Here is a 63,040-nt window from a genome sequence, read left to right on the forward strand (position 1 = left end):
TTCATAAAGATTTCTGAAGTCTCTGAGATAGATCCTAAACAGAAACTGTCTACAAAACTAACATTGCAACATAGCAATTTTCCATCATTGATTGCGCACAAACTACACAGCCAAAATTTCTGAAACTTTGATAACAGCTAGGTTTCAACAATAGGTACAACTTTCTAATTGATGGTTCTGTAGAAAAAAATTTCTAAGGCCACAGAAATGATAGTCAAAGCAGCACTTCAGAAACAACAATTCAATTTCAGACAGCAGATTAAAATGGACGTACAGGACAAAGCGCCAAACTAAATTGGATGTTCTACCCCTCTATGGAAAGCTTAGACCATAATCTACCACTTCTTCCATACTGTGCAGGCCAAATTTGGGCTCAAAGTCCACGAAAAAGGGCTAGATCTAAACTGCGCTCCACTGAACTTACTGCTATGAAATCTCCTCGAGCAGATCGTAGCATGAGCTTGTGAGTTGCCTCCAGCCCCTACTCCCTCTCTTCTTTTGAGCTCAAAACTCCGTGATCTAAGATCCAAAACTGACAAGTGAGTAGTCAAACAGAAAGGTTTTGATGAGCGCAACGCATCTGCGGTCTCCGATCATCCATTCGAGCCACGGATTGAAAGTCAATTTTTTGTCCATCCTACTTTCCACTGTCAATATTTTATTTTTCATTAAATTACCTGCTCCAAATCTAAAACGGGATAGAAGAGACGACAGTCAAACCACAAATCTCAAAACGAGCTTGAGGTATTCCAAAAGCAACTATTACTTAGGGACTCAAGACACTTCTCGCTCAGACTAATTCATCCAAGGGTTCTGCACAACTTCAGGGCACTCTGCCACAAGACATGCTCTGTGGGGCTTAAGGTACGCACTAGGCGCACTCAACTATGCAATCTTGCTCTGCCACGATCGGCTCAAGCTTGAGTCCAAGCTATAGGTCCCGAAGATACTTTCTCGACAAAGAGACTTAAAAACCCTAAGTGCTCCACTCACAAACTCTGGTGACTCCAACTAGAAGATCAAACTGCAACTTAGGTGACAACCATGGAGAGGCAAACACATCTTGGCTATAGATTCCAGCGGTACCAACCCACACCAAGATTTTGGTCGACGATACCCTCACAAGCACAAGGTCGCCAACAAAAAACCTTAGATCCTAACACCAAACAAACAAGGCCCCAAAAGAGCCATCCAGAAAAACAAGGTGGCTACTAGGGCAAGCAAATTCTATCACAACAAGAACACAAACTTGGCATCTCTATCTGAAAAGGTCAACTTAGGCACACCGGCAGCCTCACCACTCCTCTAACGACCAAGGGGAACACAATCTATGATAAATTGGTTAGCTTCAACAGAAAGAAACACACAAACTTGGTAAGCTCGTGTATCACAACCAGCAGGCATTTCTCCCTCGAGGACAACGAGGCAACCAAACACTCAAACCAACATGATATGCTTACCACTCCACTCTAGACCTCTAACTGCCGCAACAGATCTACATGTCGCTTATGCTCAGCTTAAAGCTACTGACAAACACCTGCCTCCACTTTATCCTACATCACACAACTTACCACAATAGGAAGACTGACCTTATAAGAGCTTGCCCCATACCCTCAAAAGGGACATGGACTAAGGAATCCACAGGTCTCCATTGGTGCAACACCAACTAGACACAAGGCATTCACCTCATCACCCTTTTGCCTATGTACAACCGAGTCCAAAGGAACCACCAAACACCAAGACCGCGTGCGTGACTCAACAAAGACACACTTCACTACGATTTAAACCATATGTGAACAATGAGCATATATCAATTAAACAACAGCACTACATATTGAGGCATAAGAGTCACTTCCACTTCATTAAGTATTAATTGCAATAAGGACAACATCTGATATGCATATGGATGCAATGACATGCACTTCTATACCCTTACCCGACAATGTAAGAGTGTGTATCTGAAATGTACGATGATGCACCGGTACGGTCACAGCTATGTGCGGCGACTAAACTTCAAATGCAAATGTCATACTTATGATATACTTTACATGACAACGATAGATAAATCATTAACTGAATAATAGCCTTCTCCATTGTAGACCAAGGGGAGGGAGCAGCAGGGAGAGGTGCTGATTTGGTGGAGGGGCTTAGGGAAGGAGGGGGTGGGGTTTGGTTAGGATTCCCTCTTTTGTTTTCCTTTTCTAATTATCTGGTGCGTCCAAAATACATGAGTTCCAAACATTATGATCTAATATCCAAAACTGACAAGTGAGTAGTCAAACGGAAAGGTTTCGATGAACTTTAAGCATCCACGGTCTCTAATCGTCCATTCAAACCACGGATTAAAAAGTCAATTTTTGTCCATTCTACTCTCTGCGGTCAACGTTTTATTTTTATTTAAATAATCGGGTGTTATAATGGGTAATAAGATCATTTTCTAAGACAAATGCCAATTTGGTAATTGAAATTTGTAGCAGGATGTCATTTCGTGTCAACAACGTAGAAACTTTCATGTCACCATAATAACTTGCTCTGTTAAGTTGTACAGTGATATTCGCTGCAACTTTAACTGTTGTTCAGTTGTGCTGGAAGTATTCTCTACATATTATAAGGCCTATTTGATAGTTAGATTCTCCCAAATCAATGTCTTAGAAGTGATCATAAATTTTTGTTTAGCCTCAACATTAGAGAATAAGTTGTAGCATATGAACTCACACTACACACTACACACGTATACCCACACACATCTAGACCTATAACCTATACACACTTCTACTGAAAAGCGGACCATAATTTGGAGGATATCATCGCGTTCCCTTGTGATCCATAGAAGCTTGAGGATGACCGGAAGAAATCCAATAACTGGAGCTAAACCATCTAGTTCGCAAGTGACCATAATTTGGAGGACCGTAGCATCTAAATCCTCCTTCAAACTGGGCCATGCTTGATTTTTGTTTTCCAACTCAAGCCATCACTACTTTTGAGCGTTCTGAAGCAAATGGATTTGTGTCAAGTAATTCCTTTCGCATGTGAGGTTGTGTATGTTTCTTAAAGCCATACTTCACAGTTGCCCGCATACAGATATATGAATGATTCGCGAGTTATGGTCTAGCTCGTGAATTTGCTCATCCAGTTTTTCTTGGAGAGGATGAATTTCAAGGTTTCGCTTTGACGTATTAGCACACTGACCCCGGTTCATATTTTAACTTTTACCTTATACTGACTTGTTCTTCCACAAAGGGGAGAGGATAGTTAAATATTAATCTCACGACATATTTTCGCTACACAATGCAATGCAAACGGTGTGCAACACACATTGTTAGGTTTGCTCTTTCTCGGGATGTACAAAAGGACTTCCCATGCCGACACTTAGGATTGCAACTCCTGAATAGAAAATCTAGAAAGTGCATGTGCAACACCTTACATTGAAAAACTGGGCACCCAGCTTCCATCCTGGAAAGGTTGGTTTGGTTGCTCTCCTTTTAGGGCAGCTTTCCTTCGTGGCTCCTCCATCTCAACCTAGCATATGTCACTGTTGTCGCTTGCAGCATGGGCCATAAAAAAGAATGGCAACATCAGGCGCAACTTGCTGAAATAGAAAGAGGAGGGAAAATGAGGAGATGATTTGGCTCGTTAGTTGAGGGCCAAATTAAAGAAGCTGGCATCACTTACATTGATAATTAGGAAAGCGCTTTGACTCGATGGTTATGGTATGAATGGCATTACCCATCAAACTGTAGGTCAGCGGCGCAGATGTTCCTGCTTGTGATCCGACCTCAACGAAATGTTGGGAAAACATTGCACTCTGCAAGCCACTCGCTTCCAAGCTCGACAAGTTTTGTCTGTGCGTTGCACAAGGACAATTAGGATGACATTCATGGGTGCAGCTCAGACCATCTTTCCAATCTACAAGACGCCTATTCAGACATGGATCTGCGTCCGGCCCTGGAGTCTGATACCAGAGAAGAGTCTCGAAGTATGAACCAATTCACCTCGACTGACAGTCAGGGTACCCACTAGTAAAATTCTCCTAAATGTAATATTTATTTCATACAATGTGAACTTTTTCGATTGGATGAACTTTGCTCTTGTAATGCTAGCAGGATCCAATTGAGACAATATGATTCAAACCTTGTTCTCAATTTTTTCGTAGTTAAATATATTATATCATGTCATAATGCCCTACTCTATGACTTGAACAGGACCGGGTTCTGGTCCCAGGATGAAGAGGCAATGCATCAAGTTTTATGACTCAGACTAACCCAACACATTCAAACTTTGCAGTGCTCGAAGCTTAAAAGTGTAATGATCACAACTTTAGAGGGGGAAAAAGGCTTGAGTAAAAAGATCATGTAACTTCATGCATATACCAAACTTGAAAAGACAACCTTCAAATGTTCATAGTTGGAATCAAATTGGGTAAAGTTCATCACGTTCTGCATGACTACTATAAGAACGCTAGTCAATGCCTAGCAATCTGAATTTGGTCCGGAAAACAAATGTTCACAGCTACTTCCATAATATATAAGATAAGAGGCCCTCTGCTTCTTCAGTTGATCGGCGAGGTTGATGGAATCAGGTACCAGCCCCGGTCAGATGAACAACTTCAAGATATCGAAGATGGTTAAATCGTTATTCATCCAGACAAGCGAGTGGGCAAAAGGCCCACATGATTCTGGTGCATGAGCTTGTTTTATTCTGCTAGTCATCAAAAAGGGTAGTGACAAGTAGATCCTGTACAAAGGCTGATCTCACCGCAGCTCGCCTCCTCCTTCGCTCCCTCTCTTCATGATTAAGGTTGGAATCAGCAGCACTGAAAGAAGAAATTGCATTAACATTTCATCATGCCCTCAGAAGAGTCGATGCCATTTCATCATGCCCTCAGAAGACTCGATGCCAATGTGGAAATCAATGCAGTTCTCTCTACTGGAGTTTAAAATCCCATCATAATAATTGCATGTCCTCTATGTAGAAATAAGGGATGATCAACAGTGTACCTTGTTTAACATATATGCCTACATTCGATGCAGTGCGATAGTCTACTCAACCCAAAGTAGGTGGTTGCAAAGGTTGCCACTTTTATTTGAATTCAAGTACCACACAGGTGGTCCACTTTCATGCTGTGCACATGCTGGGGCGGGCCCAAATAGGGGCATGGGTATACAGATGTACATCCAAATTTTTCAAAGATGTTATTGCCACCTTCAATTCTTCAAAGATGTTAGTGCTAATTTGTTGTGCATAGTGCTTTAATCATAATTTCCAAATAAAAGACAAATTGTATTCCTTGTACTTAGACCTGGCAACAAGCCAGGGCAGGTCGGGTGCAAAATTTACCCCGTGGGAGTCACGGGTCAGGGGCAGGGGTAGTTATTCACCCGCGGGCGTCCACAGGGACCCAAAAAGGGGTGTTCAACCGACGGTCTAGCCCAGCCCACCTAACCCTAACCCTAGCCTCAGCGTCGTGGCACCGCCCGCACTCGCCGCCACTCCCGCCTCGGCTCCGCACCGCTGCCCGCGTTGGCTCCCAGCTCCCACCCATGGGGTCCCCGTTGAGTTTCGGGTCCACGCTGGGTTCAAGGCCAAGGGTGATTTTTCACTCGTTAGGTGTTTCGGGCTCAGGTCGGTTTTTTTATTCGGGTTCCAGATCGGGTACATTGTTGCTGCACCCGGCCTCAACCCACCCCGTTGCCAGGCCTACTTGTACTTAATTTATGTGATCATGTGGCATGTTGTCCTACTGATGCGTGAATTGAAAAACCAGTGTGAACAGAAATACAAAATTTACTTGAATGATATCTTATCTATTTTATAGTATGCGCTTTCCTACTGATAAATGGTGCAACCTATAGAGAGAAAGGGCTGCACAAGCACAGCCATGGTGAGCATCACAAACACTCTGACTGCAAATTTGCTCAGTATCTTGAATGCTTGTAAGCTTGAATTTGCTTAGTATTTTGAATGCTTGCATATTTTGCTCACATCTAATTCACCATCAATACGGGCTCACATCTTGTCATTGTGAAATCTTTATGGTTATTGAACAACTTTTTTAGCGATGTAGACCCATTGATGAAATGCTGCGTCCGCCACTGTGCATGTGCATTAATTCAATTTCTCAACATCCGCTAAAGTTTAGCAAGCTTAACTTCAGGGCTCGATGAGAGCCCACGTGTTGGTGGATCTAGTATGAGACTTATAGCCCTGTTTGTTTTCAACATTGGACATGTATATCTGTTATAACAGTGTATTATTCAAAAATCAAACTTAAATTTACGCTCCAGGCATGTTTGGTCAAACTTAAGCTTATATGTAAAAGAGGGGTTTAAGCTTATCATGGAAGCTCATAAGCAAGGTGCAACAAGAAGTGCTTTCGGTTCTTAATGGTGCCCCAATGCCACAGGGTTGGAATGAGACAACAATAGTGCTAATTCCGAAAAAATTAGACTCAGCAAACTAATAGTAGTAAAAGAGACATGAAAACACATTGATCATACCTCGTCTTCCAAGTCTTTGAAGGTAGTGCTCTTTTAAACCAATTATTTTCCACCACAGCAGGAGCAGAAGATTTTGATGTGTCTTCTGCTTCTGATGAAGATAAATTTAAAACTAGGGAAGATAGCAGTGAATCAGTGACTGAACTTGATGTATTGGTACTGCTGCTTCGAGCACTATTTCCGAGAAGCAACTTTAAGTAGGTCTCTTGAAGATCTCTCCCTCCATAGGAGAGAATTTGGTTACCAGTACCAGCAACTCTACTAAATCGGTGATGTCTCTGCAAGTGCACATCATTAAGGAAACATATGACAGTTACAGCAACAAAAACACTTATTCAAAAACTGTGTAAATTGCCTATAAAGAATTAATCATCTAAAAAGGATATTTTAAACAGATAGCCATGCTGAAGGGTTATATGATCCAACAAGTCCTTCGAAATCCTAGCCGAGCAAATTGGGCAAGCCTGTGAGAGTATAATGTGAGGTTAGAAACTGTAGAATAATATTATATAATGGATGTAATGCACTGAACTGCTCGTAATGCCAATAGCTGGCTTCTGGGGCTTATGGTGTATAAGCCCCCCCAAAAGATCTGATTTTCAGCATAAGCCCAAAAACCTTGTGGGAATGTCTTGCTTATATGCATGGTGGTGTTTGAAGTGGGGAAGGAGCTACGTGTGAAGGCTACACCTTATTCCCCTTACATAAGCCGAAGCCATCCTTTTATGTCCCTCAGTTTGGACACAACTTCAGCTTAAGCTTAGGATAAGCCACGTATGAGATTTGCTTAGGTACGTTCATATTTTTTTATGGCTTAGGTTTGTTCAATTTGACAAGGCAATGGGATAAATGAAGAATACAACAATAAAACAAAACCTTTTAGTGCCAAGCAAGTGGGGTAGGCTAGAGATGACACCTAATAAGAGCCACCAACAATGAGGATATAAAAGTAAAAAAAAGTTAATAATAGTAAAAGAAGATGGATAGCCTAGGTCATGGTTCGGGCACATGGATTGCTGATTTCCACATGCTCCTATCCAAGGATAATTCTCTGGGCATATGATTAATGTCCAAACAGTCCCTTCCCCTAAAAAAAATCCTAACAGTCTAAGACACTACTGTAGGAATACCAGACCAAACAGATAAGCAATTGTACCTTGGGAGTGTGCTATCCACGTCCATTACTTAGACAAACTGTGAGCATGATAACTGTTATGTATGACAAACTTTTACTAAATTTAGTTTTAGTACATTGAATGAATATTTGCATCGTGCAACTAATTACTGTATATGTTCATGTGCAGATAGGCAGTTTTAGCTCCACAAGTTCAGAAGACCTCAATTGTCACTTAGACTAAGCATCTTCCATTGTTTCTTTCAATATTTCAGTACTACAGAGAAGAAAAGAAAACTTGCCTGACACACCCCATCTCCTTGTCGTGACTTTAGTGCCTGACTGCTTATGTACTCTCAGTACCCAATTCTCAGATATTTAATTGGCCAGTTGCAATAATTAAAGCCATTTCTTCGAATGAAACAAATGTGGGAACTGTAGTAACTTGTAACTTAAAAAAAAACTCGATCAACCTAAGAGAAACTAGGTGGTATTATATTAAGAAGAAATAGGCACCCAAATTCAAGTTGAAGAGAACTCGAACCTGGGTGGTGGGGGTGGGGGTGGGGGTGTACACCCACACCTCCCACCATCCTATAACTTATAACTTAAGAAGTTTCACTGAAAAACAGGCTGGGTTACAGTAGCTTTCCGGTTCTGTACTGTAAGAAAAACGTAATAATAGTAAAAAAGAAACAAAGTTACTCTGAGTTTGATTTTCCCAGTTTCTATCTCATTTTGAACAAACAGACCTTAAAACTGTATGAATTGTTGAAACTCCTCATACTGTGCGATATTGTACAGTGTTGCCGCCAATTAAGCAGAGATGTGGAGAAAGATGTATTAAGTGCAACATGGGAGCTTCAATTAGCCAAATAAGCAAAAAATGAGTTACGCAACATCTTCCAACTATTCAAATGGGAATGTGACAATTGGGTCCATTTTGACCGAGTAAAGGGGTATCCTGGCTAACAGGCTCCGAGGGGACCTAACAACTAGAGCAGCATACTCCCTGAGGTCTGATCAATCGTGCGACCACAGCGACCAGTCTAACACCCGCACGACCAGTCTCCCTATACCATCGCTTGTACCCGCGATCAGCCCCACTAGTCGCAGGGCCAGATTTGACGTAACCTGTCTAGAGTGCAGTTGCTAATATCCACTCAAGTGTTTTCTTTCACAAGGTGCCAGCACTAGAGGACGAAGTCATAGACGACGCAGTTGAGCATTGTCTTATCTCGTAACATTAAATGCAGCGGGTAGAACTTTGCAGGCCGGCACGGCGGCGCATGGCGGATGGGACGTTGTCAGCAGCCCGACTAGGCAAGTGGACGGGGTCGGCGTAGAAGGGCATTGTCTCGTCCTGTAGCATTAAATGTTACAGGGTAGAACTTTGCAGGCCGGTACGACAGTGAATGGCGGATGGGACACCATCAGCAGCCCGACCAGGCAAGTGGTTGGAGTCGGCACAAAAGGACCTTGTCCCGTCCCGTAGCATTAAATGTCGCGGGATGAAACTTTGCAGGCCAGCACGATAGCGCATGGCAACAAGACGTATGGTGCCCTCAGAGCAAATGGGCACGCCTGGTCCTCCGTAATGATGGTTTGGATTAGAAATTAGGATGAGCAGATGCCTTCTATTTGGACTCACATGTAAGTTCTCCTCCTCCCTACTATATAAAAGGATGAGGATCTCGTTCCTAAGGGGAGGGGCGGGGGAACTAAAAAAATATTATCTGTAATCAACTGAGATCCTTCATAACACACACAGGACGTAGGGCTATTATCCTCCGGGAGACCCGAACCTATATAACTCCTTGTGTCTCCTAGTTCACCGAACACACACCTGTTTCCTGAAACACCGTCTACGCGTCCACTGTCCAGCATACCCCAGAATCACTGTCAGGAATTTACCCTCGACAATATTGATGTGGATCAGTGTGCATGGGCCTGTGTGGATGGGTGGGGGTTATGCTCAAAAAATAGATGTCAAGGGGGAAATTTAACTCAGGGTACACAAACTACATAAGCTTGTGGCCAAATATCATACCCGGTTTTAACAGATAAAACCAAATGCGATTTATGTGTGCTCAGAATGTTCAACACACGTAAAGACGTCACAGGTGAAGTAACAAAAGCAATATTTTTATTAATTAAACGTTAACTCTTATATCAATTGACATATATCTACAGCGGAACATAGTCACTGGCATCCAACAACACCGCAAGCAACCGACCGGGAGACACGCGCCTAAAACGTCACAATCTCGTCTTGTTAATCTTCAACATCTTCACTCACTGAGCAGCACCACACATGTCGCGTGGCATAGGAAAAATAGCAAGTGTGAGCACATGACGCGCTCAGTAAGTGTGGGAAAGATAATGATATGCAGGCTTTTAACAAGTATAGACTAACACATGATATATTTGCGTAAATACGAGTAATAAAAAGATATTTGAATTCAAAAAGCATTAAACAATTATTAAGTGAATGTAACCCATACAGTGCAACACCTAGCATACAAGACTCGCCACCTTGCATACCATAATCATCTAGTACTCCTTATACTATAACCAAAACCACAACCAAACCCATAACCACAACCCACTAATCATGTAGAGATTCAAGTCTCTCATAACCGGAGCACAACTGTTATAACAGTTTTTACACTCTGCAGAGGTTGTCCAGCTTTCCCCACGAGTCAGTGAATTCCATGTTGCCGTGTTTGCAAGACACTTAACATACGCTAGTGGTGTGCCGCCAAGAAATCACTTAATGACATTTTCCACTAACCAGAGCTTAATCCAGTATGCATCTAGCCACTAGGTTTCACCGCCAAGGTTTACACGAGTCTAACTCGTACCCAGAAGCCCCCTTTTGTGCTGACACAACACACACTGGATAGACTCTAACTAGTATGTCACGACTTACCCATATCAACCTCATAATTGGTACATTACTTCTTGGGTTGTCGTTCCATAATCCGGTTCTTATATGTGACACTTGGGCAAAAACTATCCAACAGGAAAATAACCAACAAAATCTAACACATTTTCTTGGAACGTATCCACAAACTCACTACATGAACCACTATTATCAAACCAACTCCTTGCCCTAAGTCCTAGGGTTCCATTTACTAGATCAAGTTCAACATCACCATTGCATATGTCCACTAAACATGTATCACTTCTCAACATCCAAAAGCATAACTAAGCAATTCTACTCAAGAGACTCATATCAACTACCACTTAAGCTTCAAGAAATGTAAAAAAAGAACTAGGTAAACCCTAACATAGGTGACTACCTATCAAATTGAAAGACATTGCATGCAATTTTGTAAAACAAAATATTTAAAACATAGGTTCAAGATGATCAAGGACACTTGTCTTTTACCCAATATTGCTCAGTGTTGACGAAACTTTGGTCTTGAAGTCCCTTGAACTGCTCCAAAACGTTATCGACTAATCGCGAGAACTACCGACAAACAACATAAAGGAAAACACTAAGAACAACATATCAAACATCATTAAAACAGTTTAAAAACCCTATGGTTGGATAGGTATGATTTTAGAAACATTTAGACGCAAGAATCGTCTAAATCGGAGTTAAGATGAAAAGAGAACAGGCTTTCGGAAGATGGATTAAACTGAAAAGGAAAGACTAGTTTACTGAAATTATCTTCCTATGAAAAAGAGTTTATTGCACAATTACTGTGTCAGACTTAACAACATCATTGCGCAAGATTGGCTATAAAATTTAAGAAACCGTATGAACAGAGACGTTCATATTTCCTGGGAACACAATGCTACAGCATGGGTTTTGATAGATCATCCACTTAGAGAAAGAACGATCAGCAGAGATGAGATGGGTGATGGATGTGACATGCTGTGGTTGGCAATCGTGTTCCAGTCGTGTTGCTGCACAAACGAGGATGGGCTCCTAGGGTCATGTAGAAGACTCGATGGGACACGCCGTGACGTGGTTGGTGCATCCATACGGCTTTCGGATTGACGGGGAACGCGAATGCAAATCCGATGCGCGCGCAAAGCGCGTCTAGAAACCTAACAGCGACCATGTCGACCTTGACTCCGGTGGTTTGGCTGCTCTACTGGCCGACCTAGTTGGTGAGGGCGTGGGGAACATTATGGGTCATGCATTGGTGAAAGAGCTTGGTGATTTGACTTCTAGTCGGCCGAGAACATCGATGCCAATCGGTGATGACGCAGCTGTCCGCGACGGCGACGACCGTGGCGGCGTAGATCGGGTTTTAGCCAGGACTAGGGCTTGGCTAAGGACTTAGTATGATGGTAAAACAGTATTAAGGGAGGAGGGGAAGGAGTCTTCACCTTGCTTCGATGGTCAAGAAAGGAGGATTCGCGGAGAAGACGACGCAGCGCAACTTTTATTTATAGGGCTAGCGGCGGCTGGCTGAGGTGGAGTTCAATCCGAACACGAATCGAGTTCGAGTTCGAGAAGTCGGTTAGGATTTCCTTTTCCGCAACTCTATTCCGAGGATGATATCACCACCGTCCGGACTCCAAATTGAACGTTTCTGGACTCTAAATTGTAGTACTCGAAAAGATCTATAACTTTGGTATTCATTGGAACTTCTGAAAACGTCATCTTGATTTTCAAAAATGCACCACAAGATAAATTGTTTGAACTCAGACTTATCTGCGCAACACTGATTTCGGGGGGCCATAACTCCTAGCTCCATTATCCAAAAGGGGACTTCCATATGTTCAAGTCAAAGCTCTCGACGAGACCTACAGCTTTTGTATTGTCAAGATTTACATTTAAGGCCGTTTTGAACTCCGAAACTTCATGGGAAGATAAGGCTATCCAAGACTCCGCGAAAATTTGCAGATTTCATGGATCTTTTTTGTTGGGCATTCTAGATGATTTGTGTGCCGGCCAAGGGCTTAGGCTTGGATAGGATTGGGTCCAATGGCACCTTAGGCATATCTAGGGTTTTAGGAAAAAACCTTTTGCAGAGAAATTTGGATAGAGTTTGAATTTGAATTAAGCTTGGAGTGAATTTAAGAGAAACAAAAAGTGATGTTAAACAAGAATAGGAGCAGATAAGGAATTTGAATTTGGATTTGTGTAGAATTTGAGAAAGATGAGAGATTGACTTTAAATAAGGATTTGAATAATATTTGAATTGAACTATAGAAGGATCAGGTATGATCAAAGATTGAATAAATGATGAATTCAAAGATTTTGAATTCCAACCATTAAGATCATTAACTAGTTTACTACAGAGTTTTGTAAAAACCCATCCGAAATCTTTTTCACTCAAAACAGCAAAAAGAACGAAAAAGAAAAAGAACTCTAATGCATTTACCTGACTCCTAACAAAACTCAGCATGTAATGCACACAAAATAATAACCTATATTAATTGATTGTTTATGAAAATAGGTTTTAAACCTATTCTATTGGTGAAGCTATTCAATAATCTTAGAAAATTGTAGAAATTTGAGAAATCTGAAAATCAGAGTATGACACCAAAACACATAGGTACTTGTATACAGTGACTCTAAGTCCTTGCTGGAGGCTGTTTAGACACTTGATAATCACCATCCATAGCCTAGTAGAGTCCCTAGAAGCAAAAGAAATACCTGAACTTTTCTAATCTGTATTGTCTAATTTAGACATAGAGCAAGAACAATGCACCCATTTTTCCAAAGCTTGACATCATCTCAAGCCAACCTAGATGAGCTATGATGGAGAATTTCCCGTGCGCCTCTTAGTCAATCAAGTTCGTGAACAGATGAACTAAGATTGGTTGAGTAAGCTTGCAGGTCATGTAAAAAATTGTCAAGACCATGTTTATTCAGCGTTTTTAGTTTTGTTTTCTAAGAATGAGAAGCATTATTTGAATAAAAACCGAATTATCATTCTGAGGTGAACACTGAAGTATATATTTTTGTATAGAACATATGAAACAAACTTCAATTAGAACAACCAACAAAATACAGGGTCCAACAACTGCTTGTGGAAAAACAATCATACAGCCCTTCAGCATAATGAACTGGTAGCTAAATAAGAACATATTTTCTAGCGCAACTATGGAGAACCAATGACACTTCTTAGTTCTTAGTTCTTACATCTCACACAGAACGTCACTAGTATGGATTCAGCTAGCTTTCAATCTACATTTCCCTGTAAATGTTCTGGATATTGCACGTCAAATAAAAGAAGCACATAACACAACTAGAAGGAACTGAACTTACCACAACTTTAGACTCAAAAGGGTGCTCATCCTCCAAATGGGTGCAAAGAGATGTAATGTCGTGATCTTCATAGCAGTAAGGGCATTGGAACTCTGAGCATACCTCGTCTTCTGGTTCGATACCATCGTACCCAAACTGATCTGTAAGTGTGTTTATTTTAAATACAAACAAAGTGTTTTTATAGAAAAATAATAATATTAAAGATTGCACTTTTCATCTCGAAGTACCAGGCATATCTGTACTGCCCAAAAAAAAAAGTCGTATCGCAAAGCAAAGTCTAATGCATCATTTCAGATATAAGGATTCTAGACCATGCTAGGAACTTATATGTGCAACAGAGTTTAGGATTGTGCCAACCAATTGCTAGTTCAGGTTATGTCTTCTGTCTGAGTGTCATGGATAGAGTTCCTCTAAATAAATGTTGGTAGATTTATTGTCGATTTTTCCAGGATTTGATCCTGTGATATCTCAATTGCTGAACACTATGATAACCAAAACTACACCATTCAGATAAATATAATATTAAAAGATTATAACATTTGACATAGCAAGCAATCAAATTCCAAGCCCCAACCTTTAGCAATGCTGGCATAAAGGAGGATAATAGATATGCTGAACCAAAAGTTTCATTATGTGAGCATAATTCGTTCATATGCCGTAGGTAGAAGTCAAACAATCTCAAAAGTCTTTTTCCTTTCGTTTCATTCCTTCCTCTCCTTATTACGAATCTAATTACCATACCAACGAACGAAACTAAGATGCATTCCTGCTGGAAGATCGAACCTTTTTTAGGTGCTCACCAAAGAGAACATAAATCCATAGAAGATCGCACAAATTACAAGAAATAAACAGGTCAGGACCGAACCCCCCCCCCCCCCCCGATCCCTCAAGCGGCGAATCGAGATCCAACAGAGGACCCGCGCCATGGCACAGCCCAATCCGGACAAGTTTGGATCGTCGTCAGCTCAAGAAAGGCCGCATCTTTCTATGCCGGGATGAAAACTAGAAGGATACCGTGTAGGGACGCGGGGGTGGCATGGTGGCGCTGCGCACGCTGCAGCGCGTACTGCCGCTTGGCGGCCATGAGGCGCGAGATCCAGAGGTCGGAATCCATGGCCGCTGCAAGCTCCCCCTCCTCCTGGCCTCCCCTCTCCCCCTCTCTGTCCCCTCTGGCCCTCCCCACGGTAGAAGGCACTCCCAACCAAAAGTTAATTAAAAACAAATATCTATTTCCTGGTCATTTACTCATTTTTCCTATTTTTGTTAGGACAATGTTTCTTTCGTGTACACAGCCAGACATGTTTAGTAGAGCTCTCTCTGATTAAAATTTTTTATAGAGAGTAATTTTTTAGTAAATGATTTTATGGTTAAAATTGTTTTTCTAGTGATTCTCGATAATAAACTATATAAAAAAATGATTCTGTGCGAAAAGTGAATCAGGAGAAGCTGTTTTTTCAGCTTTCCAGATTCTAGTTTATTTTAGAGAATCACTCTCATAGATTACACTCATAGATTACACTAAAAAGTTAAAAATTAAAAACTGTTGTTTAGCAGAGCCTTTCTGATTACAATCGAAAAGCTACTATATGAGCTTTGCTAAATAAAACTTAAGACTTGTAAATTAGGGTTAGGACAAAAATAGGCAGAGCAGGAAACTGAGTCAGGGTCTTTTGTAGGATCCAGGTAGGGACGTGATCCTTGAAGCAAATACAGATGAGGTATTAGCTCATCTTAGCCGTGTCACTATCAGCGAGCGTCGTGAGTATGCCCGAGCTCACTTACTTTTCTTCTCCTCTTTTTGCCTAAATAAATATTTTTCTATACATCCAAAAATCAACAAATTTTTGTAAGCTTCTATAATTCATATGCAACCCGTTTTAATTGATTTGGTCTAAAAAGATTGAGTCAATATTCAATTAAAGTTCTTAAGTTGCACAAAACTTTGAAAATTTTTAATTGAAGATCGGCTCAGTCTTTTTAGGCCAAACCAATTAAAATGAGTTATATATGAATTATAAAAATCCGTAAAAATTTATAGATTTTTTGGTGCATAGGAAAATGTTTGTTTGGGCAAAGAGAGAGGAGAAGAGAAATAAATTAGCACGTGTACTGTTCAAGGCGCTCCCAATTTTTAATCTTGGCTTCAGATGAGCAAAGGTAGAGGATCCGCGTCTTCCGGGCAGGACTTTTTTAATCTTTTAATTAAGTTTTTTAAAATAAATCCTCTTTTTTTAAACTTTTAACTAAAAACAATTTTCTATTTCCTAGTCATTTTTCTAATTTTTTCTAGGATGATGATTTTTTTTTACAAACATGAGATTTTGGTCTTATTTGGTACAGCACGCTTCTGCACAATCCGCTTCCTGAAGAATTATGTGAAAAGGAGATTTTGTTTATCCGAATTATGTAGTTTATTTTTAGAATCTGCTTCCTAATAATCTGCTGCAGAATTCTATCATTTGGTACAACTTCTGTAGAATATTTTAAAATCTACAAGCAAAAACTATACCAAATAGAAACTTTTAAAAATTAAAACTCGTAAAAATAGAGTCGGACAAGAGTGGCCAGAGCAAGAAAGAAGTCAGAACTCAAAAGAGGGTCTTTTTAAGGTTTGAGGTAGGACTTTTTTTTAACCTTTTAATGAAGTTTTTTAAAATAAATCCTCTTCTTCCAAACTTTTAACAATAAATATTTGGTCATGCCATTAACCTTAGCTTGGCTGACTGACTTTGGCGTGCCTAGGTGGGCTCTCACGCCATCAAAAAAAGCCTTGTGCGACAAGGATTTGGCCGCTCCACGTTTTAAACATTAGTGCCGGAGAGTTTATTTTTAAATATTAGTTGAAAAAGGTACATAACCTTTAAAGATCTATGACTAACAATTTAAAGTTTTAACTACCTTCAAGATGATTCATCGCAAGTTACCACGTTTTAGCATGTGTACAACGAACAGGCACTGAGTGACTTGAGAGAGCGGCCATTCAAATTACTCGGGAGATGTCCCATTTGAGAAACAAGGGACGTGTATTATGAATGTCCTGGTCACTAATAGTCAAATTATCTCCCCTCGCTCATCTTGCAGTAAGGCCACGACCATGAGACTTTGGGTATAGACAAGTGAACATTTAAGATAGCTTAGTATGGACAAGGAAGGAAGTGAGAAGAAAAAGGCACTCAATAAGAGAAAATCGGTTCTATGACATCGGATAAGTCTTGTTTCTATAATTTATCATCGATATGTCAACTTTCACTCATTGTGATTCGAATTCAATTTTTCATCACTCCATGCCACCGATATTACCTCACCGTCCAAAAGCCATGTGCCACTTGATGGCAAATTGTAGAAACCGGACTTATTCGATGGCATAGAGACGGTGTCAAATATCTCACGATGGTGTTTTGTGAAGACCAAGGTGGGATGACGGGAGCAGATAAATGAGAAGTGACCGGAGAGTTGAATCAAAATCCTACAATTGGACTTAGCTTGTTAGTCCAACAACCGGCAATATATAATCCGCTTGGGTCTACTTACAAGGTGTGGGGTGAAGCACAGGAGGTGAACTCAAATATAACAACTTGTGCTACCTATTTGGAAAGGGGGAATTGTTCTAGGGATTTTTATAGGTTTAGATCTAATTCCCTCTAGCTTTATTCAAACAGGGTCCAAAGGGGATGAACCTGAGGGAGGGAAGGCCATTTTGCTAGGAAATACAATATCAAACGCTAAGACTCTGTTTGGCATTGCAGTGGGTTTTTAGAAGCATTTGTTTCTTTCTAGATTAGCATAAAGCAGTTAGTTACAAGCATCATTCTAGGATCCATAACAGAAAAAATTACTGTAGAGCACTAAAAAATAAAATGATCCTCATAAAGCCTATTTGGAATGGAGAAAAGGTAGAGGAATTATGTCGGTGTATCAAGAACCGGGGGTCTCCGAATTCCGAGGTCAGGCCAGCCATCCGCCACATGGCGCCATCCCGCGGTGTCTCTCCCACAAGGTGAGAAAGATCGAGTCCCGGGAGAGAGCGCTCGGGGCCACAATCGGTGGCCCCCGAGTACCTCAGTTCCCCGATGATCCATGAAACCTAAGTACCAGGAAGAAAGTGCTCGGGAAGGTGTACGGTGACCCCCGAGCACCCTAGTCCTCCGACAACCAGGAGAGCTAAGTACCGGGAGAAACGTGCCCAGGACCGCTAGCGGTGGCCCTTGGGCACCCAAGTATCCCGAGGACCAGCTGAAGGAAGTTCCAGGAGAGAGTGCTCGGGGCTGCGTGCAGCAGCCCCCTAGCACTCGGTTCCCCGTGGATCCGTACAAGAGTGCCCGGGAGAGAGTGCTCGGGGAGGTGAACAGTACCCCCGAGCACTCGGTTCCCCGAGAATAAGAAAGGGCATTCTCGGGAGAGAGTGCTCGGGGAGGTGAACAGTACCCCCGAGCACTCGGTACCTCGACGACCCAGAAAGCCCCTTGGCAGAGGCCCCCGAGGGGGCCCACCGATGAGGTGTCAGCCAGTCAAAGGCCCAAGGCCGCATTTAAAGAGCGTGCGTGGCCTGTCACCTCCAACTGCTCCCGCTGCGCTCAGCGTCAGTTCCTGCCACGTTCTGGCAGAGAGGCGTGGGGTCATTAATTGCACGGGTCCCGTCCCGTGCCATCCGGCCCGTCTCAGGATAACGTCGTAAGGGCCGAGGCGTTCCGTCTGCCGCGCTGCTGTGGCAGGGGAACAAGACAGGGCGGGCACGCCGGGCCGCTCTGCGGCTGCCCAGTGGGCCCTCTCCACGGCGCCCGTTGCCAGGGCATTTATGGTGACGGATGACCGAGCGTGGGATGCTTTTTTCCACCCCCAGTCACTTCGCCCAGAGGTGATGATGATGCCCTTTCCATTTCAAGGCGCCTCGGAGTTCGCGTCCTCCCGTGCGAGGCATACTGTGGCTGGCATGTATTTGAAGAGGCCGGTGGCACAGGGGACAAGATCGATCTCAAAAAAAAAAGGAAGAGGCGGAAAGAGTCCGGAAGAGAGAGCTGAATCCAACCTCAGAGAAGACGCCGAATTCCGAAGCACCCCCGAACAACATCACTGAAGAAGAGCCATTACACACAAGCCGAAGAACAGGGAGCCCTAGGCTCTAGGATAGAAAACCCTCCTTGTAACCAGCAACATCCTTGAGGGACTTCCTCAGGACAGATATAGTGTCCATACAGGAGTAGGGTATTATGCCCCCGTGCGGCCCAAAAATGTCTAAATTCCGGTGCATTTACTTCTTTTTGCACTAGGTCATTCCACCACCACCGGCTGTTGCATTCATTCCCATTTATTTCTCCGACGAACATACTCAGGATCATCCCCCCGGCCGAATCTCTAAAAAGGGGTCTCTCGGGATCCCTGTGACTGGAGTTAATCCTCCGACAGCTGGCGCGCCAGGTAGGGGAGAAGCATCCCTGAGTTCGTTTGTCTATTTTCTTCTGCTGAAAAAATAGCCGGTGGACATCGTCTTCAGCGCTCAGGCTCCAGCTCCAGCTCCAGCAGGGACCTGGAGCCCCTCGCGCAGGAGGCCCCAGTTGCCGCTGCATCCCAGCAGCAACCTCGATCTGCACGCACGGCGCATCCCTATCAAGGGGACCAGGCCGTCGAGCCCAGCAGGGCCGCCACCGCCGCCGTTGCTGGTGCGTCGTCCAACCCCCAAAGGCCGGCCGAAACTCCTACCGCTAGGTCCGCCTCTCGACAGCGCCGGGCACCCCTCTGGCGCAGGCTCGCCTTCAGCGAGGCCAGCCCCGGGAGCGCGCTGCTCGCGGCGCACGCCCTCCTCAGGCACCCGCCGATTCAGGCGGCGGGGGAAACCCCGGAGGGCCGCTGGCTCCAAGAAATCGCCGCCCTGGTCGGCACGGCCCGCCGTCAGGTGATGGCCGATAGCTCCCGCACCACCAGCCAGTGTGGTGCCGCCAGAACCCGCCCGTCGTCGGGCAACGTTCGTTCTGGCTCGGGGGCCCCCAGGCGGAGCGTTCCTCCCCCAGTCACCTCCGGAACCCAGGACCTCCGCTTACACCTTAATGAGCGGAGGGGCATCGAAGACGCACGCGTCACCCTCGAGCGCCAGCGAGAGACCCGGCAGGAGGCCGAAGCTGAGGACCAGGCTTCCTCTTTGCCGAGCCTTCACTAGTGAGCTTCGCCGGGTCAAATGGCCCACCAAGTTCCGACCCGAGCTGCCGGAGAAGTACGACGGGTCCATCGACCCCGTCGAGTTCCTCCAGATATACACCACCGCCGTCCAGGCGGCCGGTGGCAGCGAAAAGGTGATGGCCAACTACTTTCATGTTGCCTTGAAGGGTTCCGCCCGCTCTTGGCTTATGAACTTACCCCCAGAATCAAGACCATGCGGTGCGAGGTGTGCTCGGCAACCCCGAGTGAAGAGGCCGCGAGGCCCCTGAGGTGGTCGGACGCCCCGATCACGTTCAGTTTGGCTGATCACCCCGCCAGTACTGCAGGCGTGGGGCGACTACCTTGGTAGTGTCCCCCACCATCTGCAATGTAAAGGTCAGCAGAGTGCTGATCGACGGGGGAGCGGGCCTTAACCTCCTCTCCAAGGAGGTTTTCGAGAAGCTGCAGGTGCCCTCTAGGCGCCTAAAGCCGTCGCTCCCATTTTACGGGGTGACGCCCGGGCATTCCCTGCCCCTCGAGCAGGTCGAGTTGCCCGTAACATTCGGGAGCCAGGATAACTTCCGGACGGAGAACGTCATCTTCGACGTCGTGGAGCTCCCCCTCCCCTACAACGCCATCCTCAGGCGCCCGGCGCTTGCTCGGTTCATGGTAGTCACGCACTACGCGTACCTCACGGTTAAGATGCCGGGCCCAGCATGCCCCATCTCCGTGTTCGCCGAGACCAGCAGCGCCACCTCTTGCGCCGAGCAGTTGTACTCGGCCTTGGTTTCGGTGTGAGCCGAGGTCAAAGGTCACCCAGGGGGCCTGGGACCCTCTACATCCAAACCCCGACTCGCTGCCGACGCCTCCGTTCCTACGAAGGAGGTCGTGGTGGGCGAAGGCGCCTCCCAGGTCATCCGAATCGGCGGTGACTTGGGCGGCAAATAGGAAAGTGCACTCGTCGCCTTCCTCCGGGCTAACGTCGACGTGTTTGCATGGCAGCCGTCCGATATGCCCAGGATCCCTAGGGAGGCGATCGAGCACCACCTGGCTGTGCGTCCGGACGCACGCCCGGTGAAGCAGAAGGTCCGGCGACAGGCGCCTGAGCGCCAGGAGTTCATCTGGGAGCAGGTCAGCAAGCTCCTTGACGCCGGATTTATCCGAGAGGTCCTCCACCCCGAGTGGCTGGCGAATCCAGCTGTCGTCCCGAATGCCAACGGCAAGCTCCGCATGTGCGTGGACTACACCGATCTAAACAAGACTTGCCCCAAAGATCCTTTTCCTTTGCCCCGCATAGATCAAATTGTAGATGCGACCGCAGGATGCGATCTTTTGTGTTTCCTAGATGCCAACTCTGGTTATCACCAGATTCGTATGGCCAAGGAGGATGAAGAAAAAACTGCTTTTACCACTCCGGTGGGGACTTATTGCTATGTGTCGATGCCTTTTGGTTTGCGCAACGCTGGTTCTTCTTTCCAGCGCGCTATCCGCATCACTCTCGATTCGCAGGTTAGCTGCAACGTCGAGGCCTACATCGACGATCTCGTGGTTAAGTCCCGAGACCGCGCTACCCTGCTCGAAGATCTCGCCGAGACTTTCAACAGTCTCCACACCACCCGTTTAAAGCTCAACCTCGAGAAATGCATCTTCGAGGTACCGGCAGGCAAGCTCCTCGGTTTCTTGGTCTTCGGTCGAGGGATCGAGGCCAATCCAAAGAAGATCCGGGCCATCGAGCAAATGTGACCTCCGGCTCGACTCAAGGAGGTTCAGCGTCTCGCCGGCTGCATGGCGGCCCTCGGGCGCTTCATCTCCAAACTCAGGGAGCGAGGACTCCCCCTCTTCAAACTTCTGAAAAAGACCGGTCGTTTCGACTGGACACCGGAGGCCGAGCAGGCCTTCCGCGATCTGAAGAAGTATCTCACCTCACCACCCATGCTGGTGGCCCCGTCCGAAGGTGAGCCACTGCTACTCTACGTATCGGCCACTCCTCAGGTCGTAAGCATGGTGCTAGTGGTGGAGCGCGATGAGTGCACGGGGTCAGGTGCTGGGTTCCAGCTCCCGGTCACCCCCGAGCACTCCCCTATCCTCGCGGCTCCCCCCGAGCAGGGGGTCAAGCCCGAGCACTCGGTTCCCCCCGAGCAGGGGGTCGAGCCTGAGCACTTGGCTCCTCCCGACTAGGGAGTCGAGCCCGAGCACCCGGTAAGCCCCGACCACGTCGCCGAGCCTGAGGGCTGTAGCAGGCCCTTGGGTGAGGCCGCAATCCGGGCCCACCGGGTACAGCGACCGGTGTACTTCGTCAGTGAAGTCCTCCGGGAGGCCAAAACAAGGTACCCCCAGGCTCAGAAGCTGCTCTACACCGTGCTCATCGCTTCCCGAAAGCTGCGTCACTACTTCCAAGCGCACAAGGTCTCGGTGGTTACCACATACCCACTGGGGCCCGGCACCGGGCGTGTAGTCAAGTGGGCGGTGGAGCTGGCGGAGTTCGACCTGCACTTTGTCAGCCACCAGGCGATCAAAAGCCAGGCGCTCTTCGACTTCGTGGCGAAGTGGACGCCCGTCCCTGAGGACGTTCCAGAAGAAATCTCCACATATCCTGGGCACGATTCGCCCGGGTACTAGATCATGCATTTCGACGGTTCCCTCACACTGAAAGGCATGGGGGCCAGAGTGGTTCTCACCTCCCCAACGGGTGAAAAACTCCGGTACGTCGTGCAGCTGCAGTTCCGCGCATCCAACAACATGGCGGAATATGAGGGCCTTATCGCCGGCCTCTGAGCCGCGGTGGGCCTCGAGATTCGTCGCCTCCTGGTCAAGGGAGACTCCCAGTTGGTGGTCAACCAGGTATCTAAAGAGTACCAGTGCACGGATCTTCAAATGGCGGAGTACGTGGCGGCAGTCAGGAAGCTGGAGGAGCGCTTCGAAGGTCTAGAGCTGCGGTACATCCCTCGCCGCGACAACGCTCTGGCCGACGACCTCTCCCGCCTGGCCTCCTCCCGTGCGCGCGTCCCAGCCGGAGTCTTTGAAGAAAGACTCACACGGCCTTCCGTCCTGCCTGCCGAACAGGACAAAGGGGAAACCTCGAGCTCAATTCAGGGGACCCCGGTGCCCTCAGTGGGAAGCCCCGACAGGGTGCCGCCACCGGTGAGTGCGCTGCGCTTGCTGATTGTTCTCAAGATGCCTCATGGATGAGCGAAATCCGTGGGTACTTGAAGGAAAAGTTCCTCCCCGGGGATGAGGCTTCTGCCGAAAGAGTTACTCGGCAGTCCAAACGCTATGCCATAGTAGATGGAGATCTCTACCGGCGTAGCCAGGCGGCATCCTCCTGAAATGCATCTCCCGGGCAGAAGGCAGCGAGCTTCTCGCTGAGATCCACGAGGGTGAGTGCGGTGGCCATGCATCGTTCCGCACGTTGGTCGGGAAGGCCTTCCGATAAGGTTTTTACTGGCCTACAGCTCTCCAGGATGCTTCCGAGCTAGTCCGGCGCTGCAGAGCGTGCCAGTTCCACGCAAAGCAGATTCACCAGCCAGCTCAGGCTCTTCACACCATCCCCCTGTCATGGCCTTTTGTGGTCTGGGGGCTGAACATTCTGGGTCCATTCCCCCGAGCAATCGGGGGCTATGAGTACCTCTATGTCGCCATCGATAAGTTCACAAAATGACCGAAGGCGATCCTAGTTGTCAAGGTGACCAAGAACACGGCGCTCCAGTTTATCCACGGCATCACCAGTAGATTCGGTGTCCCAAACCGGATCATCACCGACAACGGCACTCAGTTCACAAGTGCCCTGTGCGGGGACTACTGCGAAGACCTCGGCATCAAGCTCTGCTTCGCCTCCGTCGCTCATCCTCAGAACAATGGGCAGGTCGAGCGCGCCAACGCGGAGATACTGAATGGGCTCAAAACCCGAACCTACAACGTGCTCGCAAAGCACGGGAAAGGGTGGATCGATGAGCTGCCTGCCGTGTTATGGGCCAACCGGACCACGCCAAGTCGCGCTACCGGGGAGACTCCTTTCTTCCTCGTGTACGGCGCTGAGGCGGTCCTCCCCTCTGAGCTCACTCTAGGCTCCCCTCTGATGCATGCCTACTCTGAAGGCGAACTGGAGCAGCAGAGGCGCGACAACATCGACTATTTGGAAGAGCACCGATGGCGTGCCGCCATCCGAGCAGCCCGCTACCAGCAAAGCCTGCGGTGCTACCATCAGCGCCACGTCCGGGCCTGGTCTCTCGAGGTGGGGGATCTAGTTCTCCGACGCGTCTAGTCGCGCGAAGGAAGGAATAAGCTGTCCCCTATGTGGGAAGGCCCCTTTACCGTGATCGGTGTCCCGCGAGAAGGCTTTTTTCGGTTGGCTGCAGAAGATGGGTAGCCGCTCCTCAACCCATGGAACATCGAGCACCTGCGCAAGTTCTTCCCGTAGATGGCCATGTTTGCAGGCTCAGGTCAACCAGGCCGGGGGCTTCCCCCCGCCCAAATGAACCGGGGGCTACCACTAACTGGGTAAGTCACCCAACCTTGTAAAAAAAATTTGTCAATACAATATGTATATTAATGTGCAATCCTTATGTCAAATTTCATTTTTCTGGATCCCATATGTTTAATCTGTCTGGAGAGATGCTCGATTGTGTGAGAAAAATCCGCTCTCTCATTTTTCCCGTTGATAAAAGAATCTCGATCGGTATGCGCGAGGGCAGTTGCCGCTAACTTACGTCTGTTGTGGTAGGCTGTGGTGTTCGGTGTCGTGGCAGGCCTCCCGGGCACTACCGAGCCCCTGGGGTTCTCGGGTGATCCAATCGCTCGAGCCGCTCGAGTAGTCCAGAGCCTAGGCCCCAGGGGTGGGCTGTCGGTGCTCGGTCTGGTCTGTCATACCCGGGCGCCACCGGACCATAGGACCTCTGGGTTATGCCTCTGCCTGCTTCTGTCCGCCGGTCTGGGCATTCGAGAGGTCTCGGGTTGAAAATGAGAGCAGTCTATAATGAGTACCGCACTAACAGAGCACACCAAGCAAAGAATTTCTCTATTTTTTCTTAAGTCACAGATCGACAGTCAAAAGCAAAAGCAGCTCGACCGCGAGGGCCTCAGTGCCCAGGTCGCTGCTCGGCCCTAAGGGACCTCGGGTGGTCCTACCGCTTAGGCGTGAGTGGCCGGGATCGCCTGATCCCGGGCTCCTCATGCGCCCCTTGGTGCTCGGGCGCCCTGGCCGTGGGAACCAAGTTCCCGGGCACCCCGAGCTCGGAGCGCTGCCCCTCCTGGATCGGTTGGCCGAAAAGCTGACAGCTATCCGGTGAGTGGTTAAATTTAGACGAATTTACATTCAGTAATATTTTGTTCCCGAGTCGTCCTCAGGGGCCCTCGTACTCTAATCTGCTCGGTGAGACGGTCTCCTCGCGCACAAAACCCTGCCCCGTGTCCACTTTTTCCTAGAACGATAGAACGGTCCGTAGAAAGGTGTACCGTATGTACGGTAATTTCCGATCGAAGTCTTTCATGGTGGTCGTGGTGTTTGGTCTGCTTACAGGACCCCGAGCACTACCGAGTCCCTGGGGTTCTCGGGTAATCCTATCGCTCGAGCTGCTCGAATAGTTCGAAGCCTAGGCCCCAGGGACGGGCTGTCGGTGCTCGGTCCGGTCCGTCCTAAGCCCGGGCACCACAAAACCGTGGGGACTCTTGGTCGCGTTCCCGCTCGCACGTGTCTCCAGTCTACTTGTTGAGTGGTCGCAAAGTGGAGAAGTGTTCACTGGTCATGGCGTGCTCCGCGCTGGATCGATCTATCTCCCGAGCAAGGAAGTTCGTGCCTTTGTCTTTTGACTTAGCCGTTGCGGACTCGTGAGGGCTCGGGGGCTGAACGCACCAAGAATACCTCACTGCTCGGGCAACGAGTGGTCGGGACAACTTCGTTCTCGGGAGGAAAGGTTGGGGTCGGTCCGACTGAGTACTCCTCGGGGCATCAAATGAAAACAGCAAGAACAACAAAAACTTCATCAAGCACTCAGAAGAATACTGGAGTTGCGACCCCAAAGAAAGGCTTCCATTATATTCACAAAAAAGGACATCTATTCTGAGGGATCACTCCCATATTTACGTCAAGACAAAGAAGAAGAAAAAACTACTACAAAGGCCTAGTCGAAGTCGGAGCCTTCGCTGCTGCTCCTCGGGGCTGGGGTCGGCTGCGCCTCCCGCGCGAAGCCGGCCGCCACCGCGGCGGTGGTGCTCCAAACTGCCTCCCGGGCGGCCTCCTCCTCGGCTTCGACCACCCCTTCCTGAGCTGGTTCCAGCGGGAAGTTCGGGTCCCGGCTTCGGTACCAAGCCAGGACGTGTTCGGCCACTGCCTGGGCCAAGCCACGCCCCTCCCGGGCGGCGAGTTCCTGGACGGTCTGGGGCAGATCCTCGAGGCGCTCGCTGACCTTCTGGAAGCCTAGGGCGAACCGGCCAGGGCCCGCCCCCTTCTCCTCCACGTGAAGTCGCCCGAGCCCGGCCACCCTCACGGACCGCTGCATCCGCCGGAGGACGTCCTCTAGCATCAGCTGCAGGCTGGCCCGTTCGACCGAGGTGGCCTCGAGCTCCTCCATCACGGTCCGCAGCCGCTCTTCAAGGCCCTGCCCCCCGGCCATACCAGCAGAGCCAGCGCCGGGCGCCTGGGCCTCAGCCAGCTTCACCTACCCCTCAGACAGGGCCTGCTCACGGGCAGCCAGCTCTGTCTCGAACTTGGCGGCCCGCTCCTCCCTAGCAGCAACGGCCGCCGTCGCCTCGGCCACCTCCGCCTCCCGACGGGCCAGCAGGTCCTCCCGGGTGCCCAAGTCCACCGCCGTTATCTCGACGTCGGTCTCCCGGATCGCGACGTCCTCCTCCCGGCATTGGAGCTCCCCCTCGACGTGCTGGAGCTCCTCTGCCCAGTATTGGAGCTCGGCGTGGGTCCGGTCGACCTCGTCCTTTTGGCGGGCTAGGTCAGCCTGGAGGGCCTCTGCTGCCCTCTCGCGGTTCCTGCTCCCGCTCCTGCGCCTGCCTCTCCCTGGCGAGGGCCCTGGTAGCCTGCTGCCGTGATTACTCGGCCAGGCGGGCGGCGTCTTCCCGCTCCCGCGCGACCTCCGCGCGGGCGTCCTCCAGAGTCTTCCGCTCCCGCGCGACCTCCGCGCGGGCCTCCTCCAAGGCCTTTCACTCCTCCTTCATAGCGCGCTGTCCATCCTCGTTGGCGGTGCGCACCGCGGCGAGGCGGGAGTCGAAAACGCGCCAAGCCGCGGTAAGCTACGCTCTCTCCGTGGCCAGAGCGGCGCGCTCCGCCTCCCACTGCGCCATCTCCCCTGCTACGGCCGCCTCCAGCCGCCCGATCACCTCCCGGGCGCTCCCAAGCACGACCGGGAGGGGGTCGGCGGGCTGGCTAGGTGCTGGGTCCCCTGCGAGCCTCCTCCGGGGGGCTCGGGGTCCCCGAAAACAGCCGCGCAGTCATCTGCCCCGCGCTCGGCGCGCTCGGGCGGACTCGGACGGCGCCAGACGGTCGGGCGCGGCCGTAGTTGTCGGCTCGGAGCAGGGCAGCGGCTGCATTTCTGTCTCGACCGCCACGTTCGCTGGCCTCGGCTCCGCCGTCGTGCTCACCGGCTCCGCCGCCGTGCCCGCTAGCCCCGGTTCCACCGCTGTGATCGATGGCTCTGGCTCCGCCGGTGCACTCGGCTCGGGCGCGCCTGGCTCGAGGGGTGGCGCCGACCTCGGTGTCTCCAGCCGCCCCTGGCTCTCGCCAGCGCCCGTAGGCGGCCTGCAAGAGAAGAATGGGATCAAAACTCAGAGTTTAGTCCAGGTAAAGCACGCCCAGGAAAGAAGGGAGGACGAAACTTACGCGGCTGTGGGTCTTCGGTACTGCCACCTTGCTGTCGAAATCCTGTACTCCGAGCTCGACGGCGTTGGCCCAGAGTCCTCCCTCCTCCTCTTCCGCCGGGAACTCTGCGGGGCCGCCGCGTGGTCTCCGGGCGCCGAATCGGGCCGAAGCAGACCAAAGTGCGGTTCCAGAACCGCAGATGCCGCCCCCACCGACGGCCCCGCGCTAGACGGCTGGCCACCCCGGTTTCCCCCCTCGCCTGGAGATGATGACGGCGGGGACTCCGGCACAGGAATAACGAGCCGGGGGTGCTTTCCCTGGTCCTCTGGCGCCGTCGCCGCCCCGCTGCCGGCGGCGCCTCCTCCTTCGGTGTGGTGGCTGCTGCCTGCAGCAGCCCCACCGCTGGCCTGCGACCCGCCGCCCGCGGTGCCCGCGCCACCGGTTCACGCTGGGCCTCTTTCGGCCCTCTCGCCGGTCGCCTCGTCCACCCCGGGGATCTGGATAGTCCCGGGGTTCTGGCGCCCCGGCCGGTCGGTCAGCCCTTGGGTGTCGAACTCCGGCAGCATCGCCTGCAGAGCCACCCGGTCAGGATTGGCGCAAAACACCATCTCCTTCCACGGGAGCTCCGCCCGGCTTAGGTCATCCACCCCGATCACCACCCGGAGCAGGCCCTTCAGCGCCGGCCTGCCCAGGTCCCACTCCTCGCCGATCTGGGTCCGGGTGATGTCCTCGGGGCCGGTGTAAAGCTAGCAGGGCCGGACCCGCTCCCGCAGGGGCGCCAGGCGACGGTGCAGGTAGTCCGCCACCACCATCACCGAAGTAAGCCCGGCCTGGCGCAGAAAATCGATGCGCTCCAGGACTGGCGCCATCCGTGTGTCCATCTGCGGCGGCACCTCCTAGGTCGCCTTCTGGGGTTCCTCCGCCATCTCCGGCAGAATCAGACGGTCGTGGGAGCTGACGTCGACGTAGAACCAGTTGCGCCGCCAGTCCTCCCACTTGCTTCGCAGCACCTAGGGAATGTATTGCTCCCCCAGGCCGTCCCGCAGCCGGAAGTTGCAGCAGCCGGCGACGTCCGCGGTGGAGAAGCCCCTCTTCTTCCCGGCCGACCGCAGCACGAAGAAGTGCCGAAAGAGCGTCACCGACAGCGGCACCCCCACGAACATCTCGCAGAGGTGGGCGAAGACCACCAGGATGACGACGGAGTTGGGGCTAAGATGCACCAACTGGATCCCGTAGGTGTCGAGGGTCTGGAGGAAAAATGTTGAGAACGGCGGCACCAGCCCGGCCGCCACGAAGGAAGTGAAGAGGACGATGCGCCTCGGACGGTTTGTCACCAGCGGGAAGCTCGCCGGCGTCACCACCGAGGCCCCCCGCTGGCCCTCGGGGACCATCAGCTTTCGAACCTTGTCTGTCGCCCCCTTGTTCACCAGGCGGGACTCCGGCAGCACGCAGTCGGGAGTCCTGTCGCGGTGGCTTCCTCCTGCTCTTGGCATCTCGTCGGGGTGGGGGATGATCTGGACGGTGGGGAAAGGAAGGTGCTCTGATCGCCTAAGGAAAGTCTAGGGCTCAGGAGCGCAAAGAGGGCGAGAGCTTGATCGCAAGATGGCGTAAAGAGGGGGGCGGTTCGCTCCCCTCCTCCTTTTATACCCCAGGGGAATTCAAACGTCGCCTGCCACAGCGCACTCGGCGGGACGGTTTCCCCGGTCAACGCAACCGCCAGGCGAATCTCCCACAAGTCGTGCGGTGTCAGCAGTTGCCAGGCGTATTTTCCTCAATTTGCGTGGTTGCCACGCGTGCTGCCTGCCTCGTTGTCACACGCCTCGGGAGTCGTTTGGACGCGCGTCCGTTCGGCTCCCCGTTGGGCCGTACCAAAGGCCCGGACCGGAGGGACCACCATCTGAAAGATCACCACGTGGCGTCAGTGCCGACTTTGGCCTCGTTGGCGACGAAGGGCCCATCCGCAGTCTCTGGACCATTGCCTGCCAATGGGCCCGGGGGCTGCTGTCGGTGTATCAGGAACCGGGGGTCCCCGAATCCCGAGGCCAGGCCAGTCATCCGCCACATGGTGCCATCCCGCGGAGTCTCTCCCGCAAAGTGAGAAAGATCGAGTCCCGGGATAGGGTGCTCGGGGCCACAGTCGGTGGCCCCCGAGTACCCCAGTTCCCTGATGATCCACGAAATCTAAGTACCGGGAAGAAAGTGCTCGGGAAGGTGTACGATGACACTTGAGCACCCTAGTCCCCCGACGACCAGGAGAGCTAAGTACCGGGAGAAACGTGCCCGGGGCCGCTAGCGGTGGCCCCTGGGCACCCAAGTATCCCGAGGACCCACCGAAGAAGTTCCGGGAGAGAGTGCTCGGGGCTGCATCCCCCGAGCACTCGGTTCCCCGTGGATCCGTACAAGAGTGCCCGGGAGAGAGTGCTCGGGGAGGTGAACAGTACCCCCGAGCACTCGGTTCCCCGAGGATAAGAAAGGCATTCTCGGGAGAGAGTGCTCGGGGAGGTGAACAGTACCCCCGAGCACTCGGTACCTCGACGACCCAGAAAGCCCCTTGGCAGAGGCCCCCGAGGGGGCCCACCGATGAGGTGTCAGCCAGTCAAAGGCCCAAGGCCGCATTTAAAGAGCGTGCATGGCCTGTCACCTCCAACTGCTCCTGCTGCGCTCAGCGTCAGTTCCTGCCACATTCTGGCAGAGAGGCGTGGGGTCATTAATTGCATGGGTCCCGTCCCGTGCCATCCGGCCCGTCTCAGGATAACGTCGTAAGGGCCGAGGCGTTCCGTCTGCCGCGCTGCTGTGGTAGGGGAACAAGACAGGGCGGGCACGCCGGGCCGCTCTGCAATTGCCCGGTGGGCCCTCCCCACGGCGCCCGTTGCCAGAGCATTTATGGTGACGGATGACCGGGCGTGGGATGCTTTTTTCCACCCCCGGTCACTTCGCCCAGAGGTGATGATGACGCCCTTTCCATTTCAAGGCGCCTCGGAGTTCGCGTCCTCCCGTGCGAGGCATACCGCGGCTGGCATGTATTTGAAGAGGCCGGCGGCATATGGGACAAGATCGATCTCAAAAAAAAAGGAAGAGGCGGAAAGAGTCCGGAAGAGAGAGCTGAATCCAACCTCAGAGAAGACGCCGAATTCCGGGGCACCCCCGAACAACATCACTGAAGAAGAGCCATTACACACAAGCCGAAGAACAGGGAGCCCTAGGCTCTAGGATAGAAAACCCTCCTTGTAACCAGCAACATCCTTGAGGGACTTCCTCAGGACAGATATAGTGTCCATACAGGAGTAGGGTATTACGCCCACGTGCGGCCCGAACCTGTCTAAATTCTGGTGCATTTACTTCTTTTTGCACTAGATCATTCCACCACCACCGGTAGTTGCATTCATTCCCATTTATTTCTCCGACGAATGTACTCAGGATCATCCTCCGGCCGAATCTCTAAAAAGGGGTCTCTCGGGATCCCTGCGACTGGAGTTAATCCTCCGACAAATTAGGTGGATTTAATTTCTTTAGGAAAATTTCCTTTCAAGCATAGGGGACAAATGACTGCAGCAGACCAAGATGGGTGATGAGAGCAGGTAAATGAAAAGTGACTAGAGGGTTGAATCAAAATCCTACAATTGGGCTTAAACTATCTGCAACTATATTCCCTTTTTAGTTCTCATTCCTTTTATTTTCTCTTATCTTCAACAACTTTTCTTCGAGAGAAATCGCGAAGGGAAAAATGAGATAATCCCGTCCTGAAGAGAATGACCCTGGGAATCCTTTCGTGACAGAAACCGTGAAGGAAAACCATTGGAGCGTTGAAGGGAACGAAAATCCCAGGGAACGAAAATCCCTTCATGATGGGATTTTCGCCCGTGACGGGAAACCCTTGAGCATAGTCTTAGCTTGGTAGTCCAACAACCAGCAATATATAATTCGCTTGGGTCTGCTCTACATGGTGTGTGGTGAAGCACGGGAGGTAGACTCAAATGTAACAACTTGTGCTGCCTATTTGAAAAAAGGGGGAATTGTTCTATAAATTTTTATATGTTTAGATCTAATTCACTCTAGCTCTATTCAAACAGGGTCCAGAGGTTGTGGCATTTTTGGCCATTTTGCTAGGAAATACAGCATCAAACGCTAAGGCTCTATTTGGCATTACAGTGGTTTTTTAGAAGCACTTATTTCGTTCTATATTAGCATAAAGCAGTTAGTTAGAAGCATCATTCTAGGACTGATGTAGGTGATCTCCTTCTTATCCCCATGCTACAGTGCTCTTGGGCGACTCCCACGCCTCCCCTCGATTTCCTCTCACCTCTTACTGATGTGTGTTAGCTCCATTTGGTTTTAGAGTATTAAATTTAATTTCTAGAATACCGTTTGCATCAATTGAAAATTTGTTGTCCTAAACTGTAGAATCTAGAACTTGGTGAGCATATATGTAGAAAAATGTAAGTACACCACTCATTAATAAAGAAGTCGTCGCATCCATCCAATCAATACAGAAAACTAACTCAATTTGTCTACTCGTATAACACCAACCAAATATAAAACTAACTCGTCTTATCCATCTAACCAAATAAAAAACTGAATCATCCAAAAATAGTAATGATCATGTTTCATCAAATCTTGTTCTCTAACCAAACACCTCCGTAACCCTTAAAAGTGGGAAGTTATACTTTTGAAAGTGGTCTCTCAGAAGCAAGACCCTCCAAAAGCCCGTAATATATTAGGGGCATATTTGGTTTACACCTGAGTTTATCATGTCTAAGGTTAGTAATATCATATATTTTTAGGTAATTGTTTGATTGACTGCTACAACTATGATAAGCCATATTTTCTTAGTTCATTGGTCCATCATATACTTAGTTTTTTACTAATTTTGCCACACTTATAGCTAAGATTTTATTAACCACACTTTTTACGATAAAATCATATTTAATTAATTTTAGACATGATAAACTTATACGTGAACTAAACATGCATTAGAAGCCACATGTTATCGGAGCTTCTTTAGTAGGACGTGTATATGAGAGTGCCCCTATAGTTCGCTAGCATTTATCTGCAATTGCCACCTCTTATATACATCAACCTTCATCTATGCTATACTATCATTCCCCAAGGGAATCGACTCCTCTAATATAGTCGTGATTTTCCTCCATAAACAGGACGTGTGGATAGTGGTCCAACAAACAGTAATTTCGTAAACGAGACTGTATACAATACCCTGTAAACAGCGATCCATTACAGTAACCTAGTGAACAGTGATTTACTGCAAATTATTATTTAGCAAGTCACGTAATACTAATCGGTGTCACTGTACGTCGGAGGAGCCGGTTCCATCGCGGAGGTCCCCCATGCCCCATGCCGCGCCATCTTTCCTCCACTTCGCCAAGCACCCACCGCTGATGATCTCCGCATGGCGCGCCTCATCACCCAAGCCGCCGAGCTACCCCAACAAACCCCCCAAGCCGAGATCTCCATCCAGCTCATGCATTGCTGTGCAGATCTGGGAGGCAGGGGTGGACTGCCGAGGGCGGGCAGCTGTATATCTGGGAGGCAAAGGGGCGAGGGATTGACTGTCGAGGGCGGGCCGCTGCAAATCGACTGCAATGGCAAGGGCGCGCTCTTCATCATCGCCGAGTGCTGTGGTATGGCGGTAGTCGATGGCGTCGAAGCAGACTGAGACTCTGAGAGGTAAGGTGGTGTTCAGTTGGATCTTGATCTGAGATTTGAGTTCATGATTTTATTCGGCGATTTGAACCGTGTAGGGAGTGCTTGCATCATGCAGCCGAGACATTTGCCATGGATGATGTTCTCGGGAGCGCACACGTCGAGGTTCAGTTCGGAGACCTGGAGCAGCAGATTCAGGTTGTTGGATGGTTCATTCTGACCCAGCATAGACATCACTCTGGAGCTGTTCCTGCCAGTGCTTTGCTGATTGATTGAAATCCGTTGTGCAATGGCAGGTGGCGGTGGAGTCCTGCCCTGTGGACTGCATCCACTGGGTTGAGAGCCAGGAGCTTCCGATGCTGGAGTTCCTGTCACGTCCACAGCCGAAGGAAGGCCATGGCATCTTCGGTGGCGGATGGGAGAGGCCGAGGAACGTGTTTGCAGCAGCCAAGAACTTGGCCAAGAGATTCGAAAGGGAGGAACAGGAGCTGGAATGGGAGCAATCCTCCGGAAGTCTCAATGGTCGATGCTAATGCGTCGCCGTGCAGATCTGGGAGCTCATGCATCGCCAAAATTCAGATCCAAGGATCATTGATGTAAAGGCATTATTCAGATTTCAGACCAAAATTCAGATCCTTGCTCATTTTGATGTATACTGTGATAACAATGTTTACAAGAAATATTCTTGGTTCTTGTCAATTCTTTATTGGAATGAATGATAGATATATATTATTGATGTTTTGGTAAGAGATCATATGTGCAATGGATCTTGATATTCAAGTGCTGCCAAATGAGTAGTATACAATTTTTTTTAGTAAAATACCTCTCCTGAAAATATAGTATGCAGATGCACACCTTGAGTGTCAATTTTCTCGCAATTTTAAAACAGTCGTTATAAAGGTGTCATGCGTAACAATATATGCGTTTTGAAATATATTCAGTGTCAAAATTCTACTCCATGTCCCATGACACCAACATTTAATTTATTATTTTAATTACAAGTATATAACAACCTATAAAATATGAGTTAGACTCTGTTTGTTTTATAAGGAAAATAAACTAAAACTGAGAAACTCACTTAGAGACGTTTTTTAAAGTTATATATTGAAAAATAAAAAAATTAATGTAGAAACCAATCGTCTATTTAAAAAATATTTTTTCAAAAAAACATAGTTTTTTTTAAAAAAAATACAAAAACATAATAAAAAAAACTGGTGCCCCCTCCTCCCCTCTCACCCCAGGGTTCAAAAATTCGATGGTAACCAAGCAAAAATAGCGATAACCGGCCATCTCGGTCCGGCTCGGTTTCAGAAACAGAACAGTAATCAACTTTAAATTCAAAAAATTCAAAAAAATAAAAAAATTCAAAAAAATCTTAAAAAAACTAGACACAATTCTAAGACCTTTTGTGAAAAATATTTTCAAAAATAATAACGTTTACATCATATTCTATAGGGAGTAAGTTTGAAAAAAATAAAAAAATTGAAGCATGTGGCTCAGTTATTAACTCATATTAAGTAAAGTTTAACATGCAAAAACATATTTTTCTTGTGTAGAACGTATCTTAAGAGGATCTTTAAAATTGATTTTATTTTATTTAGAGTTTTATTAATTTCTCTATGATTTTTACAAAGTTCACAAGCATAAAGTGAATATGTTAAGAAACAATACTATAATTAACTTTTTCATGTCTACTATTATTTTTTCTACATAAATTATAGTATAAATAAACTAATAAAAGTGGTTTCACTAATTTTTGAGGTGTGATGAGTCAGTTATGAATTAATCTAGTCGCAATACATTTACACAATCCTGCATGTTACGATAACTAATTCATGAGTTCATGTATTTTTAAAATACATAGGATCATGTAAGAAGACTAAAAAAATTAGTTTCATAATTTTTGGATTAGCAAAGAGTAAACTATGTATTTAACTTAGTTTACCAAATACATTTTCTCACAGAAAATTTGAACTTTTTTATGAGTATAAATACTTTTATCATGTAGATCATGTTACAAGAAAACCAACAAAATTTATTTTACTTGATTTTAAGCTCAGATGAATTAGTTATTGATTTTACAAGATTGAGATAATTTTTGGATTTTTTGTTGAACTTCATTGGAAATCGAGAAATCCGTTTGATAAATCGAGAAAACCGAGCGGTTACCGACAATGCGAAAAATTCGAAAAAATCATTCGATAAATCGCAAAAACCGCTCGGTAACCGGTCCAATTCAACCGGTTACCGAGCGGCTAAAATCGTAATTTTTTGCTAAATTTCAAATTTATTCAAATAAATTTTATCTGAATTTTTTTAAAAATTCGAGATTTTTCGATTACCGTGGTCCAATTCAACCACGATAATCAGATTTTTCGATTACCGCCGGTGCACAGTAACCTAGCTTAACTTAAACCCTGCTCACCCCTCCCTCGGTACAAAACTGGCCAAAAAACCCGTTAAACCTACGGTGGACCGATCAGCCGGAAAAAACCGCGCCCAGCCCTCCTACCACCCCCGAGGACCCACCGAGGAACCCTCCCCTCCGATCCCGTCCCTCCGCCGCCTCCCGATCCCGTCCCTTCGCCGCCTCCCGATCCCGTCGCCGATGGAAACCTCGGCAGCGGCCTCCGCGCCGCCCACCCCGGCCTCCACGCCCTAGTCGCACCTCGCCTCCGCACCGTCATCCGGCCTCTCCGCCAGGCCACCGCACCCCACCCCCGCCGCCGCCCCCATCGCACACTCGGAACCCAGCATCGACGACGAAACCGAAGGAGACATGGGTGGGGGTCGACCGAAGCACCGGTCACCGGGAGTGAGTGAGAGAGATGAGCGCGGCGGCGGCGCGGGCGGCCGCCTTGGAGCAGGATGGAGGGGCAGGTGGTGCTGGTGACGGGTGCCTCCTCTGGCATCGGCCGCGAGCTCTGCCTCCACCTGGCACGCGCCGTCCGCCGCATCGTCGCCGCCGTCCGCCGCGCCGACCGCCTCCGCTCGCTTTGCGACGAGATCAACGGCTCCGCGGCCGCCGAGGGCCCCCGGTCGGTGGCCGTGGAGCTCGACGTCGCCGCCGGGGGATCAGCCCTTGAGGCCGCGGTGCAGAGGGCTGGGACGCCTTTGGCCGCGTTGATGCCTTGGTCAACAACACTGGCGTCCGAGGTATCCTACTTGCCCTCTGCTGTGCGAGCGTTCTGTTTCCTTCAATTGAATTAAGGTTGAACTATGTCCTTCTAGGGTTTAAATGAATCTTCAAATGCAAAATACTCATCAAGTTAAGCTCAAATTTGCAATTCCTTTTCGTTAGTGAACCAAGTGCATATCGGCTTCAATGGCATATAAGATTGATGTCCTTGTGTACATCAGTTGGAGTGCATTCGACACTGGATTGGCCTGAGGATGAATGGGATAAACTCATCAAGACGAACCTCACTGGATTATGGCTCGTGGTGAAACATGTCTGTATTCGCATGTGTAATGCCAAGCTAAAAGGTTCAGTGTCTCAGTGATTAACATTTCATCTATTGCTGGTCTTAACCGTGGGTATCTGCCTGGCTCCATTGGATATGCATCTTCCAAGGCCGCTGTGCATTATGCCACAAAGGTAGTATTCTTATTGCTCATCAAATATTTGATTTCTTTCGTGTTCATGATAAACTGGATTGGAACATCACTCTTTTTTGAAGTGCTAAAATTTGATGTTCTATATACAAGCCATAGTGATTGCGTGGGTATATGTCTGCAGCAGAACATTCAGATTGTTGATAGCAAACCATAACCAGATCTCCGTTTCTTTTCTCCCTACAGGTTTCCTCATCAGATCTGTACTATAGCAAGCCCTTCAACTGGAAGGCTCCTGCCATTGTTTTAGGTATATATCGTCTCAACACAAGCATATTTTAAGCAGTATACTTTCCTGCCAAGCTCTTGCGTTGGTGTCAGCTTACTATCTTGTTTTTCTGTCAAGCTGCTTCTCTAACCACTCGGGCTTTTTTGCATCCCCAGCCTTTGAATTCTTGGAGAGCATTGCTTACTCCGGTATCGCACTCAACTTGGTCATCTATCTTGGAACGGTCCTCCATGGAACTACTGCTTCCAATGCAGCAAATGTTGATGCATGGAACCGTGCCACGTTTCTTACACCGGTTCTTGGAGCCATTCTTGCTGATACATACTGGGGAAAGTACAAGACCATAGCTATCTCTATTATATTCTATGTCGTTGTGAGTGCTGGCACTATCTTTATTTACTAATTCTCTCAAACTATGTGACAATTTTTTCCTTTATAATCACTGGTGTTTGTTCACACTTCACGTTATGTGTCTTGATTGTCCGCAAATAGGGGTTGCTCGTAATTACCACCTCTGCTGTCATTCTATCACTACGTCCTGCCTCATGTGAAGGAACATCTTGCCCTCCTGCAACAGGGTTTCAGTATTTTGTGCTCTTTGCTTCATTGTAGTACCTCATTTCGCTTGGTACTGGGGGCGTCAAGTCAGCTTTACTCCCCTTCGGGGTGGACCAATACAATGATTCTAATCTCGAAGAGAGTAAGAAGCAATTATTCTTCAGTTGGTTCTTCATCGCTGTCAATCTTGGAGTGTTCATCTCGTGCACTGTCCTTGTTTGGATACAACAAAATGTTGCTTGGTCTCTTGGATTTTGAATCTCCTTGATATGCCTTGTTATCGCTACAGTTGCCTTTTTGGTTGGAACACCAGCCTACAGGGTTCAACTTCCAACTGGGAGCCCACTGAAGAGTACTGTAATGGTATTTGTTGCCTCTTTTAATAAGAAGAGAAAAGCGGCAGTTCCTGCTGATAGCACACTATAGTTTGAAGGGAATGACACTGAATTAAGCAACGCAGTGCCAAACAAATGAGCTCAAACCCACGATTTGTCCCAATATGGAAACGGAGTTCGAAGCCATCATAGCAGGGAAATTTGGCTTACATTGGTAATGTAGTCTGATTGCTTCATGACCTTCAAAGAGACATTCGAAAGATAACAATAGTCTAATCTCAAACATTTTGTTTACATTTTGCTTCATGACCTACAGTTATGCAGGTTTGAAACTTAGTATGATGAAAGAAAAGCAACTCCTCTTAAGAAAGATTGAAAATTGTTTTTTTGAAATCAACTTTTAAATGCACCTTTGAGTTACATGATTAGAGCACAAAAATGATAATCTGGACCTACGACCTGGACTCGAAAGTTTGTTACTCCATTGGAAACAGCTACGAGATCCTGTGAGCAAAAAGTAACTTATGAAACTGTTATACGTTACCCCAAAAAAATCTCATATAGTAGGGCCTATTGTCAAAATTTTACCTTCGCATCAGAAGGATGCTTTCGTGCAAACACTCTAACTTAGGCATATGGTCTTGATTTATTCATATGAAGCTTAACAAAAGTGAGCTAAAACCCAGTTGATACTCATAGGGAACCTTTCCTTCAACTACTCCCACTGGTCGTGAGGACTTGCTGGTGTAGCCAAAAATAACTTGCAAGGGACCTAAAAAAATTTCAATGCAACTATAGTACAATATAGCCTCTGTTTGCCCATCAGATTGAATTAAATTCTCTTTCCTAACTGTGACATGCATTTCTTTGTCATGTTCTGTGAGATAAAGTCTATACCTTTGTATAGTTCATCCTAAAACTACAAATTTTCATGACTGGTTAAGTGCATTTTCCTCTTTTTGTTTTTAATGTTTTGTTTAATATTATGGTACAGGCTGCGTTTTCCCTCGTGTTTTGGTTGAAATTACGCTGAACACTCTGGGTATTTGGACTCATTCAAGTGCTTAGATAAGGCTGCTGTGGTTTTAGCGGACCAAGACGTAAAGGATAGCCGTTGTCCATGGTTATTATGTACAGTAACTCAGGTGGAGGAAGTGAAGATTCTGGTCCGGATGCTCCCAATAAAGGATAGCCTGTGTGTTCTATGCAGCTTCAGTGGCCCAAACAGCTACCACTTTCATTCAACAGGGGAATGCAATGAACACCAAGGTCGGATCCTTCTCTGTGCCTGCTGCTTCTCTGAACTCCGCTGAGGTAATCTTTATGATGGTTTGGGTCGTGTTTCAGGACAGCATTGTGATCCCATTAGGCAGAAGATACACTGGAAATCCTGCAGGGCTTACGCTACTGCAGCGGATGTGTATTGGCCGTTTTCCAGCGATTTCAGCGTTGGCAGCAGCTGCACTGGTTGAGATGTGGAGATTGCGCTGTGTCAAGGCTGGCCAAAATCTAAGCATAGGGTGGCGACTCCCCCAGTTTGTGATCCTGGCCTGCTCCGATGTATTCTGTGGTATAGCGCAGCTTGAGTTGTTGTAATACTGGATTTTCAGGAAAAAAAAAAGAGAGAGTTGACCAAATCTTGACCTTTTAATCTGTTGCTCGGATGACCGATCGGAGATCGCGGTTGTGTTCATCTCGTCGAGACGAACCCATTTTGCTATTCATATGTCCGTTCCGGGCACTCTGGAACCCGTAGCGAGCCCAATAAACTTAGACCGTTCGTTGTTTTGAAAAAAAAATATATATAAAAAAGAGAGGATAAGTGCTGGATGACTCTTCCCCGTGTGCGGTCTCTCTCTCGAACTCTCTCTCTCTCTCGCGAACTCTCTCTCCTGCCGGGTTTAGCCGCCGGCCGCCGCAGCCCGCCGCTGCAGCCCGCCGACTGCCGTGCCCCGGCCGCCGCCGCCGCGCCCCCTGCTGCGTCGCCGGCGCTGCCGCTGCGCCGCCGTCCGCGCGCTCGTCGGCCGCCGCCGCTGCTGCACGCGCCGCCGGCCGCGCCCGCCGGCCACCGCCAGCCCCGCCGCCGGCGCCTCCCCCTCTCTCCCTCGGTGTGTCGCCAAAGCAACCCAGCGACGCAGAGCAGAGAAGCCAGCAAAAAAGAGAAGGAAGAAAGAGAAGAAAAAAAATGAAAAAAAGGAAAAAAAAAGAGAGAAAAAGGAAAAAAAAGAAGGGGAAAAGTTGGAAATTTTCGGAATTTCGTCGGATTCGTCGTCAAACTTTCGAAGGCGAATTTTCGGTAATTTTCTGGACGTTTGTGATTAGATTAAATCAATCAGTTAATTCGTGTCGTATCATTTCATGTGATCAATAGTTTGATTCATTTTGATAATCGTGGTTGACTCGAAGATACGACATACGAGTTGCAGTTAGACATCTCAACGGGGAATATTCTTGCGGGGAATGGGTAACCATCCCCGTCCCCGACCGGGGGAAATTTCCCCGTCCCCGTCCCCGTCCCCGCTCGCGGGGAAAAAAATTCCCCCATCCCCGCCCCCGCGCGGGGAATGGGTACCCGACGGGGTCCCCGTCCCCGCTATCGAGAAGGAATTTTGGGCTGGGCCGATTGTAATTAGGTAGAAATTTTTGGGCTGGGCCGATTGAAGTTAAATAAATTCAGCTTAATAAAAATAAAACTTAATATTCGGGGCCCCGCGGGGAAACGGGGACGGGGGATGGGGAATCATCCCCGCCCCGTCATACCCGACGGGGGGGATTTTTTCCCCATTAAACTCCCCGTGGGGGAAAAAATGATCCCATCCCCGTCCCCTAATAGGGGAATTCCCCGTCGGGGAACGGGGAACGGGGCCCCGTTGACATCCCTAGTTGCAGTATTCAGTTCGTCGAAGTGAAATCTAAGTAATGAGGTTTTTAGTTCAATCCTAAATTGGAAATAGTGTACCATTTCATGCGATACAACTCTCTGTTCAGTTGTCCGAAATGTCGGCGTAGACGCGACGTTTTCCGATGTAGGGTTGACGCTTCATTTTTTATGTGCTTCAAATGTACTTTAGTGCTAATAACATACCTGTTCAGGTGGTACCTCTTCTGGGCGGCCGTGATTTTGCTTTTGATTCGTCGCTTTTGGTGAAAGGCAAGTAACTTGGGGGTGTGGTTCTATGCTATGGTTATATTCATGTCTTACTTCTTTTGCAAATAAAATTGAAGTATATGGTTTTCTTTTCTAATCCATTTAAATCATGGATGGCGTTGCATTTAATTATTTAAATCAATACTTTTCTTGTTGAGTTGGATTGTACCTTTATCTTCATGAATCAGTTTATCTTTGTGAAATCAGTTTATCTTTATGAATCAGTTGTGGTTTTTATCATGAGCCATTCAAAAAGAAATAAAGAATTGACGTCAATTCACATGCATACATATGTATTTATGCACTTCATATGGTGATAAAGGCCGATCACTGCTATCGCGCGTGATTCGTACCGGTACATGGAGTTGCATGAGGAGTTGGCATCGTCCAGCTCTCAAATGGAGTTGCATCATGGCATTCATACATTTCTTTTTATGATATTTAGAGAATTCAGAATTCTGGGAGTTGAATGCCATATTTTGTGAAAGACTGGGTTGAAGTTTGTCGTTATTTTCTCGACAAATATTTTGAAATGACGATCTCTTTAAAACCATGTGTTTTCTTGTTGATGTGAGAAAAATGTTTATTTCCCAAATATTTTTGAATGAAGGGGTTGAAACTTGTCGTTTTCTTCTCGACAAATATTCTGAAATAATGATCTCCTTAACACCAAGTGTTTTTCTTGTTGATGTGAGAAGAATGGTTATTTTTCCAAATACTTTTGATCGAAGTGAGGTATGTTTATATTCATAGCTGTTACTTACTGAGCTTGTCTCACCCCCTGCTAATTCTTTACAGGTATGTTTAACTGCTGACGTGCATTTTGGGGTTGGATCTGGGTAGTTGCACACACTATCTTACCATGATGTCGATAGCTCAACCGGTGAATACAAGTGATGTGTCTGATGGTCTGTCGTTTGCTTTTTTTTTTTGTTGTGGTACGACGCTGGTAGCGTCGTGGTGGACTCTATTTACAGGCTAGTTATACCTACTCTTGTTTGCCTGTGATATTTTCTTTGGTCAGTTATACCTCTTTATAGAGGAACTGCTGTCAAAATGTCCTATTTTCAAATAAATAGGCTTAGTTGTGAAGTAGGTGTTACAGCTGTTCTACTCCGAGGTCCCTGCGTCGATGCGTAGCTCAATTTGTTGTTAGCTTAATATCTTATTGCTTGAGTACAATGCTTTGAGATCTATCAGGCGTTAACTGATTGTAACTATCATATGGTCTTAAAACTAAAATATTAGCTCCAGTTGTTGTTAGCTTAGATGAGAAGGACCAAAATACATACGATTTTTATAAGAATGCATATAGAGGTGTTCGATTTAGAATCTGTTGCAACGCATGAGCATTGCACTAGTTTTAGTTACATGAGAGATGATCTCTTTGAGAGATGTGGTCAAGATGAAGAGTGCACATCAAAGTGTTAACAACTAACAATAGTTATTAAAAATAGTTTAAAACAAATACATTCACCCCAAATAGTCATGGACATTATAAACATTGCACATTTCATGAAATGCCAAACGATCACAACTTTTACAGAACCAGCTTCTCGAAAAGGAGCCTCTCCAGAGTCGGAAGTTAGAAGCAGCTTTTGCCAAAGTCTCAGTAGGTTACTTTTGGTATTTTGTTATAGTAACTATGATCACTCTGATGATTTTACACCAATTATAACCTTTCCATAAGAATATGTATTTCATCATTGGCACACATTTCAATTATCTTAAAATAGAAGACAAACGCGCACTACAGTGACAAATGTAAGAAAAACGAAACTGCTGAAGCATTAAAGTGATTAGAAGATTATGATGATATGTATATGTAAACATTAACTTTATAGATTCTTAGGAAATAGAAGTTTCACATTTGTTGAAGATACAATGGAAAACATTGGAACTAGTCAACAACTTTGATCCCAGGTACAATTAAAACCCATTAAGCAAATTCTTCTTCTTGTGCCTCTGGCAGAAAGATTTGATCCTCTCAAGACCATCTAGAAGAGAAGATGAATCAATGGCAAAAGTTATGCGGACCCAGTTTTGCATCCCCAGAACACTCCCTGCGTTGGAGAAACACAAGTCAGACTAATTAACAAGATGAACATATTAATCATGAAATGAGAATCTTAACTAGAAGTATTTATTTTAGAAAGAGCAATATAAATCCCCAGCCTAAACCTCTGGATACTAATTTAAACTCGCTAAAAAGCTAAACCTCTCACGTTACCCCACAGCAGATCTCTTTCTTCATTAAGTATCAGCATCCATGTTGCTAAAAGGAGAAATATTATTCATGTAAATATTAGTGCATCACTATGTGACTTTTTTCTCATGTGGTTAAAGGAAGCCTTGTCATTTCATAGCAGTTATAAAACACAGTTAGTTAAACCGATTACTGACAATAAAGGCACCAAATTCACCTCCATGAAACATGTATTAAGGCCTTTGATCTTTTAGCTCCTTATCGGCGCTAGAGGAACATTCAAGCTAAGCTGTAGCTTTTAGTATTAGTGATGTTTGGAATATGAAATAAAAACTATTCCTTTGATTAAAAAAAGTTACATATTGGTAGGCACAAAATGAGTTTAATTTCCCAATATAGCTTCTTTAAATGCAGAAACATCCCCACCTGGGCATAAAATTACCGACTCCTCTTTTGCCAGCTGGCAGCAAAAGTCAATATCATCATGGATCCCCTCCAAAAGATATAAGTTCAATTTCACCTGTTTATAACATCTCAATGTAAGAATATTGACAAGCAAGCTTCTAGAATATCTCTAGGTTTCCTTTTATACAGATTGTGCATAATAGTTAGTAATACTAAATTACTGATAAGGTTAACATGATTAATTTTGATAACAACTACGTACCACTGTACAGAATAATTCATAAAAAAAGGAAAGTAAATTGAAAGTTTTGAGTACATAATCATTTTTAGGTGCAGGTTGCGTTAGTGGAAACCTAAATTGTTCTATTTCTCCATACTACTAAATTTTATCCTTGAAACTTCTATAACATACTTTAAACATTGCTTACCATCACAAACATGGATCCTTCTGGCTTGTGAGGACAAGTGATGCATTTGATGTCCTTTATTTCTCTATAACATATCTCTGATGTTTCAATTAGCAAACCATGGATCCTCTTGAAAAAATCTTCCTTTGTGTTCTCAAGAATATCTGGAAGTGCTCCCTAATCAACCCAGACAGTAACTCTTAATTCTGAGACAAAATGCATAAGAAGACGCCACAGGTAAAGAAAACAAAGAACTGTTTGTGAGTGTGCATACAAATATGGTTGATTCCCTTTTTTCAGCTCTTGTATTAGGTCAAGACTTTAAGAATTACTATCTGAATGAATCGTGTTTATATATTCTCATTTTCGATTGTTTGAAATTAAGAGCTACCATGCATAGCAAATTGGAGGAACAGGACAAATGCTAACCTGAACAAAAGTTGCTGGATCAGTCGAAACATTAAGGAAGTTTGTAATTGACATAATAATCTACAAAAGATCGGTATATAGTTAGTAAATAACACAACAACAATTGAAATGAGTATGTATTGATGACTTACTTACCTTAGTTTCTTGCAAGATCTTACTGGGATCACATACTGCTACCCAACCAAGACGCCATCCAGGCACTATCCATCTCTTTGATAGGGATCCTATGCTCAACACAGGGGCAATGTGCCCAAAGACACCCATTGGGACAAATGGGGAGTTCCCGAAAACCAAATTGCCATATACTTCATCAGCAATAACTAATATTCCAAGCTTCCTTGCTACCTCCGCGACCTAAATGACATCGAAACATGCTTAGCATGGAAACTGGCACCCACAAAAAATTAGTTAAAAATAGTGCACAATAGTTTAAATGGTCAACAAAATAATACAACCATACCTTTGCCAAGTGTTTGTAGGTATAGACACTCCCACAAGGGTTGTTGGGGTTTATGAGGACCATTGCAGTGGTGTTCTTGTCAGCAATAGACTCAAGAGAGTCGATATCAATTTCCCAGCCTCTTTCAGGAATCAGATCAAAATGACGAACTTCTAGGTTATTGAGTGCGGCACGCGCCACGTAATTTGGATAGCCTGGTTTAGGGAGCAATATGTTGGTGCCCGGTTGGGCAAGAACCGAGATAACGACCTCAATGGCTTGAGTGCCTCCGGCGGTGAGGAAGATATCATCCGCGGAGACCTTGTACGGGAGGTCATGCGACAGGTGCTCTGCCAAAGCACTATTTTTGAAACACACAAAGTTAACAGTTATATACTTTAATTTGGATAAAATTTAAGGATAAACAAGTTAGGTGATCAACCATCAACAAGCATGAAAAATAATAATATAAGAGCGTTTCCTATTCTAAGAAAATAATAATAGTGAGAACACGAGCATGACGAGCTACATATATAATTATTAGTGTTGTCACAAAACCATCAAAAGACAGCAATGCTCACATAGTGGAGAAAAAAATTTAGAAATACTCCAACGAATCATCAAACATGGAAACACGTCTAGCAAACAAGACATGTCTTTTCTAGACAACCAAATGTAGAAGGAATTGAGCCACGCCTCTGCCAGCTATATATCATCAGAACAAAAAGCCTCTTTTTCCCCTCTCTGCCAGAAATGTGTCTGCTGGTGCATGAAGCACCGCCTAGAACACCCCAGACGTGGCATGCCACGTCGGATGCATGGCGTGTGGGCTCCTACTCCCTCGCGCATGGTCAACAGCGCGGCACCCGTGGCTACGTGCGGTGGGCCGGAGGCGACCACGAGGCCGGACGAGGCGGCCTCGTGAAATCCCGGCGCCGGCACGAGTTGGGTGTTAGGCCAGAAATCAACTACTAATCGTCCCCTAATCCAGAAGTTCTTTTATATAATCTCAATGCCTTGAGATTGATGTAATGCAATTAAAATTAAAACATGTTGGTCAGCCGTCAGCAGCTGCGAGTTTCAATTCTCAACAACCATATCGATTGTTTTTGAAAGATCATATGGAAAATTAAAAGACCTGTAGTCCTTTCGAAAAATTAAAAGACCTGTAATTAGGCATGCATGTGGGTGTCTGAGAGTCACATCGTTTTTTTTCGGAAACTTGACTGTATTTTGTACAAAGCCGGATAATCTTTTTTTTGGTATATCCAGTCCTATTTTTGGCAGATTTGTAGGTCAGAGACGGCGGGATGGCGACAGATGCGAGCCTAGCCATGACGCGCGCGGTAGCTGGTTCGCATCGTGCATAGACCAGCATGCACGTATGTGGGGAAAAAAACGAACGAGACACACGTACCGGCGGGCGGTGGGGAGGCCGACGCCGGCGGGGTAGCAGTTAAACTGGCCCGTCCGGAGGGCGGCGGCCACGGCGTCCTCCGCCTCAGCGGCCGTGCGGTAGGCTGGAAACACGGAGGGGTCCCCGTGCGCCAGCGGCAGCACGGGCCGCGGGTCGCGCTTGTCCACGCTCGCGCTGATCATGTACCGCACCGCGCGGATGCTCATCTTGTCCCCCGCCGCCGCCAGCGCGTCCTCCTTACCACGCGCGAACCTCCACACCCCCGCCGCCGCCTCGTGCCCGTTGCCGTTCTCCCCGGCGACGTAGCCGTTCTCCCTGGCGACGTAGCCGTTGCTGTGGCTGTTCTGGTGGCTCGCCATGGACAAGGAGCGAGGAAGAGAGGTGTTTTGGTTTGGGCTGGGATCTGGTGTGGTGGTTGACTCGATGAGTTGGGCACTTGGTCCGTGGTGTGCCACCTTTATATAGGCGACTAGGCGTCGGGTTTGTGTTGACCGTTTTGGGACTCACCCGGGGCAGGGGTGGCACGAACCACGCACGCACGCCCCGCGCGGCCAGTCCGCCGGTGCAGTGGTGCCCCCGGTATCTTTTAGGCTCATCCCCGGCACGAATCCGCGCGCATCTCGTTTTGGCCTTGTGTTCGTGGCACCAGTTGCTTGCCTACTACTAGTACATAGATGCATTCACGCAGCATGCATGAACCATGCTTGACTAGCACCGATTAATTGTTTGGTTTGTCTTTCCATAAAAAAACAAAGACGCGAGTTGGTGACAGAAGTATATCTGCAGACTGGCAAGCACCAGGAGATCATGGAAATAATTTCTAGAAAATTCATGTCGATAATCCTATCAACCGACTTTAGGTACGTGTGGGAGCGTAGCGCGTTTGGAACACAGGAATTTTGAAAATATTCAGTTCTAGCGGGAAATCGATGAGAGGAAAACACGCTTTTCCAACGGCAACCTGGTGTCAATGTTTACTGATTGATTTAGGCCGATTGACCGGTGTAGTTAGGCTATCGACCATATTTATAGTAGTGCAGATATGAAACCTCGTCATCTTACAAATAAATATTGGCTAGTATTATTACTCGTCCATTTGCAACATCTACCGCTACTTTACGTGCATACCCTACCTACCTTTGGTCAGCAAACTTTTTAAGAAAATGATATTTATCATTAATTCCGGCCCGTATATTCATGTGTTTTGTGATATGCTCGATGATGTGTTAAATCAAATGCGCACCAGAGTCTACGCTAAAAATGTAAAGCTCGTTAACGCCCGTAAATCGGGTAAATTCGCTGTGTAAGGAAAGGATGAAAGAGCTTTCTTCTTGCGTGTACTCCTTGGGAATATCCACCTAAGTGCACTTAATCCCTTAAAGTATAAACTAGATATTATGTGGCCTAAACTTGTAATGGTTAACCACTTGACTAGTTGGAAATATCCACTAAACTTTTAGAAAGATATTTTTTTCCGAGGAACCTTTAGGGGAAGAGTAATGTATACTACCCAATCAGATAGTAACGTAGGTCCAGAAAAAATGTTTTTTTAATTCCACATTATATATTACTAAAAGGAGGTATAAGGTGGGGTCCACAGCAAAATAAAAATTCCCACCCCTCAAACGGTTTCTCCCACTCCCACCACCCCATTCCCCACAACTAACACTGCCCCTCTCACTTTGTCTTTATTGGTGTAATAGATAAGAGGGTGCTCTAGAAGACGAGCCCCACACTATCAAATGTTAGCCAACATTAGATATTTTTAAGATCACAGACTCATTATGAGACCAGACTCATCACGAGACCAGATTAGGGCTCATGTGACCAGCCCCTGATCGCAGATAGAAACCCTGCGACCATCCCTATTAGGACGTATTTAATGCCATCTACTCGAGTATTTTTCTTCCTCAGGAACTCTCTTTTGACAAGAGACGTCGTGGGCAGGCATGGTGGAGCAGTGACTCATCTTGTAATATTTAATGCTACAGGATGGTATGGCTAGTGAGCGTGATGGCGTTTGATGATGGGACATAACGTGCATGACGACAAGGACAGAGTGGGCATGCCTATCCAATGTCATGATAGACTAGGGGTAGTTGGCTTCGTCAGTAGGTCTGCCGCGGTGTTTGGCACGGTCTGTTTGTATTTGTTCTTGAGTTTGTTCGATACACAACCGTAAGAAACGTAGATCAACGCGACCGTCATCTGGTATACCTCGGATTCATTGTCAGGGATCACCCCTGATAGTTGGCGCGCCAGGTAGGGGCACATTTTTCACATTTTCTTTAGATTTGGAGACTATGGCTAGGCTACTCATGTCCGGATCAATGAGGCCGCAGAGTCCCAGTTCTAGGACCACGAGCGTCGCGAGGTTTTCATCATGGGGTATGACCCAGATGAGCCCGGTGTGCTCCAAGCATGGGACACCGAGATAGAGTCAGAGGGTTCTGAGACCGGACGTGAAGTTTGCATGGCGAACCATGCTGTCGGGGGCAGCATAGACACTCATGTCACGGGAACCAGAGGTGAGCCCCAGGCCATAGGCCAAGAGGGAAACCAGATCGGCGCCAGACATGGAGGTGGTCCTATATTGCCCCAGCAACTGCAACACAACCCGAATGAGTGTCTGCCTGAGGTTGAGACCTTGGCGACAACGTCTTCAAGGCCGTTGTGTTGCACACGAAACATGAGTGCTGGGGGCTCCCCTCCTCACGATGTCTCACTGCTCCACAGTCAGCAGCTCGACCATGAGGCCATGACCCCCCGCCCAGAACCTGCAGGCTGCGTGGGTACTTCTTAACCACCCACTGGTGGCGGTACCAGAGAGTTCACCGGTAGCACCATCACTGCGTGATCTCGCCCTCTTGGTGTAGACCACCTGGCACCAGACCGTGGTAGCCGCCACCCCATCCACCACAACGAGTGGTCGAGGTGTGGTCGGTAGGGTTCGTAGAGTGGACTCGGCGGCTGGAGGGAACCTGTGCTCCCTCCGTAATAGGGAGTACGAGGAGACCCTCACCATGTTGGACAGTCCACTCGTAGACCTGCACGACTTGCTTCACCACCGTGACCTCCGTGACGTAATCTGGGGCCAGAGGGCCACCCAGAAATAGGAAGATTGCGCCCGACAAGAGCAGAAAAAGGGCAAGCGGCTCTACCACTCGCCTTCCACTCACAGGGGGATGTCACACTCCTCTGTCCCCTTGCCAGGGCCATGAGACTATCATCTCTCTCCTCGGTTGCATGAAGCGGCCCATTAGCGAGCGGCTCCCCGTTATGAGATGGGGTGTAATGCTTTCTCTGCCCAGCTACAAGAGGTGCGCTGGCCAGACAAGTTTTGACCAGTCCTAGCTGAAAAGTATGACGGCTCGACCAACCCAGAGGAGTTCCTGTACATTTACACCACCATTGTGCAAGTCGCGGGAGGTGATGGGAAGGCCATGACGAACTATTTTTCGACCGCCCTGACTGGTTCGCCTCAGTCATGGCTCATGAACCTCCCTACGGGTCGATTCATTCCTAGGAAGACTTATGTGATTAGTTCGTCGCTAACTTCCAGGGAACCTATGCCCGACTAGTGGTCAAAGATGACATGTACCAGGTCAGACAGCGACAGAGTGAGTCGCTGCGAGACTACATCTGTGTTTTACCGAATGCCATAATACCATTCCAAAGATCATGGACGAGCCCGTGGTCATAGCGTTCCGGAGGGGGGTTAGGGACCAAAAGATGGTCGAAAAGCTGGTCACCAAGGAAGTCTGGAGCATCACTAAGCTCTTTGAGCTCATAGACAAGTGCGCGCAGGCCCCCAAGGCCTGTGAGCACCAGATCGATGCGAAGCCGCAGCCGACCTCTGACTAGCTTGCCTCTTCCAAGGGGGCCGACCAGAAGGAGAAGAAGAAGAAGAAGAAGAAGAGCAAGGCTGAGCCACCCGACATCATGACGGTAGTGCAGACATACCACCCACACCGATGCTTCGAGAAGAAGGATGAAAAGAAGGGCAAATGCTACTTCTCGATCCACTATACTGATGCTCACGATCTGACCAAATGCAAAGTCGTGTGAGGCATCATCGATAAGGAGCTTAGGGGTTGCAAACCCAAGCGCGACGATGATGGTGTGGACGAGGCCAATCTCGACCAATCAAATTTGGGTTTCCAGCAGGCCGAGCACATGGTCCACCATATCTTTGGGGGCACCACGACATATTCCTCTAATAGTGAGTACAAGTCAGTGGTCCATGAGGTATCCACAACCATGTTGGGTCCGAGTCCACATTTGAAGTGGTCAGAGGTACCCCTCACCTTCAACTAGGCAGACCACCCCGCCTACGTCAAGCGCCTCAGATGCTACACCATTGTGGTCGAGCCCATAATGCACAACATCTGAATGGGGCACGTACTGGTCAACGGTGGGAGCTCCATCAACCTCATCTTCGCCGATGCGCTGGATGCCCTGTAGATTCTGAGGAGTGCATTGAAACCATCTCCTCCCTTCTTTAGGATCACCCCTAGCTCCTCGACCAAGATGTGGGGGTAGATCAAGCTACCTGTCACCTTTGGTTCACCAAACAACTTCCAGACCGAGAACGTCCTGTTCGATGTGGCGGACTTCAGGACCGCTTACAACATGATCCTAGAGCGATCAGCGATGATCAAAATCCCTGGTCCCAAAGGAACCATCACTATTTTGGGCAATCCAAAGACAACCCTGTACTGCAGCAAGAGGAGCCTCGACATGGTCTGGTTGACTCCTGGGTCACAGCTCGTGAATGTCGGACCTTGTGGTCACCCTATGAAGGTCCACATCATCATCAATCCCGATGATTGACTCAAGGTAGTATGCCTTGATAACTCTGACCCATCCAAGACGGTCCAGATAGGAGTCTGCTTAGACCTCAAATAGGAACTCACGCTCATCACTTTCCTCCGGGCAAATGCAAATGTCTTTTCTTGGAGTCCGTCTGATATGCCTAGGGTCCTTAGGGACTAGATCGAGCACAAGTAGTCAGTGCGACCTGACACACGACCAGTAAAGCAAAAGTCACGTCGGTTTACACCCGACTAAAAGGAAGCACTTTGTGAGGAGATCGATACGCTCCTAAAAGCAGGCTTCATCTGAGAGGTGCATTACCCAGAGTGGCTGACTAACCCAATTATGGTCTGGGAGCCTAATGGTAAGTAGAGGATGTGTGTCAACTTCACTGACCTCAACAAGGCGTTCCCTAAGGATCTTTATCCCATGATATCGATGACATGAATACCACACCTACTCCACGTTGGACCTCCACAAAGGATATGCTTCCAGTCGGCACCCAGTCACGGCTATTGAGCCACCAAATCACAAAGACAAGATCTCAACCCGGATGACCCACTAAGCCACCATGGCAAGGTATCATCACTAGCCTCTCTTCCAGTCACTTATCGTTGTGATCACTTCGGAGCTTAAACCACTAAGGCAAGGGTCTCCGCATCCCCTTACACGTGTTTTGTTGCCGCTTCACACCAAGTCGGAGGGTCAACAAGCTTGAGCCACCAAGGCCCAAGATGCCAGCGAGTCACCAAGACTCTAAGGCGTCGACGTACCACTTGGTACAAGCTAGAATCACTTCTTGATCCCTTCTTCAAGCTGCAACACCTAGCTACACTCTCTAATCATGTGCTTAATCGCCCTAGATGATAACTTTAAGCACTTTTTGGTGGTTTGGATGTCTTCTCAAGTGTGTATGAGTTTCCTCTAGACTCCAACAGCATGCAACCCGTCAAATGACTGAGTGAAGGAGTATTTATAGCCTCAAACCCGTCAATTTGCCATTTTCCCAATGGCTTAGAAAAGCTGTTAACACTGGATGATCTGATGAGAACAGTAATACTAACACCGAATCATCCGATGTGCCTTCAAATCCATCACCAGACCTTCTGGTGAGTTATCTTGAGTCAGATCGCACCACTTCTTCTTTGTGTAAAATGCTCTGGTGCATTCATCTCTATGATCATCGGACTATCCGGTGAGTTGATCTTCATTCTTCAACACTTGCGGTCGCCTCTGCAAGAAATGCTCCGGTGTGCTCAAACCAAGCACCAGACTTTCTGTGGGTTGATCTTCAGTCTTTGTAATTGCATTCTTCTCTATTAGAAATACTCCGGTGCTATCCGGTGCAGATCACCGGACTATCCGGTGAGATTCTTAGCCTTCTCCCCTTTGTCAGAAATGCTGCAGTGAGTTTAACATATAGAACACTGAACTATCCTGTGAGGCTATCAACCTCTGTGAACAATGCTCCGGTGAGTGCAAACTTTACTGTACCAGACTATCCGGTGATGTCAATTCACCTGGGACTTCTCTAATTCAATGAAACTTTATCCCGACTGCAGTGACTTCTTGATATATTGTATCTATGAGACCTACTAATATATATTCTTGACAAACATATTAGTCTCAATGACTATGTTGTCATTAATCACCAAAATCACATACATGGCCTAATAGTGTCATTTTCGCTACAATCTCTCAATTTTTGGTGATTGATGACAACACAACCAAAACAAGTGGCAAATAATAAATGATACCAATCAAGAGCATAAAGCCTTACCACATTGTTAGGATGTATGTTCTTACCATTTAGTCCCCATTTGTTATGGCCCTCTTTTCTCCATTGCCACTATCTCCCTTGATCGATTTATGCAAGAGTTTTTCCCTCTTTGTCAACCTAGGTGCCTCATATTGCTCTTGTATATTTTTCTTCTCCCCTTTTTCAACTTTGGTATTTCTAGACATCTTGTATCTTGCTTCTTGCTTTGGTTATGAAACTTCTCCCTCTTTGTCAACAATATCAAAAAGGACTATAAATATATGTTGAACCCGAGGAAGACCGTTAGAGCACATAGGAGAGAGATTCATAAATCATGATCCAATAAAATGATACCAATTAAAAAGATATACCAATTATAAGGATATAACTCATGATACAAATTGTGAGAATAGGAGGTATTGATATCATTTAAAAAAATGAATAGGGATCATAATTCATGAAACTCACGTGAAATAATCTAAACTCCTACTTTATGTATGTATACATATAATGAGACCCACTTGTGAATACCATTTGTAGGAATGTAGCAATATATACACATATAGACAATATGTAGAGATAGAAAGTTTAAGTCATATCATGAATAGAGATAGCTTAAAAATAAAAATGAATTGACAATGATACCAAATTGAAGCATTTTAGCATTGCATACCTCTGGGGACGTGTTGATTTCTCCATAAGACTACAAAAGATACATCTGACAACACATGTTAGTCTCAAAATCACAATCCATAGAATATACCCCTCTAAATATGTGTATACACATTTTGAATACTTGCGAGACATATGCACTTGTTATTAATAACAATAGGGAGGGTACACTATGGATTGATTCATGGCACATAAAAGATATCAATTGTGAAACTAATTCCACGAAAGGGAACTACAACTAAAAAATAATGTAGGTTGTTCATAGATTAGAGACAAGTACAAGCAACCTACTATATAAAAACCTACACTAGGTATTGCAATAAATTGAAATATGCACATACAATCCTAGACAAGGAAAATATGCTAGATGCAAAAAGAAATGAACTAAATTCTAGCTACCATTTACCTCTTTTATCTTTGGATCGAGATTTGGGTACATGATGATCACGATCTTCATCAAAACGCTCAATCTTATGTACTTGGCTTCTTCAATTTAACCTTCACTTTATCTTGTGAGCTAAGTCTCCAAATCCCTATAGCCGCCTAGGGCTTCAAGTCTTCTTTGGAACCCAAACAGATTGGGGTCCATTCATGTTAGTGATGACTTCCTTGGGCACCCAAATGGATTGTTTCCACCCTCAATTCTTTCGCCCAACCATATGTGCTACCACCTTGCTATTGTTCTTCTTCTTGAGCTTATAGTGGTTTCTCTTGGTCTTAGTTTTGTAGTTGGGTTTGGTGTAGATGTTGGAGGTCTTGTTGGAGAGATTTATTATTTTCTTCTTCTCCTTGGTCTCCTTCTTGACTTGCTTACATTGAAAGAACTTATTGCCTTCTTGATGACATTTGAAGCATGTCATGGTGGACCTCTCCACAATATTTTCAATATGATTGCATGGTTATCTTGAGGAGGTTGGACGTGGTTCTTGCCCTTTAATCTTGCCAATTCATTCTTGAGCTTTTCGACTTCTTGCTTGAGCTCATCATTTTCTTATGAAATGAAATCATTAGATGGTTCTACAAAAGCATTCTCAATGCATATCTCATTGTAAGGGGGTGAGTAAGATAAATCAATAAATCATTGCAAGAAGTAGAAGCATATACATTAGGATTGAAATTAAATAGAGAGGTAAATTACTCCAAAGGGGTCTTAGATTGAGATTCAATGTACTGAAATTTTGCCTTAATCTCTTCATGCTCCTTGTTTAGTAAATTGAATTTGCCCAATAATTTCTCATAATTAGAAACAAAAGTAGCATGAATGTCATTGTGGATATTGAATTTCTTAAGCTCTTTTGATTATTTCTTAAAGGCCCTTTATTGCTCATTGATCAAATGAAGGATTTCATCATAGGCGGGAAAATCCTCATCGGATTCATCATCACTTACATCGCTATCCATACATTTAGCAATAAGGCACTTGTGTGATGACTTGCGCGATGATGACTTGCGTGACGATGACTTTGAGGAAGAGCTTCTCTTGGAGGAGTGGAAGGTAAAGCTCTCATCACTTGAGCTTAAATCTTCATCTTCATTCACCTATTTTCCTATGCTTTCAAATGCTTTGGCTCTTTCTCTTGTCTCCATCTTGCTCTTGGTCTTCTTCTCCTTCTTGATATGCTCAATTGTTTTGACCAAGTCTTTCATGGAGATTCGTTGACCAATCTTGGTATTAATCTTCTTGATATTCTTCTCCACTTAAGAGATGAGCTTGTGACTTCGGGATCCATTTTTTTATCACTTGATATGCTTTGCTCATCATCTTTATTTCTCTCTTCATCTTCATTTTCATCTCCATTATCTTCGCTTGAGCTTGACTCTTGCTCTTGCTCTTGCCTTCTCATCTTCGCTTTCATGTGTGGGCATAATGCTTGCTTGTGAGAGCAAGATTTTTTGTGTCGGATGAGGAAGATGCTTCCATCCTCATGTTCATTATCATATCATGGACGGTGATGTTGCCAAACACTTGACTTAGTGTCATCTTTTTGATGTCGTTGTTATCATAGATGATGGAGACTATCAACTAGTACTTTGGAAGAAGAGTTTGAAGTATTCTTCTCACCACTTGATCATCACTAATTGGTGTCAAACCTAGCTCATTGATCTTATTGACAAGAATATTCAAACGTGAGTACATGTCATTAGCATTTTCATAGGCAAATTGTTTGATACTATTGAGCTTAATATCAATCACATGATATTTCTCATTACGCAAAGCCTTCGTGCCTTCATATATTTCAATGAGACTATTTCAAATATCATGTGCATTGGTGAGAGAATAAACATAATTAAATACATCAACATTTAAAGATGATAAAATGATACTATTTGCCAATGCATCTAATTGTCTCTCCTTGTTGGTGATGTGAGGTCTCATTCCTTTCTAGGTGACTCTTTAAACATCTAGGTCATTGGCTTGCAAATAACAAAACATTAGAATTTTTCAACGAGAAAAATTTATGCCATCGAAATGTGGAGCGCTATAATTATCTATCAAGAGCACGAGGCTCTGATACCAATTGAGAGGAACAGTGACGTCCTTAGGGGGGTAAATTAGGACACTTAAAAACTATTCGGATATAAAATCTTTATAAGATAAACCTATCTCAAATTCTATCTAAATGTGCTCTAGGTTTATCTAGTATGTCTACTCTACCACTTAAGAGTATTGTAACCTACTCTAGTAAGGTAAATTGTAAGTAAGTAAATGCGAAAACGTAAAGGATATGCTCCCAGTCAGCACCCGGTCACGACTATTGAGCTACCAAGTTATAAAGACAAGGTCTCAACCCAAAAGAGCCACCAAGCCACAAAGGCAAGGTCTCACCACTAATATCTCTTTTGGTCACTTGCCGTCATGATCACTTTGGAACTTGAGCCACCAAGGCAAGGGTCTCTGTGTCCCTATACATGTGTCTTGCCGTTGCTCCACATAAAGTCAGAGGATCAACAAGCTTGAGCCATCAAGGCCCAAGATACCAGCGCGTCACCAAGACTCCAAGGCATCGGTGTACCACATGGAACAAGTTAGGATCACTCCTTGATCCCTTCTTCAAGCTGCAACACCTAGTTATAACTCACTCTAGGTCTATAAGTACTAAACACTCTCTAATATTATGCTTAATCACTATGGATGATCACTTTAAGCACTTTGGTGGCTTGGATGTCTTCTCAAGTGTGTATGAGCATCCTCTAGACTCCAGCAGCATGCAACCCGTCAAATGACTGAGTGAAGGAGTATTTATAGTCTCAAACCCATCAACTAGCCGTTTTCCTAATGGCTCAGAAAAACTGTTAACACTGGATGATCTGATGAGAACAGTAATATTAACATCGAATCATCCGGTGAGTACAAACTCAGAAACTAGCCGTTGGAACTCCACTCAAAGTCTTTGTGGACATCAGACATTCTGATGTGCCTTTAAATCCATTACCGGACCTTCCGGTGAGTTATCTTGAGCCAGACCACGCCACTTCTTCTCTGTGTAAAATACTCTAGTGCATTCATCTCTATGATCACCGGACTATCCGATAAGTTGATCTTCAATTTTTAGCACTTGGAGTCGCCTCTACAAGAAATGCATCGGTGGTATACTTTGGTGTGCTCAAACCAAGCACCGGATCTTCTGGTGGGTTGATCTTTAGTCTTTGCACTTGCATGCTTTCTTGCAGGAAATGCTTTGGTACTATCTAGTGCAGATAACTGGATTATCCGATGAGATCCTCAGCCTTCTCCCCTTTGTCATAAACACTCCAGTGAGTTTAACACACAAAGCACCAGACTTTCTGGTGAGGCTATCAACCTCCATGCGCAATGCTTCGGTGAGTGCAAACTCTACCGCATCGGACTATTCGCTGAGGCCAATTCACCTGGGACTTCTCTAATTCAATCAAACTTTGTCTCGGCTGCGGTAGCTTCTTGATGTATTGCATCCATGAGACCTACTAAAATAAATTCTTGACAAACATTTTAGTCCTAATGACTATGTTGTCATTAATCACCAAAATCACAATCATGACCTAATAGGGCCATTTTTTCTATAACCTCCTATCGAGATGTGATTTCCTGAGTCGACCATAAAAGTGAGATGCGTCAACGACCACTCCCCAGGGCGAAAATACGATCACTTGGGATTTAAGTGGAGCGTCCAGGCCCAACCACAACCACTCTTCATGCAACAACCACAGTCTGCTACGACAAACCACTCAGTCCATCTTATTCATGATGGAGCTTAGTAGCTACTGTCAGTATAATAGATAAGAGGTGCCCCACAAGGTGGGTCCACACCGCCAAATGCCAGCTGACAGTAGATATTTTCAAGTCCATGGACTCATCGCACGATCAGGTCGGGTCTCGTGTGAGCAGCCCCCTTGTCGCAGGGCAGGTATTCAACTAACATGTTATGATACATTTAATTCCATCCGCTCATTTATTTTCCTTCCCTAGGCACTCCCTTTTGACGAGCGAGGTCATAGGTAGGTATGGTGGAGCAGTCACTCGTCCCGTAGCATTTAATGCTACAGGATGGATTGACCGTTGAGCATGATAGCGTTTGGTGATGGGATAGGACACGCAGGACGACCAGGGCAGAGCGGGTATGCCTATCTCACATCATGATGATAGGTCTGCCGCGGGATTTGACATGGTCTATTTTTTTACTCTTTTCCTTACTATATAAAGGGAGGAGAGAGTTCAAGAAGATATAGAGAATACTTTGTAACAAGTTCACCTAATCTATAAGAAAGTACACAGTATGTAGGGCTGTTATTCCACATGAAGTCTGAACCTAGATTAATCTTTATGTTCTTGCGTTTGTTCGATACACACCCGCAATAAACATAGATCAACACGTCCATTATCCAATATACCCTGAATTCATTGTCCCGACAGCCTCCACGCAGTGACTCTCCGGCACACCCTCCCCCATGGATCGAGCCTGTTGTCGCCGGATTGACCTCATGGAGCTCTCCTTTGTCGGATCTGGCAGTGGCAGCCCTCCTTGTTCCCCTGCTGCACCTCACCTTCCACCTCCCCTTATTCCCCTTCCCCCGTGCCTCTGTTCGTAAACTGCTAGGATCCCTGCGCCCTTTTTCGTGCCTCCCCGTGGAGGGCTGGATCCAATGGGGGCTAGCTGGATCCGGGCTGCCGGACCTGCCATGGCTCCTGATGCCCTCTACCATAGGGCAAAAATGCAAAAGTAGACAACATACGTCGGTATATATGCCAAAATAGGCAACAGACTGGCGTATTTGCAAATCTAGCACTTGTATTCGGCACCTCAAAATCCGAAAATTCGATTTCAGGACCTGAAACACCAAAAAAAGACTGGCCTGGCTGTATTCGGCACCTAAGGTGCCGAATACGGCACTGCTCACCCGTATTCAGCACCCGAGGAGCCGAAAATGGTGAACAGTACCGTATTCGGCACCTCAGGTGCCAAATATGGCCTGTGCCGTGCGCTGTAAGCTTAATTCATGATTTTTTTAGTACAAAAATATTCTAAAATTCTAACATTTTCATGAGGAAACTAGAGATCACTATCAACCCGTTTTAATTAGTTTGATCCAAAAATCCTGAGCAAATATTTAATTAAAATTCTCCAAATAAGCCAACTTTTATAAATTCCAGCAATATATAATGCCTCAAATAAATTCTCAAAAATCTAGAAAAAATCACTAATATTCTTCTCATGTGGTGTACTAATTCATAAAAATGTTTTCAACCCTATGTTATTTGGTGAAAAAGTGAATTCCTTTGTAATGCTCCATTTATATGCATTTTTATCATTTGTTGTGATATTCTCTTGTTAATTCAATTTGAATAAAAATAATTTAACATGCACAAAACTTGGGTTCTCATATTAATATTAATCCTTTGTAATACTCCATTTATATGTATTTTTTATTATTTCATATTAATATTAAATCTTGTTGGAAAGAATTCTGCAAGGTAATTTTGTAGTGAATTAACGTTGGGAGGATACAAATTTTAATTTATCGGACATTAATAATTGTGAAGAACAATTATCATATAACCCAGTATAGAGATTACATACGCTGATAAACCTTACATTTGATACGAGGTTTTTCGTCAGTACGTGAATGGACACTGACCATAAAGAGATGACGGCAACAAATATTGGCATATACGGTATACCTAATGACTAACTTAATATTGTGCCGTTGCTAAACCTAAGGTGCCTTAGGGAATGAAAATAGGCTGGGTTACAAAAAATGGCCTCTACTGAGTGCACCTGGGATATTTGCCCTTCCTCAGAGCACCGAGGCCCGAAGCCTTAGCGCGACGGGCCCTCTCCCGCTTCCTTTCCCTCTCATCCTTGCGAGCTTCAGCCTCGGCGCGCTCCTCTGTTGCCTTCCTCATGTGCTCCTCCTCCTGACGCTTAAGCCGTAGTTCCTCCTACTGTTGCTCGTACTCTCAGCGTTCGTACACTTCCCTCCTCCACCGCATGCTCATTTGGACCCACTGCTTCTGGTCGTCACTTTGCTCCATATCTAGCCATTCCATGAAGTCACATAGAGAGGAGACTAGACAAATGAAAGAAGATGATAGATTAGTAAGACAGTGCATGAAATCATATGGAAAATGCCACATGAGTGATGTATGTTGCTATACCCGTGGGTACTCGTACGGTCCATATCGAGACTTATCATACTGGTAGTTGGCACATATAAAGAAACGTAGACCATAGGTGTAGGAGATATCTTGGGATTCGTGAAGCCTACAAGGGTCGTCATAGAAGCACATCGGTGGTTTGACGCCCTAGGGATGAAAATTCCCTAATGTTTCTTGGGTGGACTTAGTGGAGTTGAGTAAGACATTGCAGTTGAGAGACTTGAGGAAGGACTGGTCTATAAATGGATGAGGGTGGGGTTATTTATGGCGACTGGGGGCTGGTGCATGGATTGAGTGCTTGGGCATGGCTGGAGGCTGGAGCATAGGATTTCCTGTGAAAGCTGGAAAAGTTTTGGCACTGATGCTTTGCAGAGATTCCCTACAAAACCTATTGCTTGGTGTGGTCATTTTTTATTCTGCAAATGTTCAGCATGAGTTATTGTTGCCTCTGCATGGAGGTATGGATTCCTATGAAAGATGAGTTGTGTAGTCACTTCGTGTCTATTGCATGACTCACGACAAAGGTGTTGTCATTTCGTAGTTAAAGCTACGTCGTGTGGTCACTTCCTGTCTAAAGATTGACTCACGACAGAGGTGTTGTCATTTCATGGTTAAAGCTAAGTCATACCGTCACTTCGTGTCTAAAGGGTGTCTCACGATAGAGGTGCTATCTTTTAATGCTTAAAGCTCTATCGTGTGGTTATTACAAACATTAGATAAATTAAAGTTATGTGCCAAAATTATTTGACAAACATTAGATAAATTAAAAGTAATTACAACAACAATAACAATGAATGAGACATAATATGATTGACTACTACATTATAGTGAATAGTACATATGTCATAAAAAATTACAAGTATCCCGAACAACAGCACTACCACCTCAACGTCGACGAGTGTAAGCGTCTGGCGGGTGTGTAAGCGTCTAGCGGGTGTGTGACCCTCATCCCAGTGGCCTGCGCTGCCCCCTACCTCGTGTCCCCTTGACTATAATCATCATTGTCTTACCCTGTGTGAACCCCACCCAACGTGTATCCAAACCCACTAACTCGGCCCTGCATGTACCATGATGACGGATCCTCATACAGAAGTGTCGATGCCCCTAGAACGTGCTTCGATGGAGTCTGGTGTCCTGAAGGCTCGGCCTGCTGGTACCACTGTGAATCTCTAGGTGCATCGGGATATTGGGGTTACTGTCTGCTAAGGAGATTGGCGAAGCTTGTGTCCTGCATTGCAGCAGCCCAGTTAAAATCATGTGTACCGCTCCAGTTAGGCGTCTGCTGCGCACAGTCAACAACATCCTCATGGTGCATCGAAGCTGTAGGCAGAAGTGTCCTCTTAGTATGAGGAGGTTGTGTCCACCAGGGGGCCTGTGAACCCAGTTTACACTGCTCGGACTTAGGCGCCTGCGTGCACTCCTCGGCCTCAGCACCGGAATGTGACACATGATGTTCCGAAACTGAAGGTGCCTCTCGCGACTGTGCACGAACGGGTTCATCACGAGCACTGGACGGACGCCTACTGTGGGAGGCACGGGACAGGTCTATTGCTGGTACGTCATACCCCCTCCAACGCGGGTCACAACCACCTAGACCATGTACAACAGACAAGAAGCAGGACCCTCTCGTCCTCATGTACTCCCGGGGAGGGTTCCGATCCCTCCACGTTGATGACTTGCTTGGTTCCGCGCAAGCTTGCTCCCTCTTCGGTCTGTATGAGATAAGGGACATATTAGTAATACGGAGGTTTAACCAATTAAAATCGTTATAAGTACCGCATTGCCTACCACAACATGAAGAAGGCGGGCACGATTCTCGGGGAACAGTCTGGGGCCCAGCTCGACAAGTTCGCTGAGTAAGGTGGCACACGTGCACGGACAGTACCACGAAAGGTACTCCTAATAGGTGCCATCGTCATATTGTCCAGTAGGAACAACGACATTCACCGTGGCTGACTCTGTCCACCTCTGTATGTGCTCGGCATTCATGGATGCCCAGTCCCGCATGCCTTCGCCCCCCTATGCGTTCCTCCTGTACGTGACATACACAGTTATAATATATTAATATTGATCACCTTGGGAACTAATGCTACCTACAATAACACACTTACTCATGCGCCCGACCGGTGTCTCGTGGGGGAGGTACTGGCACCACCTGTTGGTACTCGAACTGTCTCTATACATGCTCAGAAGAGTATACTTTCACGTTATTCATGTACAACAAGAAGCATTTAATCATACATAAGCCTGAGTCACACCAACAACATGATGTGATGAGCCCACCAATCGTAATTTCAGCCACTCATGCCATACGCCATGGATCCCACTCCATGAGATCTGCGCTAAGGACGTCCAAATCATTGATCACCCAGGAGTAGGTACCATGGTCTTGTTGCTGACTCCATCCAGCCTAGCATGCATCCATCGATACCCCATCGTAGGCCTCATGTCATTTGCAATGCCATCGGAGATGGGGACTGGATAATAGCTCTTGAACACCTAAGGCTGACAAACCGGGAGGTACTCTCAGCT

General features: G+C 46.7%; 4 protein-coding genes and 2 pseudogenes across 4 annotated transcripts; 3 read left to right on the top strand and 3 right to left on the bottom strand.

The window, feature by feature from the left end:
* Positions 1-4,335: 4,335 nt before the first annotated feature.
* On the bottom strand, positions 4,336-15,029 carry LOC133918832 (protein DEHYDRATION-INDUCED 19 homolog 4-like). The gene is made up of 5 exons (XM_062362908.1): positions 14,864-15,029; positions 13,850-13,989; positions 6,884-6,961; positions 6,498-6,781; positions 4,336-4,813 (listed from the first exon to the last, which is right to left on the bottom strand). The coding sequence occupies exons 1-5, from the start codon at positions 14,961-14,963 to the stop codon at positions 4,702-4,704; spliced, it is 714 nt and encodes a 237-aa protein (XP_062218892.1). The 5' UTR covers positions 14,964-15,029; the 3' UTR covers positions 4,336-4,701.
* A 12,386-nt stretch (positions 15,030-27,415) lies between these two features.
* Positions 27,416-28,390, bottom strand: LOC133917836 (uncharacterized). The gene is made up of 2 exons (XM_062361672.1): positions 28,230-28,390; positions 27,416-27,722 (listed from the first exon to the last, which is right to left on the bottom strand). Exons 1-2 carry the CDS (start codon positions 28,388-28,390, stop codon positions 27,416-27,418), a joined length of 468 nt encoding a protein of 155 aa, XP_062217656.1.
* Positions 28,391-33,096: 4,706 nt separating this feature from the next.
* On the top strand, positions 33,097-34,218 carry LOC133917479 (uncharacterized). The gene is made up of 3 exons (XM_062361375.1): positions 33,097-33,464; positions 33,539-33,638; positions 33,737-34,218. The coding sequence occupies exons 2-3, from the start codon at positions 33,573-33,575 to the stop codon at positions 33,971-33,973; spliced, it is 303 nt and encodes a 100-aa protein (XP_062217359.1). The 5' UTR covers positions 33,097-33,464; positions 33,539-33,572; the 3' UTR covers positions 33,974-34,218.
* Positions 34,219-35,905: 1,687 nt separating this feature from the next.
* On the top strand, positions 35,906-39,312 carry LOC133918833 (uncharacterized; annotated as a pseudogene).
* Positions 39,203-39,812, top strand: LOC133917837 (protein NRT1/ PTR FAMILY 8.3-like; annotated as a pseudogene).
* A 3,331-nt stretch (positions 39,813-43,143) lies between these two features.
* LOC133918834 (nicotianamine aminotransferase 1-like) lies at positions 43,144-47,068 on the bottom strand. Its single transcript, XM_062362909.1, has 7 exons — positions 46,629-47,068; positions 45,233-45,572; positions 44,908-45,126; positions 44,773-44,832; positions 44,365-44,520; positions 43,958-44,051; positions 43,144-43,388 (listed from the first exon to the last, which is right to left on the bottom strand). The coding sequence occupies exons 1-7, from the start codon at positions 46,985-46,987 to the stop codon at positions 43,255-43,257; spliced, it is 1,362 nt and encodes a 453-aa protein (XP_062218893.1). The 5' UTR covers positions 46,988-47,068; the 3' UTR covers positions 43,144-43,254.
* Between the last annotated feature and the right edge of the window lie 15,972 nt (positions 47,069-63,040).

The sequence above is a fragment of the Phragmites australis genome, chromosome 5 (assembly GCF_958298935.1).
Source record: "Phragmites australis chromosome 5, lpPhrAust1.1, whole genome shotgun sequence".
In the NCBI taxonomy this organism is placed as follows: domain Eukaryota; kingdom Viridiplantae; phylum Streptophyta; class Magnoliopsida; order Poales; family Poaceae; genus Phragmites; species Phragmites australis.

What these genes read in the sequence shown, in the direction of transcription:
- LOC133918834 (XM_062362909.1), bottom strand. Translation starts at nt 46,987, where the DNA reads ATGGCGAGCCACCAGAACAGCCACAGCAACGGCTACGTCGCCAGGGAG. An exon ending in AGATCTTGCAAGAAACTAAG is followed by an intron (nt 44,833 to 44,907) that starts GTAAGTAAGTCA and finishes GATCTTTTGTAG; the next exon opens with ATTATTATGTCAATTACAAA. An exon ending in AAGGATCCATGTTTGTGATG is followed by an intron (nt 44,052 to 44,364) that starts GTAAGCAATGTT and finishes TGTTATAAACAG; the next exon opens with GTGAAATTGAACTTATATCT.
- LOC133918832 (XM_062362908.1), bottom strand. Translation starts at nt 14,963, where the DNA reads ATGGATTCCGACCTCTGGATCTCGCGCCTCATGGCCGCCAAGCGGCAG. An exon ending in CACCCCCGCGTCCCTACACG is followed by an intron (nt 13,990 to 14,863) that starts GTATCCTTCTAG and finishes ACACACTTACAG; the next exon opens with ATCAGTTTGGGTACGATGGT. An exon ending in TCAAAGACTTGGAAGACGAG is followed by an intron (nt 4,814 to 6,497) that starts GTATGATCAATG and finishes TTCTTCTTTCAG; the next exon opens with TGCTGCTGATTCCAACCTTA.
- LOC133917479 (XM_062361375.1), top strand. Translation starts at nt 33,573, where the DNA reads ATGGATGATGTTCTCGGGAGCGCACACGTCGAGGTTCAGTTCGGAGAC. An exon ending in ACCTGGAGCAGCAGATTCAG is followed by an intron (nt 33,639 to 33,736) that starts GTTGTTGGATGG and finishes GTGCAATGGCAG; the next exon opens with GTGGCGGTGGAGTCCTGCCC.
- LOC133917836 (XM_062361672.1), bottom strand. Translation starts at nt 28,390, where the DNA reads ATGGTGTTTTGCGCCAATCCTGACCGGGTGGCTCTGCAGGCGATGCTG. An exon ending in AGGGCCGAAAGAGGCCCAGC is followed by an intron (nt 27,723 to 28,229) that starts GTGAACCGGTGG and finishes CTTCTCTTGCAG; the next exon opens with GCCGCCTACGGGCGCTGGCG.